Below are 71,415 nucleotides of genomic sequence, written 5' to 3' on the forward strand. Positions count from 1 at the left end.
AAATGTTACCCAAAACCCACTATTACTGCCTGCCTCTGCCGATTGCCTACCTAGGCAGGCAGTATAATATGAGCAGTCCCTCTTCTAAAGCTCCAAAAATGGAAATTTACAGCAGACTTCTTGCTTAAAGTGGAAGTTTCTCAGCAGAAAACTGGATTTGATAAATTATTTTTTTATTTGCTTAAGGAAAGATTATCATCTGAAAGTTTAAAAAAAAGCCAAAATTACTACTGGAAGAAAATGAAGCTGTCTTATATTTAGTGCTGTATTTCAGCATCGGCTGTGCCCTGGAATTCAGTTCCTCCTAAAAATTTTCAGGGTGTGCAGACCCATTTATAATGGGTTTAAACACTTTGTTATAAAGTCTTCTGAGAAAAATAACATATTTGTTTTTCTTAACTGCCTTTTGTAGGTGCTCTGGTATCCCCAGGTCCCTCTTACCTGCCACGAACCCACGGTCCACAGGCTGAGAAAGATTTCTCTGTACGATTCTAACCACATGAAGAAGAGGGGGATTGGAATGACACTGTGAACTACTTTTTAAAATAAATACTTAACATTTAGGAAAGAAGTGGCCTTTAGTAGTTCCTCTCTTGTCTGCGTTTCCATCTCACGATTACTTTGGTTACTTTATCACCCTTACACTCATTCAAATGTATTTATTTGAAGACAGTTATCAAAATAGTGATCTGTGAAATAAAACCAACTGGAAATATAAATAACCATATTTGCAGAACCTAAGTAGTAACATTCCTCCACCCCTAAACCTGCTGTCTTCTACCCAATCATGGATCTCTTCCTTCCCCTCAGTCGTACTTCATCCAGCCTTTTGATCACAGGGCCAGATTTTTTCGATGTAGCTGCATAGGTCTTTAGCAAAGCTTTAAACATAGCTTCAGTATCCGGATGTGTGCTAAGGAAGGCTTTCTCCAGAACATACAAGTCAACTCCTTTATCCTCCGGAAGACCTGAAATAAAACTGAGTCCAAAGTCTATCAGCACCAAGTCCAGCTTCTCCGTGGGTGGCCGCATAAGTATATTGGAAGTTGTGAGGTCCCCGTGTATTAGATCTTCGTCGTGCATTCTTGCTAACAGCTCACCCATCTTCTCTGCTAAGGTAAGGAGGCTACTGGCATCACTTCCACTCTGTTGTACAGAGTTAATATGATCTTGAACAGTAATTGAGTCTACAATATCTTCAAGATATATGGAGTTGGTGACATAATCCACGAAGTAGACCACTGGAGCCGAAATCCCTGTTTAAAAGAACAAATGAAATGCTGTTAGTTAATTTACAGGATTTTCCAACTTTATTTTAACAACAAAACACAACGGATACAAGCCTTACGCAGAAATGCCAGTTGAGATCACCCCCAGCCACTGAATCCCCACACCTAGGAACACCCCCCGCCCCTCTGGTTTCCAACCACGCTGCACTAGCCTCCAGCCTTAAAACTAGCTGGCAGCTCGAGCCTGGTAACAGGATCAGCCTGTCCTGGGGTGAGACTCCTCGGCAAAACACGCACAGGGGCTTCCTGGTTTCAGGGGGCACTCTGAGAAAGCGGGGCGGGTCGCCCCGAGATGAGAAGAAACCACCCGCATCCTTCAGGATGAAGCAGGAAGGCCGTCAAGTGGCTGTTACTTGCTCTGAGCGACGTGCAGAGCCGGCGGCTGCCGGTGAGCACGGAAGCACCCGGCGCCCAGGGGTGTCTGTCCTCTCAGGGCAGTCCCGCCTCACGCCGCCCCGGCCCAGCCCCGCCGCCCCCGGGCCCACCTGTCCGCCGACACCGCAGCAGCGAGCGCGCCTCCTGCGCCAGGCGCCGCCGGCTCAGCCGCTCCTCCAGCGCCGGGTGCCGGTACCGCTTCGGGATGCGGAGCTTGGCCACCGTCGGCCGCCCCAAGAAAAGCCCCCGGTAAACGCGCGCCTCGGCGCCCTGCTGCAGCAGCTGCAGCCCCGGCAGCGGCGGCGGCGACGCCTCGGCCTCGGCCTCGGCCGCCGCAGGGCCCGCGGTCCCCGCCTCGCCCGCCGCAGGGCCCGCGGCCCCCGCCTCGCCCGCCGCAGGGCCCGCGGCCCCCGCCTCGCCCGCCGCAGGGCCCGCGGCTCCCGCCTCGCCCGCCGCAGGGGCTGCGATCCCGGCCATGCCAGAGCGCACACCGCCCGCCTCCGCCTCGGCCGCCGCCATCACAGGGACCCGCCGGCACACGGCGCAGGCGCGTCGCGCCTCTGCTTCGGCAATCTTCGGGAGCCCTTGACGGAAACCTACGAACCCCCCTCAAGCTCCACCTCCCTCCCGCCTGTACCGCTCCCGGCGCCCTCGCTATAGCGCGCCCTGCGCCCCACCTGCTCGTACTTGTTCCTGGGGCTGCCTCTTCCAAAATCCCTCTTTGTGCTTCGCCCTCTAAGTCCTGATGCACTCTGCCTACCTCCGCCGTGGTGAGGGATACTGAGTAGCTGCAGGATGGTACAACTTGTGCCTGAGCCTTCCCCAGCCTGGAAAATTCCTGCCAGTGCAAGAGTGAGACCCGCAGCTGCCCCACGGCCTGCGAGCAAGCTGCTAGATGTGCATCTTCCCAAGGCAGCAACTGGGGTCTTGTGGTCCCCCCCTGGTGCTCTCAGCACCGTCTCAGAGCCGCCTGCCAGGGCATTACGCCTGGGACACCACCCCTGGGACATCACCACCAGGGCTTCGCCACCGGCTCTTGGCACTTCACGTGCCAAAAGCCCTCGCTGGAGCCCATGCAGATCCACTGCAGCTGCCCAGTTCACGGCTGGGGAGGAGAAGAGGTTTGCCTGTAGGCAACAGGATCACCAGCCTGCAAAAGGCCATGGCGTGACCCTGGGTCCCCGTGCTGGCCAGCACCAAAGCTGCTTCCCCGGGTGCTGGCGCAGGCCACTCATGCAGTGAGTCGGGTGACTCCCCCTTCCTCGAGCAGCCAAGTCTCACATCTCTGTGTTAGTAAAAGATGGACAAAGCTCATTGTCCTGGGAGCAGTATTTGGGTTTTTATGGCACACTGAAAACCCACTACTCTGCTGGGTGATCTGCACACACTGCAATTTATGTTCCTCAGAAGATACAAGAGACTTCAGCCCAGTCCCTGTGAACATGTTTTCAGTTGTTGCCTTTGGAGGTGCCACAAGTCCATTTTGTCCTTGTTTTCTCATCTGCAACGTTTGTTTCCTTTTCAGAATATTTATATTTTATTAACACATTCCATACAGCTTGTCATTGCATGGTGGGATTTGCCTGGCAAATATTTATCTTGCTTCAGTAACAACTTTTAAACAACCTTCCCAAGTTTTCAATGATACAGCTAATCCATCCTGCAATTCTGCCCACTTGTGGCATCCTCCTTCGGGCATCATCCTTTGGCTGCCCTCGCCGTGGCACGGCTGCAGGAGCACGATAGCTTGTCCAGGGAAAAAGATGTGTTCTTGGGCTCTGTGGCTGGAATCTGCAAATGCCACAAACAATCAAATAAACAAAGAGGTTTTTCCTGTGGTGTGGGCAGATTTTATCTAAGCATCGGCGCACAGCCCCCACAGACATACATAACCTATGAGCAAGTGCATACAGATGCCCTCAGTTCGTTATTCTGGTAAATACGATGGTCTTCTCTCACGCCGGCCAAAAATATCCTCCAGAGCTTTCAAAATATGAAAGAAAATATTTTTGCTTTATTTTCCCCATTATTTTATTTATTTAGATTTTATCTTCCCTGTGATTTCACTTATTCTTTTCTCTTTGGATGCAATCAACAGTTGACATAGCCCTTGGAAATCATCTAGAGCCATTTACAATATTTATGGTATCACCCAGTATTTTTATTGGAATAGTGAACCACCCCAGAGAACTGCACTGAAGCCACAGACTCTCTGGTAAATTGTTTAATTATGTAATTTTGTTCTCCTGGTGACAAGCATTTATAAACTCTGCTTTTACAAACAATGTAATTGAGTTAAAAATTTCAGCGCAGCAAACCAAGCTAATGGAAACCAAGGCAGATCCCATGGGCTCCTCCCTGCTGTCCTGCGGATCCCTCGGCACTGGGCAGACTGCAGCACTGCAGGCAGCCCTGCCCTCACCCCCCCGGGCTTATTTAAGGATGGAGGCTGCCCTTCTCGGAGCTGGACAGACTGAAACAGGGCTGAATTTCGGCTACATCAGGAGTCAAGTGGCTTCTTGCGCCCAGCTAAGGCACTTGTTGGCTCTGAGGTTTTGTCCTTAACCTGCAAAGCGTGGACACAAGGATAAACCCTCCTGGGTAGTGAATTCACAGCTCTGACTCCAATAGCAGCTCAGAATTATGGATCTTGGCCAATTCCCCCAGCAAGAGGATGCTACGGGCAGGGCGGGCTGTAGGCACCCAACAGAGGGGCACAGGGACTCAGGGGAGCACCCTGTGTTGCCGCAGGCTGTCGCGCTGGAGGCATCCCTAAAATGTGGAGGAAACAGGACCCATGGGGTGACCACCAGTACTGACCAGCAGCACCAGCAAACGCCTCCAGGTTTGGGATAACATAAAAGAAGGCGCATGCAGCCTGGCATCGTAAGGAGAAAGCTCTCCGGGCTGTAAACAAGCATGTAATAAATGCAAGCGCCTGGCAAGCTGTCTCTGTCCCAGCCAGCTGTAACACTGGCACCTGCTCATGGATTATAATTTTCAGCCATAACTGAATCGAGCTTGGTCAGTTTGGTCCCCTGAATCTCCTCCTAAGGGTCAATTGCAATTAGAGAAAATGTGCTCGAGTGTTTGATGAGTGTTGCTGAACTTTTTCCTTTTTCCAGGATGAACGTCTTTTTCCTCTTGTATTTATATTTTAGTTTGTGATTTTAAAGCCTCTTTCAGCTGCTCCAGCCCAGAAGTAGAGAGTAACATTTTCAGTAATCACAGCCAGGTTGCGTTACCAAACACAGGCTGCTGTTTCAAATGCCAAGCTCTTCAGGAAGCACATTCCTGTGGCTCAGCCCTGGAGATGGGTTCAGCTGTGAAGCAGGAACGCATGAGTCCAGCAGCCAACATCAAGATAAGGATCAGATGGGGAAAGGGCACTGCCAAGACACACGGTCACAAGAGGAGGGGGAAAGGATCCCAGGAGGGAGCAAGGCTAGAAACATGCCGGCAGACATGAAGCATGATCCAGTCCTGGTGGATCCAACCCCTCCAAACCTTGTCATGCAGAGCTTAGGGACCAAAGCTACTGACTTCAGCAGGTCCAGAATACCCATTAACTACCAATGGCATGATAAGAAAGATGCTAAAAACTGCAAAGGAAGACTTTTTCCTGCGAAGAAAAAAAAAAGGAAAAAAAGAAAAAAAGCAAAGGAAGAATTATCCCTGCTGTACATCATAGCAGGTTTTCACGTTTTTTTCAGACCTCTGTAACCCCCAGCCATGTGCAGCATCGACACGGCGGCTGCATTTCTGTACACACTGATGTCATCTTTTTGGTCGCCTTTTGTAAACATACCATAATGCTCTGCCTATACTTCCCAGAACCTCGCCTCCTTGCTGTCCGTGCTAATAATGTTTATTGCCCTGCCAGAGAACAGGAAGCCTACAGAACATTGCGGAGTGGCCGATAAATGACTGTTGAGTGACCATGGAGAAAAATATCAGTTCTTTCTTCTCACACTGAAATCATTTGAGAAGGGAGGAATTGTTCAGGTGAATTGCAGGTCACACAGCCAAGAGTGGGTTTGCCCAGTGGTTGCTGAGGACTGTAGCTTCCCTCTGGCTCTCTGCCTGGTGTGGTAGGGAACCACAGGTGGGTGATATCTCCCCCAGTTCGTTGCACAACGCACACAAAACCTATAGACTTGAGCTCCGGGGAGAAGCTGCAGCAGCCAGGGATCATGGACAAAATCACACCGAATTCCCAGCATCCCCCTGTGTTCCCACAACTTGGAATATGAGCCCAGACACAGAGCTGTAGTGCCTGCTGCCCACTGCAAACTGGCTTCATATGCAGGGTCTTGAGGAAGAGAGAAAATTGCAGTTATTTCTCCCTCTGAGTGTCATGAGAGCTAGTCATGACTTCAGAGCTGTTCAAACTACTTTAATGTGAATTACAAATCCTATGGGAAAGCTCCTTCTGTGAGCACCATCGGTTTCTGTTGGCTGGTGTTAGTGTTTGAAGCCATTCTGCAGCGTGTGTGTGATCCCTGTGCAGCTGTCAGTTTGTATCAGATAAAAGGTTTTAGAATAGGTATTTTTATAGATTGTATTTCCATCAAAATTAGAGCATATGAATGGGAAGTATTTATTTAAAGACCAGGTAGATGATTTGAAACACTTTTAATATTCACTACGACTTTGAGAAGCAACAAACACAAAACCTTTGATCAGCTGCTGCTCATGTTGCAGGCCAGATATCCAGCAGAATAAGGCTGAAAGGATACACATGATCCGGTATTGCGCATCTCAAGCATCCCAAAACTATGAGTTGGGGCAAAAACCAAGAGTTGGCACCACTGGTCTCTGGAGCAGAGACATGATATATATCCCCCTACTTAGAAGAATATTGATTCTTCAAATATTTCTTTTAAATGTCCCATTAGGTTAATATGTGGAATGACTGAAAAAGCTCTTTCAAAAAAATACCACATGTTCCTCATTCTTCGCCCAACCTGTTTACTTTCGCCTGTATCTGAGGGGTGTGCCTGTACCACACGCACGATGGCCACTGATGCAGACTTTGCCGTACTGTAGCAAAAAGCTCTACCAGCACAGGCTCCACAGAGCGCTGGGCTGGAGTTTGTGGTGTTATAACCGTGTGATTAAATGAAATATTACCTGCGGTCACATCCCAGCTCACAATGCCGTCTATGGTCATTTGCACCTACCCTTCAGCAGCAGTCCCTGTTGCATGGCTCTGGGAAGGCTGTGCAAACCCACCCCCAAGCCTGTGACAGCACATCTTCCCTGCGCTGGTCCCCACACCAGCTGGGTTGCAGCAAACTTCTGAACATCGCGTGTACTTCACCGCAGCGCAACCGGCCCAGCAACTGCAGTTTGCATGAACAGCACCGAGGGAGAATGTTTGCATTGTGTTAAAGAGTTTTGGAAGCACTTCTAGGCACATCAAGTTTTGTAAAACCCTTGCTTTACTGGACTTTGGCATCCACGAATTTAGCCTCAGGGTCAGTAAAAAAATATCTTGCATCCAAGCGCAAGTCCGAGTGTCTTTATGCAGCAGCCAGCAGGAAGGTTTCTGTTCTGCTCAGCAGAAAAAGAATGTTAATTGCAAGGGAAGTTGAATACTGAAATGCTTTGCATAACAGAGCACTGTGCAGGGGGAAGGAGGTAAGGTCGAGAGACTGATCCTTTCTTTCCCACAGCAGAGAAAGTTAAGAGTGCAAACTTAGTCGTGCTGCTCTTTTTTTTTTTTTTTTTTAGTTTTGAAATGGTCACTCCTTTCCTAGCAGGCTTTCCTTGGCTTTCCAGCCGAGCTACCTAAAAATTATAATAAGCTGTCGATCTCTTGTGGGCTCCCTAGGGGCTTTCTAGCCTAGAGGAGTGCAGCTCTGCACCTGAGAGGGTCTGCAGTCAGCGAGGAGAGGAGACTCCCATTCCTGGCTCAAGTGAGACAGACTGGGGACAGAGCTGTCATTCCAACAACCAAAGCCAGACCCCGCCACATCCCCCTTCCCGACCAACTACCCCCTGGTAAAACCTCCCCAGCCGCCCTGCGCGGCCAAACGCGGGAGCCCCGCAGCGGCCACCCGCCCAGCCCCGAGTCACGGGGCGGCGGGGGGAGCGTCCCGCAGCCCCGTTCCTCACCCCTCTCCGGCTCCCCGGCCCTTCGCATCAGCTCCCCGCGGCGCTGCCCGCCTGAAAGCGGCCCGAGCAGCACATCCCGGCCGGGACGGCCCTCCCGGGATACCCGCCCCCCACCCCGGCCCCGGACTCCCCGAGGGGCGGGCAGGGCGACTACAAGCCCCAGGCTGCCCGGCCGGGAGGCAGGGCGGGAGCGACGTGGCGCTGCGCGGCCCCGCTCCGGCCGCCGGACCCCGCTCCTCCGCTCCGCCCCGCTCCGCGCCCGCCGCCGCGGAGGGCCGGGGGCTCTGCCCCGCCGCGCCATGGGTGAGTGCCGGCCGGGGCGGGGGGGGCGCCCCGGGGGGCGGGCGGGGCGGCGGCGGCGGAGCCCCCGGTGGCGGAAGGGAGGCGGGGAGCCCCCCTCGGGAGGGGCAGCGGGCTGCGAACGGGCGCGTCCTGCCCCCAGGAAAAAAGTTTTTGTTTTTGTTTTTGTTTTTGTTTTTTTAAAAAAAAATAATTACAAAATGAGTTTTTCCTAAAGGCTGGGGCTGCATCTCCCCCCCGCCCCGCCTCCCACCCCCCTTTCTTTCTATTTTTTTAGCATTCCCAGCAGCGAACGAGGCGTTTCCCGCGGGGCAGCCCCAGGCGCACCCGGGCAGAGGTGCTGCGGGGGGGGCAGAGCCGCGGGGGGGGGGGGGGGGCGCTGCGGGTTTGCTGGGGGCAGCGGGCGCAGCGCCTGTTGGCAGCGGTGTAGGCAAAGAGGGGTTTCAGCAGTTCACAAGGCAGCCCAGTGTCAGCCAGGTCGGCAGCACTGGTTACTGCCCAGTCCTGGAGCGTGGCCCTCTGCGCAGAGCCTACCCTAGGCAGGGAATTGCCTGGCACAGCTCCTTGCGAGACCCACCAAACTTTCTGTCCTCATGTGAGGATCTGACGAGTCCTCGAGTTCACCAGCTACATCGGAATAGTTTATATACAAAGCTGGATTTCAATCAAAGTCTATAAACTGTTACTGCTCATTAAGGGAACAAGAAATACAGCAAAATCTGATGGAATCAGCGGTGTTATTTAGCAGGGCTGTCTGTATCTGATTGAGTTTGTGGCTTGAAACTGATGGCATGCCCACTTTATGCAAAGCCTTTTGTTCCCAGTGAGCAAATATTTTTTCTCATTATCTGCGTAACATGTGTACAAGGAGTGATAAAAGCAGTGCAGGTAGTCACACAGCATGGGAGGGACTGTTGTGTAGCTGGGATGGTGTAAGTAACACAAATGAAACACAGAGGGTTACAGAATAAATACAAATATAAATATAGCCATCACTGAGAAATAACCTTTATTGCTAGCTGTAATTAAAGGCCGAATAGACACACTTCCTATTAAACACAGCTTGTGAGGGGAAAAAAGCCCTTAGGCAGGGTGAGGAAAGTTTTCCATGGTCTGGTGGTTGTGTCCACATTCTTTCCACATACAGTCTACTGAAACTGTGAGTATTCTAATTAAACAAAGCCAATGTGAGAGTACAGATAGTATTACACGCTGGAAACCAGCACAAACCTCTAAGCTAATGCACTTTACCTGTGCCTTCAAAATTGTAACTGGAGGGGGGAGGTCACTATCACTGCTCTTCCCAGAGGCGCCTGTGTCAGCACTGGCTCTCATGCCGTGTACAGTCCCCCCTGCTGTAACATGACTAATGGTTCACACGTGGTCATGCTTTTATCCTCTTCCCAAGGCAAGAAGCTGTGCAGGAAGCACCTTGGTTTTGTAGGGTTGTTTGGGGTGGGTTGGTTTGGATTTGGTTTGCTATTGCTGATGTTTTTTCTTATTTTAGCTGAACTTGCATACTTACTAAACTTGCATGCTCAGCTATCTGGGAAGGGCAAGATGAAAGAATCACTTGTATTTGGGACAGGCAACAGTGAGCTTTTCAGCTCATGGTGAAGTTTGTCCCGTAGTCCTGGATCAGCCTGAGAAGGCTGTGCCTGGCTCGGGAATCCTGGGCGCTGTGCACTGTAGAAGGAGAGATGAAGAAATCAGGGTCAACCCCACAAAGTCATGCGGAGAGTGCAAGATTAACTATAAGAAGTAAACTTTTGCGAGCAGTGTTTTTAACGGCAAGGTAGAGAGAGAATGCATATCCTGCAGTGAGAGCTGATGGTGCCACATACACCGAAACATTAAAATAATAATGGAGAACAATTCAGAACCAGAAGGCAGAAGCTGCATTTCCTGCCCAGAACAGGTTTTGTGATTAGAATCAAGGGAGACCACAGAAGATCCCCCACCCATACAAGTGCAAGCACTACAAATCACTGTCGTCCACTTAAATACAAGTCTTTGTTAACAAAGTCCTGTTTTCACAGTTCTGCAGCCCAAATGTGTGCCCCTGTGATTAGTGGAAGTGTGTGCAGGCCTGGTAGGTTGTGTGACAATCTGCGAGTGCCTCTCTACACGCAACCTAGTGACCTATGGGGAAATTCAGCATCATGGCTTTGTACGTGGAAAACTTGCAGTGTTCTGGAAGAGCTTTTTCGAGCTTGTGTGTGCTGCTAGCGCCAGAAAACTGAACCTAGCATTGCTTGCTTGTTTTCCAGGTGGTGCAGTGCTGGTCCTCCTCTTGTCTGCAACGGTCTCTCTCCTAGGCGGGCTGATATTTGGATACGAGCTGGGGATTATCTCTGGTGCACTGCTGCAGTTGCAGATAGACTTTCACCTCAGCTGCTTCAAGCAAGAACTTCTCGTGAGTGCCCTCCTTATAGGAGCTCTCCTTGCCTCTCTGGTCGGGGGGATCCTCATTGACCGCCATGGACGGAGGAAAGCAATCCTGGTCAGCAGCTTGGTCCTGTTGGCTGGCAGCCTTATTCTCACACTGGCAAGGTCATTTATTGGGCTGGTCATTGGGCGCATGACCGTGGGCTTTGCCATCTCTGTCTCATCCATGGCCTGCTGCATCTACGTCTCAGAAATGGTGGCTGCTCACCAGCGAGGGCTGCTGGTGTCTCTCTACGAAGCAGGCATCACCGTAGGCATCCTACTGTCCTATGCGCTGAATTACATCTTTGCGGACATGGATGAGGGATGGAGGTACATGTTTGGACTGGCCATTGCCCCGACGGCAATGCAGTTCCTCAGCATCCTCTTTCTCCCAGTGAACCCTGTCAAATTAAGCTCCTGGGACTCAGACTGCCAGAAGGGCCTCATTCAATTGCAGGACACTGAGGACAGAGCAGCAGCAAAGCGGGAACCCTATAAGGAGAAGCATTACTCATTTCTTGACCTTTTCAGGACCAGAGACAATATGAGAAGGCGGACTGTGGTGGGCCTAGGACTGGTGCTCTTCCAGCAGTTCACTGGGCAGCCCAATGTACTGGGCTATGCCTCCAAAATCTTCCACTCGGTGGGGTTCCAGAGCAACTCTTCGGCGATCCTGGCCTCAGTCGGGCTGGGGGCGATAAAGGTGGTGGCCACGCTCGTCGCGATGGCCTTTGCAGACAAGGCTGGCAGGAGAGTGCTGCTCATGGCTGGCTGTGTGGTGATGGCCATCTCCGTCACCACCATTGGCCTCACCAGCCGTGTTGCTCCACTGGCCATGGCCAGGGACTGCAAGGCAGCCACAGACCTCAGTGCATCCCACAGCCTCACCCAGCACCCCCTGACACCTATATCCTCCCAGGCTGCTGTGTCACCCATCCCACCAGCATTAGGTGCTGTCACAAGCCAGGCAGGCCCTGGTTTTGCTGCCATGAGGAGCCTTACAAAAGTTTTTGACAGCACTCAAAGCACAGAGCTTGTTCCCGGTTCTTCCCTCACTCAGAAAAGGGACTTGGTAGGTCAGGCCAAAAAAGAGACAGTGGAAAGCACAGGCCCTCCTTTCAGTGGTGCTCCCTGGGCAGAACATATGGTTTTAAATTGGATTACGCTGCTGAGCATGATGGCTTTCGTGAGCGCCTTCTCAATTGGATTTGGACCAAGTAAGTATGGTGTTTATATATCCTTGCACTAACCCAGGGAATAAAACTTGGGCTGATCTTTATAGTCTACTTGGAATGTTCATTACCTATCTGCTGTACCAAGCAGCTCAGTGTCTGGGAACTGGAAATTTATCCCCTCCTGCCCACTGAATAATTTCCTGGCATTGCAGCTCTGTCAGCTATAGGGCTGGTACAGCGCTAGAATAACTTTCTCTTCCACACTATCGCTACCCTTGTAATGTTTTTTTTTTTTTCTGTCAAGCTCATTGCAAAGTCAGAGCATCCCACAAGCACTACCTAATCTGCCTAGCAGCCTGATGAGGAGGAAAATAGAGGCCTGAGGACAGAGGGACTGAGGGGCTTCTGCTGTGTGATGAAGAAAGTCAGTTGCAGAACTGGAAGTGGAACCTCCTTGGAATTTCTCAATATCAGTTGTTCTTTTTTCTGAAGTCATTATTTATTCATCAGATTAGGATAGAGATTAGTTTGTGCTTCCATATGAGCTCTAGTGTTTTCTGGCATTTATTGCTTTAAATGCTTTAATGGAAGAAAACAGCACCTAACTCAAGGAAAATCAGAAATGCACAGCAAGCCTCATGGGTTTGACAGTGACCCTGTAAGTTACTTCAAGCCAAATAACCCTGGGACAGGAGAGACTACTTTAAGATATATATTGCTTTCTCTCTGATTTTAGCCCAAACACAGCATCGTCTCCCTAATCCTAGCCCTTTCTCATTTCCTCAAAAAGGGGCCGTCCAGACAGCAGGTATGCCAGATCTTTTCCATCTCCCCTGAACAAAATGACCAACTTGCCTTGCTTTCTTCTTTGATCCCTGGGCCTGTTCATTGGTATTTCATTCCTCTGCAGGGTGCTGAACATGGGAGTTTTGAAGTGTTCTGCTGTGACCTGACTCTGAGATCGATGCATGTTTGACACCCACAGCAGCGGGTGCTGGGTGAAGCCAGCATTTAAAACCCCTGCTGAAATCTGCCTTGCCTGTGTCCCAAATAAATTACTTAACCCCTACAACTGTCTTTCTGATCTCTCTAATCTGTGCAGTGACCTGGCTGGTCCTCAGTGAGATCTACCCTGCTGGGATAAGAGGAAGAGCCTTTGCCTTCTGTAACAGCTTTAACTGGGCTGCAAATTTACTGATCAGCCTCTCCTTCCTGGACCTTATTGGTAAGTGGCTATCTCCCATCCCTCCAAGTCCCACAGGTGGTTAGGGAAGGTGTCCACCACACGGTGTTTGGAGATTAAGTGGCATTTTGAACCCTGGGGACTTGACACTGGAATAGGTGTGACCCTGATCCTCTGACAGCAGAAAAAATAGGCACCAGCAACACTGGTCGAGCTCCTCTGCCACTCATTTCATAGAAGTCGTCCGTCACCCACTGGGCTGTACTATAGCGATGCAGTATCAGGAAACCATGGAGTTTGCAGCTTTTAAGCCAGTAGCTTTCTGATGTTTCTTGCTAGCAGAGCTCTCGGCTGAGTCACTCAGCGGGCACTGCTCGGCCCTGGACCTTGGCTGCCTTCTCCTTCCTTCTGTAGCGCTGCTGGAAAAGCCTGTTATGAACCATCCTTCTCCCTTGCTGATTCCCAGTCCAGGCCTTCCAGATAAGGAGCTTTCCCTTTGAGGGCTTCTCAAAATAAGATACCCCTGCCAGGCACCAATGACCACCTTGCAGTAAGCAACCAGCTTCTTCTGTATCCCATGATGTCACCTACCTCCGACAGACCCATCATGCGCTTGAATTTCTCTGCAGATGCCGTTGGTTTCTCTTGGATGTTTCTCCTCTATGGACTGATGGGAGTGATGGCTGTTATATTCATTTACCTTTTTGTTCCGGAAACGAAAGGACAGTCCTTAGAGGAGATAGACCAGCAGTTCTCCCGGAAACGGTATGTGTGCTGTTGTACCAGCCTGAGTGCTGGCTTTGGGTGCTTCCCACCAGCAGTCCCTGAGGTCTACGGCACTGGGCAGCTCAGGGCTGTTGCAAAATCTGGTTGGTGCTGCTGAGAAAATCTCAAGTTTGCGGTGGGGCTATGGGATGGGACGTGAGAGCTGCAGTGTGGTTCATCAGCCAGTCAGTGCCCTGAGCCATGCGGCCGTGCTGCTGGAGGGCGCTAGTGACCCTGGGGAGAGAGAGGGCTAAAAACCAGGGCTTGTGGTTGAGGGGAGGCGAGCAGGACCGGAGCATGGGGCAATTCTGGTTGTGGAGGAGGTGGCAGGGCAAGCATTGCTGGAGCAGAGGGAGGTTGTGCAGCTGCATGGCCACGATGGCAAAGGGAGGGAGTGCACACTGCTCTGGGGGTGGCCAGGAGGGGTAACTGCTGTAAACCCCTGCCTGGCTTCTGGCTCGCTGCGAGCAGCAGCCGCTCCAGCTGACCTTCACCATTGCCCGGCAGAGTGTGGGAAGGAAAGACGTTTAAGCAGAGATGGGGAAGAGGAGCGAGCTGCACATACACGCAGTACCAGAGAGTGGAGCACACCAGCAGCACGTGAAAGCACTGACATGCCCGCAGCATCGCCCTGAGGAGAGGAGCAGACTGTGCCATCCAGGCAGTTCTTTTCGGGTGACATTTAACTGGTGACCTCTGCTCAGAGATGGTTCTCACCACAGTGCCTTAGATCTTGGGACATGCTGATAGCTGTCCTCTGGGTCCTTGGAGGATCGTAGGTCCCAGGCAGGGATGGGTCCTTCCTTTGATAACTTTTTTTTTTTTTTTGTGATTTGTATCTCCTATCATTCAAGAGATTAATGGTTTTGTGTGGAGGAATTAAAGCACAACTTTTGCTGACAATGCTCTCCATCTGTGCAGTTAATTTGTGAGCAAGGTGTATTATTTTCTACTTCACTTTGCAGAGGGGACAGTAGTGCAACGAGGGATATGTCAAACGTGCATTAATATTGTCACCCCTTGTGATGTCTGCGTGGGAGCCTGGGGTCTGAGATGCAAGCTATTGCAGACAAAAGCCCTGTTTCAGTGGAGGCAGAATAAGTGCTAGCTCATGGGCTGCTATATCCCACAGTGTCAAGGCCCAGCAGCTCACCTGCCTGATCACCCAAGGCCCACGCTAAAGAGTGTGGTACATCTCACGTGCGTGTTTGGCTGCTTTCTTTTGTACACAAGGGCTGCTTTGCATTCATGACCAGGGTTTGCATGTACAAAAATACATGCAATATTCTGGTACCTTTGACAAGTTTTCTACCTCTTACAATTGTACATTCTTTGATTAACCTCCCTCTGACACATACACTTTACAAAAAAACCCACCCTACTAACACTCACTGCCAAAACTTTGTAAGAGAGGAGCAGCTGGTATCCTGCTGAACAGACAGCCTTGCCTCTTTTGAACCCCCCAAAGGAACCAAGCCCCAAAGCTTAGGGTTTTCCCCTGAAAATGCAGCACCAGTGAGTGCTGCACTGGGCCTTCTGATTGGCATCACGGAGACAAATAAATACACAGGATGTGGCCACATCACCCAAACTCCTGTCTCAAAGAGAACCCACAAAAAACACTGGAGAATGATCTGTCCTGGGTTGTAATTCAGTCCATAGCTCTCAGGTTTTTGCCTGAATCACTTTTGGGATGTGCTTTTTCTTCCCACTGTGCAATGGGGGTCACCCACAGCCTTCCTCACCCACCTCTGCTGCAGCTGGAATTTGGTGTTTCTGAAGTCCCTCATGCGCTGCAGATGCTGTCACCTCAACGTGTACAAGGACACTTCTAAAACAGAAAACGGGTGCTCTCGTCTGCAAAAAAAAAAGCCCGTGAATACTGAGCTGTATTGGGGGCAACTAATTTTCTGAGGAAAAAAAGCATCAGTGCTGTCCTAGGAGTTAAAATCAACCTCTGGATTATGGCTGCAGACCGTGGCCGTTGGTAACAGGGTGGTATATTCACCAGGGGACCCCGGACCGAGAGGGATGGGGGGCAGGGGGGGGATGCTTGCCTGCACCCCTATGTGTATTTGGCTGGAGGTGGGGGTACCGCGAAGGGACAGCAGAGCTCGGGAGCAGTTTTTCTTCACGGGCTCTGACCATTTGCCGCCGGCCCCAGCAGCGCGGGGGGTCACCCAGCCCCCTACCCTCCCGGGCCCGCTCTGCAGCCCGCAGCGGGCCGGGGCTGCACCGCGCCGGGTCTGCCGCCAGGGGGCACCCGGGCACCGCGGCACCGGCCCGTCCCCGCCGCGCCCCGCGCCGCCAGTGTCACTCCGGGGGGCAGAGACAGGCGCACCCCGCCACCAACATCTCAGCCCACCTCACCCCCCGGAGAGCGCCTGAGCCGGAGGGAACCCCCTGGGCCTGATGGAACCCCCGGAAAGGAGGGAGATGGGAAGGGGGGGGGGGGGGGAATTCGGGGGCACCCCGGCAGGGGGGTGGCAGGCAGCTGGGGCTGCCCTGGGGGGCGAGGGGAAGGGGAGGGGACCCGACCCTTGGGCCGCACGAGAGGGTGGAGCGGGCCCAGGCTGCTGGGGCAGCGAGCAGGGCTGGCGGGGTTGGGGGGCGCAAGTTAGCTCAGGGGCAGCGAGCAGGGCCCCTGGCACGGCCGGGGTCCGGGGGTGATGGTGCAGAGCTGTCAGACAGCCGGTGGTAAGGGGGGGCTTAGCGCGCCCAGGGTGAGAGGGATGGCTTTCCTGCTTTCTTCAGGAAAACACGCCGCAACTTTCCCAAGCCAACAGCTTCAGCCCGCGAGGCCGGAGGGATCTGCCAGGGGCTGCCCCGCTCACCACACGGAGCACAGCGCTTGGGCGCCTGTGCTTGCACGGGGTGCAAGGCAGTGGGAGAGGAGGTGCTGGGAGAGCCTGGGGGATGCTGCAGGGCACAGTCCCACCTCCGCTCTTGCAGGCCTCGGGAAACCGCTCTGATCCTGCCAGCTGCCGTCCCGGGGTCCTGCGGCTCCATCGCAGCAGAGCTGGGCTGGTGGCGCTGAAAAATAGAAAAGCCGTACAGAATTGTTTAAATGAGAAGCTGGAGGAAAGTCGGTGGGTGTAGCAACTCAGACTTGCACTCCTCATGAGTATGTGGTCAGTATGCAGGGAAAGAGCAGCGAGGAAATAAATGGTGCAGCTGCAATAAATAAGGTGTAGTGCTGGCAGACCCACACGACTATTATTAAGCAACAAAGCAAGGGCAGAAGTTAGAGGTGCTTCTCTCCCTATGCTAGAAGCTTAAAAAATTTAAAAAAGGTAATGCTGGGCTTTCCCATTGCCCTGAATGACAACCCCAGTACCACTATGGATTTCTCGAGGTGGGAAATCCCAGATTTCAGTCTGAAGAGTGTAGAGCCAGGACTGTTTTATGACCCCTGATCACAATAAAAGTAACGATCAGCAAGTATAAAATGAGATTAGAGAAGCTAGTCAGCTCAGTGATCTATCAGGGAGAAAAAAGTTTTTTTGGGATACAATAATGAGTCTCCTGGAACAAGGAGTGCTGGAAGCAGTGAGGCAGGCTGCTGCTCTGGGTTTGGTGGGGAGCGGTGAGCAGGACCTGCTTCACAAGGTGTTTGTGGGAGAGCTGCTTTCTGCTAGTGACCACAAAACAACCAATTTAATGCTGTAGTGGGAGAGAGCACACCAAATAAATCCAGCATGTGGCTCTGCAATTTCAAGAAAGGGAACTATGAAAAAATAAGCTGATTAGTCAATAACAACAAAACAAAAAGGAACAGACAGAAAGCAAGGAGCCTGGAGGTGATTAAAAAATGCTCTATTTAAAGCCCAAGGAAAACACATGGCACAACTCAAAAAGAACTAAGAGGTCCTAAAAAACACCCTGCCTGACTCACTGCTAAGGTTAAGGAGGTATCACAGGGAGAAGGTCAGTGTTTTAAAAGTGGAAAGGTTTCCTACATGAGGAGAAAAGGAAAAACCATAAAAAATAGTGAGTAAGCGTAGACAGAAAATTAAAAGTGCATGAAGATTTGCTCGCAAAGACTCTTTTTTTTTTAGAGGTTTCTTTAAATATATCAGAAGTAAGAAGCTGGCTAGGGAGCCATTGCTCAGTACAAAGGTGCGACAGTGTCCCAGGGAAGATAAGGCATGACAAGGCACCTCAGGCACGACTGTGTGTTGGTCCTCACTGCTGCAGGTATTTGAGAGATCCTCACACCCAGTTCTTTCTTTGTAGCCTGTGGGTTAGAGGTGTAAGATCAATGTGACTTTACAAATGGCTACTCTGCCAGAGGACTAGCAGGTTGCTAAAGTAGCTCCCACCTGCAAACCAAGCTCTGGAAGGGGACCCTGTTTGCTGCAGGGGTGAGTGTCACCTCTGTCCCTGCTGGGGTGGTTGGGTCTGCACCAGCAGTGAGCACATAGGCAGACAGGCAGCTGTGACAGAGCCAACAGCCACGGCTGCTGAAGGAGGAGAGCCTGCCTTGCCAGCACACTGGGGCTCTAGGAAAATACCAGTGTACACACAGATGGGGAGAACCCAACAGACAGAACAGATGGACGTTTTCAAAAATATTTTGGCAAAATTATTTTTAAAAATCTACATTGTCACGGGGTTGAAACAACCATCCTTTTATGGATTGAAGCCTAGTTAAAAGATATTGCTGTCTTGTAGGCAGCAAAGAGCAGGGTTTAACTGGCAGTTTTCAAGGAAAAATGAGATTGAGCACTGGGGTTACCCAAGAATCTCTGGTTTTATTCAGCACCTTCATCTGTGGCATTGGGAAGGGAATGGACAGCGAAATCTCCACATTTGTGGATGATGCTAAGCTTTATCAGGAACTAAGGTGCTTTGCTGCTAACAAAAGGCTCCAGAATAACCTTGCAAAAGTGAGTGAGTGGGCAAAATGGGCAGCTGGGATGGATGTGCCAGGGAAAGCTGCAGGCTGGTGCCAGAGGCCACTGGAAGCCATCTGGGGTTAGCACAGATTGAAGGAGTCCTCAGCTGGGTGAGCTAGCTCCCTCCATCACTGTCTAAATGAATAAAAGTGTCCCTGCTCTAAATTTGTGACCCATTAACGCAGCAACAGGCTGTTTCTCTTTTTCTCTCCCCTGAGGCTGAGACCTCATAAGACTAGAGGATACAGAAATGCTTGAGGCAGTGATAAATCTTCTTTAGTGGGCTTTTATTTCCTTTTCTTTCACAATATTTTCTTTAGTTTCCTAGCCAAATTTTTTTCTAAGGAAAGATTTCTGACTTCCTTTGAGCCACAGCTCAACATCTGTCCACATTGGGGGCTGAAGTAATACACTGTTAAGGGGTTTTGATGTCAAGCCCAAAACCCCACCAGGGATTTATGCAGCTCTCCCCTTTCTTCCCTCCTCCTCTTCAAACAGCCTTTCATTTGCTCTCACTAATTGTGCTGTCATGCCTTTCTTTCCCCCCACCCGGCTGTGCAGACAGCCTTTCATGCAGGCAGGTTTCGGTGACAGATGCCTGTGCCATGAGCTTTCCGAGAAGGCGGGTTGCGCTGCAGAGTGTGCACATCGTCTGAACGCGCCGAGTTGCGCTGAAATGATCCAGGCACCCATCCAGCTCAGGGACGGATTAGGCAGTGGCTTCCCTGCTCCCTCCCCCAAGGAGCTGCTGGATAATCGCTGCCGGTCAGGAGAACCCCACCAGCCCCAGCCCACCCACAGACACCACTTGCTCCTCTAAGTGGGCAGGAAAAGATTAGCTGATCATCTCTTGGGAAAATGGGAGGGGAGAGTCTTCAGGAGGATTTGGGCTGGGGACAAGGACACTGCAAAGCCCAGTGACCCCAGGGAGGTGGCTGTGGGCAAGAGGAGGGCAGCCAGGACAAGGGGGATTGTACAGGGTTGGACAGACAGTGCCCCCTTCCTCTGGCATACACAGCGACAGTCGTATCGTGGGTGTGGAGACCGATGCTCTCGATGACTCGCATGGAATTGTGAAACAGGGCTTGGCCCTGGGGACCGTGTAAATCAACCTGCTCAAATGCAAACATGCTCTCAGGCCTTGCAACACAAGAACATCACTTTTGAACAGCTACCAGACCTAAAGGCAGCTGGGACACAACCAGAAGCTAATCCTGGAGAGGCTCAAAGCTTGAATTTCCTCAAAGTTGTGCTTGTGTCCAGGGAAGATTTTGTTGTTGGCAGGAAGACCAGGATATAGCAAGTGGGGCAATGCACAACTCAAATATGTAGATGATCCTTATCTTGTTGCCTCTATTTTCCAGCTCTTATTTTGGCCAGAGGATAGGGAGGACATCTAGGGGCTAACCCTCATTATTGGCCAGCTCACAGAATGCTCCTCAGAGGAGTCTGGGTGCCCAATTTGGGGCCCTCTGCTGCCCCTTCCTCACAAGGTGCCTGTCAGATGCTGCTGTTGGCAGGAGGAGCCCCAGCAGCCCCACACACCCTGCAGCCCACACCTCTCCTGGTGCTCCCCCAGGTCCCCATGTCCTCCCCACTGCAAAAGCCACTGCCCTAGAGTCTGTACTACGGGGTCAACACTATGCCAGAGCCAGAGAGGGAAGTGAACTAGATGTTTATCCCTTTATCTGATTAGAAATTTTCTTGTGTTTTAAATGCCTGTCTGCAAAGATTTCCAAGAGATAGACAAGCATTTTATCTGTCCCAGGGTCTGCAGACCCGCACAGGGACAGGCTAGGAGGCGGCAGGGTTAGGGGCACTCAGCACTGAATTGCGGGAGGTTTTAAGTGACATTACCGTGCACAGTCAGAGTAGACTTTTCAAAAAGTGCTGACAAGCCCCATGAGCCACTTACACATGCTCCTGTAGTGTGCCATAGTCAAAATTTGAATGATGTAAGAAATAAGTACAAACCTTGGCTTGTTATTGCTTGTCCAGACTGACTTCAGAAACCAGCTTGTACACAGGCAACATGAAGTTTGAGGGGAAGCACGTACCATCACCAAGTCCTTGAGCTCCAGCCATGGTGACGTGATCTAGGCAACAGACCGAAAACAAGGAAGTGTCAGTCTCTGCTGCAAATGCTCCTGCAACTCAGCAGAGAAATGTGGGGATGGGGGTCCGTGTTGCTTTTGTGCATGTGAAGGCAGCAGGCTCAGGGACTGGATCCCACTTAGTCTCTGCTCGGGGGGATACAGGGCTGGATGAAAGAAGCCAGGATACATGAAATATGATAACTGGAAAAAATACAAACCAGAAGATGGGCTGTTTAATGTACTACAGATCCAGCAAAACAACCAGAGCCGAACAAAAACCATTCCTCGTATAGGAACAAAGATATCAGCTGGACCTGGGGAGAACCTGGAAGGAGAAGGGTGCGTTGAGATGTGTTTTGTTAGCTTGTGTGTCTCTAGGCACTGCATGGATCAGACCCAAGACCAGAATGCAGTGGGGGCTTCCTCTTTCCACTGCATGTCTCCTGTCCTCTCTGAAGTGCTCCTTCTAGCATGAACACTCCAAGCTCCCCATGTTTGGTGTCTGTGCCCTGCAACCTTGTTCTTCTTGCTGTACCTGGCCTTCTTGGTACTGCTGCTGCCTCTGGCCCGTGCTCCCTCAGCCCAGAGGTCTTCTCTCCGCTTATTGAATTAGTAGAAGGAGAGTTGCTGTCACTTTTAATTGTAGGAGTAAAGCAGGGACAAAAAGCTAGGGTCTTCCCCAACCGCCAGGATGCTGACAGTTTGCAGAATGAGTTGCTCTGACAGATCACCCACCTAGAAAAGCCTGTTGTCTGTATGGAGATATATACCTTGGGCTGGGCTTGGGAGTCAGACCTCAGGTGCAGTACTGGGCAATGCAGAAACCACCACTCTGCCCCTGGACCTACCAAGACAAATTCAGCCTTTGGATAAGCAGCAATCACGTAATCACCTTTACTGGGGAGTTTTTCCTGTTGTATCCAGGTGCTTTTGAGCCACTGAGCTGAGCTCACCCCGTTGGGAATCGTTTTCTCCTTGCCATGATGGCAGGAGCTTCAAGGAGCTGGCAGTTGTCAGGAGCCATTTCACCTTGGAAAGGTCCTCCGTTAGGGTCTGGGGAAGTCATCGTGCTCGGGCACCACCATCCAATGGTGACACCCATGCGGTCCTGGCACCGCACCCATAGCTGTATCTGTGCTCACCGACAGCTCTTGGGTGTAACAACCATCCTTTTGTTCTCATTCAAGCTCACAGCTGAGTCCTGGTGCACGATGTGACCTCCTGCAGCAATACAAATAAAAATGTCAGTACTATGACTATTAATAGTGTTTCTATTCCTGCTGCCATTATGATTGCTTTTGCTACTATTAATAATAATATTTACATATGCAAAACCACAGATGCAATACAGATGGTTTGGTTGGGACCTCTGAAAAAACTTGTCTCTGCCACATATATTTATGACAAAGACAGAGGTTTAACCACACACAGTGCCACACAGAGAACAAGTAGATGGGGAAAAAAGAATGAAATAATTCCTTCCATATTCCTGACAGAAGCCAAAACTTATCCATCCCTCTCTCTGCTTCTCTCCTTTCTAGCATTTGAGACTTTTCCAATACCAGGTCAGGGATGGTTTCCATATTTGTTCAGACTTGTCTAATTTTATTTTCCAGTTCAGCTATTATTTTTTCAGATGCAGCTTTTCCTGATGGATGGAAAATACAAAAGGAATCACTCTTCTGCTCCCTGCAAGCTTTTTCCTGACCGCTGGGAAGCTCAGGCACTATTCCAGGCCTGGAGTAAACCTCGCCTTATGAAGAAAACTTGATCTCTGTTTGCTGAGTTCACATGTCTGGGAATAATTTAAGCTAAGGGGAAAAGTAAAAGTGAGAAAGACTACCACCATCCCTGAGCCCATCTCATCCCTTCACCATGCAGCCCTGTCTGAGAGGACATCCATGGTCATGCAAGATGAACCACCACATCTCCATGGTAAAGCAAGAAAGTGGCAGCACAGGGCAGGGCAAGACTTTTGGCAGTTTCGCCCAGGCTTGTTTCACAGGAGCAGAAAGTAACGGAGAGTCTGCCAGCAACATGGCATCCCCCCTTGCTTTCGGCAGTGGCTGCTGTAGGGCTGGGCTCTCTCCAGAATGCAGCCAGGAGCAGGGAGTGTGGAGGAGCTTGGCTTGGGCAGCCACCTTGTCTTCACTCCCGATTTTCCTGCAAGGATGAGAAGCAGAAGGACAAGGCTGAACCAAGGACCTCTCTTGCCTGCATCAGCAGGTAGCTTTGAACTGGAATTATGCAAGAGTCCCATCAGCATGATCGGCTTTCCCTGTGGGCCTGCTTTGGACTGTTGCCCATATATTTACCGTTGTGTCAACACCAGAGGCTCCCCTGCGCTCATGAGCGTCATGTTTGTGGCCAACGGGACTCCCCAGTCCTTTTCTGCTGACAAACACCCCTGGGGACACCCAGATCTCCCTGAGCAGCCCCAGGCCCAGCTGCTCCTTCCATCAACAGGAGGAAGCCTCTATATGCTGTGCCACAACACAGCAATGCTCACAACAGAGCAAGCCACCGGACAGCATGCTAACAAGTACAGTGCAGCATCCCTGGACACTAATGAGTAATGAAGTGCCCCAGAAACTAAAGAGCCCCCAAGTGCTACTGAGGACTAAGTAGTCCCTGAATACCCACGTCTGTCTCAGGTCAAATTCCACTCTTTAAACCAATCCCCATTACGTTTTACACATCGGGCTGTAGAAGGCCTCGGAGGGGCTGTTAGGGGCTATTGTAGGGGAATAAAGCAAGTGTCAAAAAGACTTTTAATGCCCAGTTAAAAATGACCAAAATACAGCCTGCGGTTACCTGATAAGCTGCAAGGTCCCTACTGGGAGAAATATTTTGGTTTTTAAATTGTCTCAACCCTTGCACACTTACAAGATGCTGGCCTTAGCTTTAAACTTTGTCAACTAAGTTAAAACAATATTAAAAGCCTGGCTTTTGTTCCATAAAGACTTCTAATGCTTATTGGTTGGGGTTGGTTGTTTTCTGTTTTGTTTTGGTTTGGTTTTGTTTTTTGTTTTTTGTTTCTTATAATGGTTATGACGACCGGTAATTATTGAACATATCAGAGTGCTGCAGATCTCTGCAGCTCTGTGGGGATTACAGCATCAATACTTCTCTCAGCATGTCATCCATCCTGTTGTTGCCATCACCACTGTGCAGGTGTGGGAACCAAAGTGCTCAGGGGGGATTAACATCTCCAGAGAGGCATAACAGGGCGGTGCCAGAGCCAGAGGACGATGCCAGAGCCCCATGCCCATGGGCTCTCCTCATTGCAAGAGAAAATATTCCTGGTCTTTCCTCAGTGCAAACTACCCTCTTACAGCTTACAGGGAAACTTGAGCGATTGCACCGTTTACCCAACTAACCTTTTTTGTGAACAACTACCTAATGCCTATGGACTATGCCTGGACTATGGTGTGCACCACCATGGCTCTGTTCATGTTTTTTATGTAGATATTTGGACATCAAGAAGTTAGATGTTTGAACAGCTAGAGGATTTTTCAAAGCAGATCTGTAATTCATTCAAAGATTCAGTCTCAGAGTGACAACAGCCAAGAAAGCCAGGGTTCAAGCTGAGACAGGGTGTTTCTTACTGTCCTGCATTGTTCCTCTGTGCTGTAAGGGCTCCCCGGGCCAGACCAGCCTTATGGTGCTGTTTTGCTGCTATCACTGTGCTTTGGGAAGCGTGTTTGCATAGTAGCAAGCGAGGCCAACACACAAAATTAATGGCATTTGAAGCTCAGTACGAGTCTTGACTGTCAGGAATGCAGCATTAAAAACAAAACTTAAAGCTTCCATATTGCAAAACCTATTAGCTGCTTTACCGTTTTTGCAGTCACGCCAGTTTGCTCATACTGGAGCTTTTACTGAAGCATGACAGCTCATTTATTTTGCTTGGGCCAGGCTTAAAGTTCCGATGAAGCCTAATCTTGTGACCTGTATTTACTTTGGCCAGGGATGCTTTTTGCACAGACGACTTCCTATCCTTCCTAATCTTTCCCGCAGGAAAGGAGCTGGGAGTTACGAGTTGAGGGAGGAAGGCAAAGCCAACCAGACATGCAGTGGGAGAGAAACAAGTGGTGCACATGTCGGTGAAGTGGGCCAGGTTCAGGGACCTTGTCTGTTAAGGGAAGGAATTAAAAGGGGGAGTCAGCACCTCCGCTGTCATAATTTGAGATGCATCAAATCCATCACCATTTCTCAGAATGTTACCCATCTGGAAATATGACTGGCTGCAACTGCAGCAGCATCACAGCTTAAGGACGGAAAAGTCTCTGCTTGGCTTGAACTTGTCAAACCTCCCACTGAAAAAGAAAGAATTTACTGGGTGTAAACCCCTGGCAACCCACTGGGGTTTGTCATTGATGGGCTGCTCACAGGTCCAGGAGTCAGTCCCTACAGAGCAAGCGGGCTCTCAGCAGCACTGCAAAGTGCCTGTGGAAGGAGCTGCTCTCTGCTGTGTGACAACAGAGGGAGCATGGACCCTGTGTCAGGCAGCCTAGCTGGATGTCAGCAGTCAGACAACGTGAACTCCCTCACTCCTTACGTCCATATCTACAGTCTAAAACTAACCCAGGATAAGCACATGTAAATACTTTGGGTGTCATGCTTTTATCACCCCTCTAAAATCTGCCTCTGCACGTCCCCTACAACCACAGGCCACTTTTGTTCTTCAGTTTGCTGCAAATTCTTTGAGAGAAATCAGGGAATCTGGAATCTGTTCCAGTCTTTGCCTTCTGCTTTAACATGCAGGCCAATGCCAAGGTCTGTGGAGAAACTATATAGGGACCCTTCTGGTGCAATTACAGCTCGAGCTACATGCAAGAAATAGCCAACCTTCCTCTTGGCCTCGTCTTCAATTTACTTCGCAACCCCTAAACACTAGCTGTAAGATTAAATACAGAAAAAAAAAATGGAGAGAAAAACCCAGCCCACACACTGGCTGTTTTCTAAGAGTAAGCCAGGACACTGCAGTGGCATTTACCCAGCTCCAGAGGCACAAGTCACCTGGGACATCACACCATTTTAGCACTGGAAGTCAGATGCCACTTTCTAAAAATGTCTGTCTTAGATTTTGAAGTAACATGGTAAGCACAAACCCAGCTTTCTAATGCAGCAATGAGGCACTATGCACCACACTGGCACTAGAAGTGCTGGTGAGCTTCACAAAATCCCTCCTTTATATTCAGAAATAGGGTTCTGAATGCAGAGTCATAACAACGGGGCAGAGGGCATTTTCAGAAGACAAAAGGCCAGTCAGGTTTGGACTCTGTTAGATATCTGGGATTTGACCATTTCCCATGAGTTGAAATAAAAAATTTTGAGTAGCTGGAAGTATTTCTCAGTTTCATTCTCACGGAAGAGAAAGTGCTTAAAAGCATTCTAAGGTTAATGGGAACTTGATGAAAGAATCGTTTCTGTAGAACAGTATTTTGAGTATATGCCTCCTTCAAATGCATTTTCCAAGCATTACAGCAGAAAAATTTGGGATAGAGTTCAAATCTCTCTCAACCTTCTGGAAAGCAAGTGGTGAGGAAGCAATCTATTGCGCTGCTGCAGAGATGCTCATGGCTCGAGGGATCTGCAGCGGCCAAGCTGGGGCTGCAGGGAGCCAGCAACCATGTGAGCAAATCACTGACCAACAAGGAAACACAGCAACCACGCTTGCGCTGAGAAAAGCCCTAAAACCCAGCATAGCCACCCAAAAGACATATGTGCACTGCCCGCAGGGATCTGTCCCAGAATAACATCTTCCTAAAGCTGACTGACACTTTTTGCCTCAGAAGGGAAAGCTGTCATGCTAAAGCTTCCCTAACTAAGCAATTGGGGAGCATGGGAGCACACCGCACCCCTAACTCCAATCTAACCATCAGGCTGAGAGTTGGGGTTTGGAAATAAAGTGAATTTGGTCGGTGGAACAGGTACATTTTCCTCCTGGTGTAAAACAGCATATCCCAGGCTTGCTTTACAAACCCAGAAGTTCACTGGGGCATCACGTGGTGCCCCACAGCAGCCCAGAAACCATTAATTACTAAATGAGTGACAGTGCTGAGTCTCCCTCTCTACCAGTGTGTAAATACCTGCTCCAAAGGGGGCTCGGATTTGCAGAGGGGATCACAGCAGTTGCAAGTGCACATGGGGTGCTTTCCAGCACCGTGCCAGGTACTTTCCAGTACCACGCCAGCTACCCATTCTGCACATGCAGCAGCTGTGGCCACATGCAAAAGTTGGTAACGCAATTACACACGTGCCTTGTTGATTAATCAGTACCACTGTTTCTTACAAAAGAGAAAAAAGCCTCCCTAGCATTATAAATAGTTGAATAATTACTGTTTAGTTATTAATGTTGTTTCTTTTTCGCCGTTTACAAAAACTTGCATTGGACTAGAGTGGTTGCAGAGATTTTGATAAGAATGTCAAACCCACTATCAATGTTAGGAGAAAGCCTGTAAAGGCCACTGGTTTTTAAACTACTTAAGAACAGCTTAATGTGTGCTGTGCATTGAGTTTAGTTCTATAACTGCCTTGTGAGGTTACCTTTCAGCAAAACTGAGATCAGTAACAGTAAACCTTAAAAAGGCTTCAGCACAGATATACATTTCAAACCCAACGGCTCCAGCGCAGTGAAGGATGTACTTTATGCAGAACACAGCAGAAGCCTTGCAGGTGATTTGCTGAATCAGGACCTTCAAGCAGGAGCTATTTTCTACCACTGTGTAGTGCTTTTGTAAGGCATTGAATTTTAAATGACCCTACCAAAAATGAATGCTGATCTCACCATTGATGTGCTCTTGTCCCCTCTGCTCCAGTGCCTCCCTGCCTGCGTCCAAGCCAAGAGGTGAGGGCACAGCAGATCAAATCAATTGCACACTCCCATGCTATGGATGTTAGTGAACAAGCCCCCGGTGACCCTTCACCTTTCTGCCATGGGAAAATGTTGGGAGACTCATTTCCCTCTGTTTGCAGGAACAAACAGCAGCAGTCTTGCGTCGCAGGAAAACATGGTATTAATGAGTATGCTTCATCACATAAGCTACACTTTGCAGCGTAGTTGAGCAGTTATGCAAACCACCAACCTACCCCAGCAAAGTTCTCAAGAGTCTTCAGACTGAGGAAGTAAGACAGAAGTTTTGTGTTTCTATTGACTTAGTTTTAGTGCCACAGAAGGCACTGGGAAGAACGGATGGAAAGAAAGGCTCTGGTGATGGACTGATCAGGCTGAGTTAGTGAGAAACCATCAGACCAAAGCAAAGCAAATAAGAAGGCTGCCTGCAGGCAGCCACGACCAGGAGGCTGTGCTCGCCTTCCTGTTTGTGTTTACCAGGACATAGCTCCTGCCATTAACTGCATTGTGCTTGCAGGGAGCAGCAGCTCTAGTGATGGATGGCTTCTGTGGAGATTCTTTGTACCTGCCAACAGTGCTGAGCAATAAACAGCCTGAGGCAGCATCCACTTCATTTCCTTAACACACAAGTGTGCTGTGCCCAGCTTTCAGATCATGCACAGGAGCCAGCTTGCAGCTGTGAAGCGTATGTGAGTCGAGACAATTACACACCAGCAAGTTCCTGCAGCTCCCTCCATCTTGGGAGAGATGTAAGACACAAAGAACTGAAAGCCAAAAGGAGAAGGCAATGGGTGTTTTATCAATTACCTGTGGATCAGTGACCATTTGCCTGTGCAGGATAAGTGTGAAGAAAGGCAAGCATCATATTGCAGCTTAGCAGCATTCTCGGCACATGCTTACATTTAAGATAGGAAACCACGTTGCTGTTCAGACTTTGGATCACCTCTGAGAGCCACCAGCCAGTCTCCCTGGTCTGTGCTGCCAGCAGTGAGCCCCACCAGTGCTGGAAGAGTCTCCAGGAGGTAGGCACTGCCTCACAGCTCTGTATGCTTTGCACCTCCACAAGCCATGTACAAGGGAAAGTGCAGGAAAAGGATTTAGATCAGCTGCATTTGAGCATTCATTACAAAAACATCTTAAGCCAGGGAAGGGAAAAGACAATGTACGATCATCCTGGCATCCACAGCCATCTCTCCTCTGAGAACCTGCCCCCAGTTCACCCGCTCTGACAAGCATACTCTTTATGGTCAGTATCCAGCCTGTAACTGGCTCTTTGCAGAAGCCCATGGTCTTTAATTTAGCATTGACCTTGGCCTGTATAACGTCCAGCAGAGAGCATCGAGGTGTGTGACCTCAGCCTATCCTAATCCCTCAACCACTCCAGCCCCGGGGCTCCTGCCGACAGCAGTGGGAACTCCCTGCACCGAGCAGCTCCGTCCTCAGCCCTGAGCACTCCAGCTTGCCAGCGTGTTTGCAGAGCAGAGCGTGTCATACTTCTAAAGAGTGACAAATTGCCAGGAAGGGCTCCCCCCGCACCCCAGCTCCGCTGTGCACAGCCGAATTCCCCTGTGCCGCATTAACAGCTAATAAAACAATAGAGCTTTTAGTGGTGGACTTCAAAGGAATCTCGGGCAGATGAATGAATTTAGCATTTCTTCACTTACTGTCAGCACTGAGGGAGAGAAGGGCAGGCTGAGGTCGAAGGCTTCGGCAGACAGCGGCAAACAAATACAGCCTGGTATTTGGGCTACTGCAGAAAAATGAGTGGCAAATCAGCTAAGCCGTTGGTAAGTGCCAGGATTTTCTTCTGCTTTATCACTGCTCATCCACTTTAGCTGCTCTATTTTCTTTTCATGTTTGTTTGTTTTTCCATGCTATATGACCACTAAAAAATAGCATCAAAATTAAAACCCCACCATAGCTACACCTAAACCACAGGCCAAGTCACCAATAGCTCATTACAGCATGGAGAATCTTTAGGCAGCCTGGCCCAACCTCAAGCAAACGTAATTATTTTCAGACATAGCAGCACAATTGTACTTGGTAAATGTGCCTTGAGGGCCTGCAGCTAATTTACAACTATGTGTCCATCTACAAGATGATTTCTGGAAACGATTAATTCATTGTTATGTGCAGTCACAATGAGCACCTATATGAATTAAGCTTTTAATTGTGCAACTAAGAGTGGATTGATATTACTTAAAAGTTAGCTCCCTTATAGGAGCTGGAGAAGAAAGTACAAGAAAGCAGGAAAAGTGGGGAAAATAGTATTTATCTCAGATAGCATAGCTCAAATCATACCTCCTTGGTCATGTAGATAAAGACTCTCCAGCAGCTTATTCCCACACGGAGAGAGAGAAATGCAGAGACGAGCAGCATAAATTGCACCTACAACGGAGGTGACTGCTGGTGGAGAAGACAGACAAAACCTCACTATGCCAGCCAAATCTTCATCACGGATGAAGCCTATGGGACAGTTTGGAAGGTAAGGAGATGGAAGAGCTTAAACAGGTGAAGCATCATTTTATAAAACTGCCACAAGCAACATGGTTCAGTTTCTTATATTTCTCCTCCATTTTCTGACCAGCTCTTGTTAAGTCACAGCCTTTACTCCCACACAGTATTTAATGAAGAAAGAAAAAAAAGCTGATTGTTCTGTGTGGTTTTTTTTTTTTTTTATCCTTATGTAGTACACGATACCAAAAACAACAGGAATGAATTATCCTAGTTTTTAGAGTTGGCATGTTTTAGCCTCTTCAATACCATCATCTATATTCTACATAATTTCCAAGTCCAGCCCAAACGGCTTGTTCTGGAAAACAACTTTAAAGGTTGCAATCATTTATGTTGCATTCACATCTGCTGCCAAATTTTCAAAGTATTCTCCGTTTGGCTGTCCTACAAAACACTTCTGCAGAGGACGTTTTCCAAGCCTTCACCACCACCGTGCAGCAACAGCATTTGCATGCAGTCAGCTCATGGGGAGCTGTGGCGTTGCTCAAAAGCAGCAGGCTCACAAGCGGGAAGGGAGACGGCCTCCTGATAACCGAGCTGACAACTTCTAGGTTCTCTAAAACCAGACCCTTCCAAGAATGCCCTTTGTTCAGCAGTTGCTCCATTCAGTCTCTCTCCCTGTTTGCTTGTAATTTATTCCTTCTAAAAGTCTTGCCTTAGGCTAGCAGAAAATTAAAACAAGGAGCCAGATTTTCTTTTTTTCCCCCCTCTCCTCACTTTTGCTCTTTCATCAAGAACAGTGAAAATTTGGCACAGTTGAATATTTTGTTCAGCTCTTTCTTTCAGTCTTTGAAGTTCCCTAAAGCCTTGGTAGGAGTCTAGGCTTCCACTCACATCTGCTTTCCATGAAGCCATTTACCGCACTTTATTTGTGCCATATTAGATTTTTCAGGACAGGGACAGAACTAACGAAGCATTTACATTCCTGGGAAAGTGGCATATATACAACTACCACATTACTCTGATAGAAACAAACTGCAACTGACATTTCAAGTTCTCAAGCAAGCAGCCATGTTGTGCTACGGGCAGCAAAGGGTCCAGAGCTATTGGTCACTTCTATTCTTTCTAATGCTTACTTTAATATTAAACACCCTCAGTGTAGATTTAGTTTACACAGTTATTGAGAGATACTCTAGTACCTGTAAGGAAATGAAGGAAAATGTCTTATAAAAGGAGAGCTTGGATGAAAGCTTTGTGAAAACAAATCACTGCTGAACAGAAGCTGCAGAGACAGTACCAATGACACAGAGCACTGTCAACAAGATAACAGCATCATGCTGCTAACTAACTACTAAGGCATTTCTTTTACAAGCAGAAGACTAATCCCCTGACAATGCTCCATTCCAAGGACTTTATTGCTATCAGAGCAGGGAAAGGGTATTGATTGAATCTCTTTATCAGTTGGATCCTGGCAAACCATAGGCACTATAGGATATCCTTCAATTTTCTATTTTGTATTTCTCTAATAACAAAAAAACCCATAAGGAATATTTTTCCACTTCTCATATTGAAAATGCTGTTGAGATTGATCTAAGTCAGAGATGATAAAGAAGAAACTGAGCAAAATACACTTTGGAGGAGTCAACATCAGTAGCCCAGCAAACTCATTCTTTGAGCACGATCACCAATGGCCTTCTGAGCTTAAATAGGGGGAAATTGTTAAAAATCCAACTGAAACTTAGAAAGTTCATCATAGGATTACCTATCCAAGCTCAGCACAGCTCCAATCACTGAAGCTCACGGAAGAAACATTTTTTGGAACCCGGCCCTTTGCCATCCAGGCAAAGGACCAAATCACAACCAAATGACAGTGTGAAACATGTGCTTACACTCATTCAGGCTTGGGAGGAAAAAGTCACTTGCTGGTTGAGTTTGATCACAGGGGCTGTGCATCAGATAGCAGGCAAAACCCTTCACATTACTTAGGACAGAAATGGCCAGATCAAGCTCTTATATGCTGCTTTGAGTAACCAAATACCAGATGTGGTTGTCTAAACAGACATTAAAATCATGCCCCATGTATGGCTATGAACAGCTGCAAGGAATGTTATAGCACAGCCGCCTACCTCAGTTTCTCTCACTGTTTGAAAGTGAGAGAATAGCATGTCCATAATGGAAGTTATTTACTGCATCCTGTCACTGAGAGGTAGGATCATAGCTAGATACAGGATGATTTATCCTGGGTTTGATGGAAAACATGGAGACGCACATATGCCCCATCTGCAAAGCTCTGTTCGGTTTCTCTCACCCCAAGCAGAACAGTGCTGGTTCATCATCTCATTTCCCAGGACCCTCTCCCTCTTTTCTGATACATCTTTCTTCCTAACAGTCTGTGTTTCTTAATTTCTTTCCATGGAAAATGTTTTCAAAGCTGGAAGGTATTGAAATAACCCACGAGACAACCACTGCAGTCCCAAAAGCATGACCATCCTTATGTCTCTTCTGTCACAAGAGGTATCATGTACCTGTAGGACACCTTCACTACTGCCATGTATTTTGCTATTGAATTGCACATCCCTTACAGAAATATTGAGTCATGAATCAGGTGTTTAGAAGTAGTGTGCATCCTGAAGCGTTCCCTATCCTGGGCAGGGGATTGGGTGCCCCAATGATGTTCAGGTCTCCCCTATCCACAGGGACACAGCTTTTGCTGGGAGGCGCTTGCAGTCACTGGAACAGGGTTTGTGGTGGATGTCAGGAGGTAGAGGCCCAAGAAAGGGATGCTTTTTCCTGCTGCTCTAGTGATTTGAATTATTTCATGATGGCAAAAAAATGAGAGAGGAAAAAACCCACAGCACTGTGTTAAAAAAAAAAAAAGAAAAAGAAAAACATGATTTAAAAAAAAGTGCTGTGCCAGGTAAAACTCCTCTGCTTTGTTATTATGAGAGTTCCCAGTATTGATAATTTCTCCTAGCTGCTGGTTTGTAAGTTACTTCTGAGCAGAAAATTCAATTACATGGGCCAAGTCAACAATAATGTTTTTCCTGGCAACAGTTCATTTTGCCAGTGGAAACATTTTTTTCCCCTTCTTTTCTGGATTCAGCTCTGCAAAGTTGCTAAATTCTTCCAGATCTCTGGTCTGATGTGATCATAAATATCCTGATTGTATTCCACTGATTGACAGACTGGGAATGGATTAAGCGGGGATTACAGCCTGGAATGATCAAAATGTGCTTTCATGGTCAGTAACACTACAATAAGTCATAGTTCCAATGTACATTAACTATATAATCTAATTAACATGGCTGTTTATGTATTTAATATTATTCTTAAAACTTTTTAATAAAAGAGGTTTTAAGGAGAATTATATGTTGTTTAAAATATAAGAGCCTGTTCCTTGAATGCACAGTAGTTTGGGGTTTGCACTGTCATTAAGATGACAAATAAAAATATCTCTTGCTATTAAAATGTGATTTGAGCAGTATAATCGACCTAATTCTGCCCTCACTGATAGGTGGGTGAACTCAGGTTTTCTCTTTCTATTTAAAGTTACTTTGGGTTTACGTTTTAGTAATTCAGTGAAGAATTTAGTTCATTGGTATTAAAAATTACCTTTTTTAATAAACTGAGACTATTAAATCCATATAGGAACGTAACTAAAAGCATCTGAATTTTCTAAGGTACTCAGCACTCACAGGTCTCAAGGCTGTCATTATTTACTGAGTAGGGGCAGCAGGAATTAGTCTTATGGGTACAAACCTTAGATGTTTTACTGCACAGGTTCACATACACACAATACATACCTAATGATATCAAACCAAATTAAACAATTCATCAAGGCAAAACTCCAAACCACAGCAATGTGTTCAGCAGCTGCACTTGTGAATATAAAAAGAGCTTGCTGTTCGATTGCAAGGTCAAGGAATTATAGTGGAGATGTTGTGCAGTTGTCCATAAAAACTGAAATGTGAAACAAGTAAATATTTTGCAGGACGTTGAATTCTGTGCTGTCTCAAATCCACCCAGCATTGAAGCCAGCATCTCAGAGCTGTGACTCGTATTGCTCTGCAGCAATAGCTCTACTCCAAGACCATTTCTTAGCTTTCAGATGATTTTGCATTTTCACTTCCTTTTGTGCTTGCTGGAACTGCAGCTGCCTGTCCCTGAACCTGCATCTCTCCCTGGCCTGTGTTCCTGCAGTGGATGGGAGCATCACAAACTATGCCAGGCACAATTCGTGGCTGCAGCTTCTACCTAAAGAGTTCAGGTAGCTTTTTAAGCTCTATTAGGCATCTCAGGACTCTGCACTCAGTGGCCCTGATGATAGGGTCCCAAGAAAGTTTAATATGGTGTGTAAGCACTGCTGAGGAATATTAATGAGGGCCAAGGTGAGAGGGAGCCCTTCTGCCATGCTCTCTCTCACACTCACATTGGTCTCCTCCCTCTACCGCATGGCCATCCTCTTGCCTACATTCTTACAACTTTTTCCTGACCTGGGACCCTTTAAAATGAAAAGGAGCTGAAAAGTTTCAGCACATCCAGCTGTTGGCCTCTGATGTCCCTGCTGCCCTCTTGATCAGAAAATATGCCTGAGGGACTGCTTGTTCTGGTGCACAGACATGGCTAAACAAGGATCAGGATGGACACCATCTGACTCGGGCTTAGGACCTGATCTGGGGATCAGAGGAGGGTTCAGCCCTTTACTCACCCAACACCTGGGGTCCTGGCACAGATCACAACTGCTGGCCTGTCACGAGACACTGGGTGGTGATGGCTTGCCTTGAGACTGACCTTGTGCAGGAGTCAATCTATCAAGCCTGGGACGAAACGCACTTCATCGTACTGCCGATCCTCCAAGCCACACAGAAAGCTCTACCCAAAGTCCCTTAAATGAAGTAGGAATGTTTCAATTTAAAGGAATTAGAAGCATCTTTAAAATGTGACGGTTCCCATCATACGAAGTCCCTGCACAGTGCACTGCCCGACAAGCCTGATTATTCCCCAGCCAGCTGGGGGCTTAGAAAATATGTCGAGCACTCAAATCATTTTAGATCCTGCTGCACTGTACATACCCAGAATCCGAGCAGGGTTCACATTCGAGGGCTTATAAAAACTTGAATACACTCCAATAACTTAAATCACTCAGTGAGGTTTATAGTGATTTAAAGCCATTGGAACTCTCCACGTTTGGTGCACAAGGGCTCCAGCTTGGAAGAGAATCAAGGCATGTTCCAGCATGGCAGCTCCAGGCATATTGAATCAATTTCAGCATGTAAAAATAATTAACAATGATAAAAACACATTAATAATACTGTAATTATAAGGCCAAAGTTTCAGCCTGAAGGAAAAAAAAATGGCTGCAGAACTTCAGCTAGGTTTGTGAACAGCTTGAACTGGGAGTAATGAGGGATTTCAGTGACAGGAAAACAAATGGAGGCAAATCAAGGGTAAGGAGCAAAGGAAGATCACATTCGTCAGTAGTTAAAAAGTTTTGCTGGCCTGAGCTGCAGGACTTGCTAAATTCTGCCCTGGAGCCATGCCAGGACAGCATTGCTAGGCCAAGGGATCAGAAACAGTTGAAGGTCCAAGATCTTGCAAGCCATCAGGACTAGGATCAAATGCTATATATCATGGAATTGACTCATAAATCTCTGCTTTCTAGTAGCATAGAGTAGGAAGGCCAGATTTAGCACCTGTCTGGAAGGGATGCAACATCATCTGATGGACGCTTTTCCAAAGCTTCCCAGAGCCAGCTCAGTTCCTGCAGGGTGATGTCAAGCCTCAGGGGACAACAGGGCTTTGGCTATTTCTACATGAGCTTTCCAGCACCTGGTACATCAGCTTCCAGCCTGGATCAGCACCAGGAAATGCCCAAGGGTGCAGTGATAAATACCAACAGGGATAACATTAACCACCAAATGGTTTTGTTGCATCAAACAACTGATTTGTTTTGGTCAGCCACCCAGGATGGTTCTTATTTCATCAAGACCGATTCACCCATTCAACTTGTTCTGTACTCAGCTATCATGCAGGTGCCTCCTTGAGCCTTTCAATAATACCATCCCACCTTGCAGAAAAAGTTTGTGAAATAAACTAACAGCACAATGCCTGTCCAAAGGCTGTGGGAAAACAACATGCAAAATATAACATAATTTCCAGTGCACATAGTGGAGAGGACATGGTTGGGCATAGACAGGTGATGTCACTTTTTTCAGGGGAAAGACATGTTAATTTTAATTCCCCTGGCAGAAGGAGAGGCATTTTCTCATTGTTCATGTTAAGGTGAGTTTCTAAGCACAGAAAATAGGGACGCTGCTTCCAGAGCTAACAGCAGGAAAATAAAGCCCAACCTTGTGCCATTATATTCACAATTCTACTGTGGTTTTGAAATGAACCTTTTGCTTTGGCATGAATTCCCGTCTCATTTTCTGTGAAATACAACAGAGCTCAGGACAACAGCAACCAAGAGAGATTTCTATGAAAAAAAGCCTGTAAACCCTTTACTATCTTTAATCACAAAAATAATTCAGTTGCTGCAAACCTGATATTCATGGCTGGGGCCCAAGGACCTTGCGATTCACGAAAGCACTGAAGGGATCCATAAAAAGTGGCTGGCCATGAGGAATTTACACTTGTTTTTTAAAGAGAGTAAAAATGTGGCTATAGCAATTTAGAAGAGTTTATGTATTCAGGCCTTAGAGAGGTTTAAATCACTCAGCTAAGAAGGATGCATTGGTGCCTTAGTGAGCCTTCAGACAACACAAGCAGCCAGAAGAAGTTATAGGACACAAGCATTTCTGGGCAGAGAGTGCTTAGAAGCTTGCTCTACCCACAAAAGGAGTCCCTGACTCAGCTGCTTGGTGGACTTCAGCTTATCACACCCCAGATTCAAAGCATCATCCCAACTCCACCCATGTCCCTTCTACCCCACGCGCTGCCAGTCAGGGCCCCTCACAACCCATGCTCAGATCCCCCAGCTGCCCTTGAGCAGCCCCCTGCATCACACGCCCTCTCTCAGCGCCAGGGAGGTCCCTTACCCAGCGCAGTTGTGGTCCCCTGGGATGACCAGGAGCCTTTGGCCAACAGAAACGTCCCGGAAGGAGAGGCCCAGGAGGAAAAGTGCTTTCAAAGGGCTCGAGATAAGACAGGGTCTTTGAGAGATAATGACAATCCCTAGCCTCACAGCATGCAAGACTAATTGCAAAGCTCATCTCCCTGACCCAGGTTTCCCACTCTAAGCCCTTCTGTTTCTCATATTCACTTGCTAATTCTTGTCAAGCATTTTAATCCCACCTACTACCAGCACAGAAAAGTAAGAACTTACTATTTGGAAACAGAGCTAGTAAAAATAGAAGAATGCAGTGAGGGAAGAGCTGCTGGTGTGCAAGAGCTGTGATCTCTGGTTTTAGAGGGTCTCAGGGCCCCTGACCTGGACTCCCCATGTTGCCCTCAGGTACCTGGGGGAGATGCTGCCCCTCTCCACAGTGTGGGTTCAACACCATGACTGTTCAAGCTGCCTTCCAGTGTCACACATCTCACAATACTGTCAGACGCTGCTTGCTGCTGACAAAACAGAAGAATTTGGGGCACTACATTCCTGCTGCATGCAGGGGCTGTCACTCTGCAGCAGCGCTCCTCCAGGCTGCAGCAAAGGAGCTGGCTACACCATACCTGAAGACAAAAGGAACTCAGGGAAAAATGACTGATGCCAAGACATCAAACCAGGGACAACACCACGCTGACACAAGCGGGTGGCTCAAACGGCACATGCTTTGCAGCTCAAAGGGCCATAACCCCACCTCTGCGTCTCCTAACACTATGATACGAGGAAAAGCCCAGTTAGCTTTGCTGGCTGGTCAGTCTTGGGAGCAAGTTATAGGGAAAGGCACTTTTCTTACTTTAGCTTTGGGTGTGCATTTTATTTTCCTTGCCTTGGTGCTCCCAGGGTGGTTGTTGGCTGCAGTAGATGGTGGGTTTTATTTTTCTAGCTTGTTGTACCCCTCTTGGGAGAAGTTGTTACAGTTGTAGTTGTATTTTTCCAGCTTTTCCAAGCTTACCAACTCCCCAGGGTGCTGTTTGCCTGAGTGGTTTGGTACAGTTTTATTTTTACAATAACTATTACACTTTTTAATTTTATTTTTGTATGTTAATTAAATACTTTTTAATCACAATGCAGTCACAGTTGCAGGGGCCAAGAAAAATACATAAACAAGAAGAGAATCCAAACATATATCTGCCCAGCATGGTACAGAAAAACTTTCCAAACCCAAGTTCAATCTAGCCCAGTCCTGGATTTCTGCATTAAAAATTTAACAACTCAGCTCAGCCACCGGTAGTCTACCCTTCAGTTCACTGCAAATCTTTTCCTTGGATTATCAAGTAGGAAGGCAAAATGCCCAGAGGGCAACCAGTGTGCATAGGCAAGAGAAATGCCGAGCTGTGATGCCAACCCTGCCCACCCTAGGTTCACAGTAGTCCTTGATTCAGAGAAAAATATCCTGAAGTTGTCTTAAACAGTGTTTCTCAGATCACACTGAAGACATGCTGAAATTGTACAGCAAGTGTGACTTGTTTCCCACCCCTGGAGCTGGACACCACTTGGGTTAGCCAGTTCGGTCGACTGCCCGGTACAGTTTCTCCTATCCCAGTATTTGCCCCTGCAAAGTCCACAGGGAATCAACTTGTCCACCTACGCACATGCAACAGAAAGGAAGCAAAGAGACCACGGACATCTGGAGAGACATGTCCTTGCCTAGCATGGTCAAAGCCACCTCTTTGAAGTGCTAGTGCTGTAAAATTCTTGCCATGCCTGAGAAATAAAATGTGAGATTTAATTTAAAGTGAGAGATATTAGAAGGGAGAGCTGCAGGTGATGAGGTGATGGCATTTCTTTGGCTCACAGCCAGGAGGGTAGGAAAAGAAAACAAGCTAGATGCGTTATATCCTACATACCTTGGCAGCTCAACAAAGTGACACTCATGTAGGGCTCATGAACAAGGCAATTAATGACAGGGAAGGGGCATTAGCTGCAGCGTAAGGAGCACTGTAAGAAACTAGAGCTGAAGTTCATTCAAAGCACAGGAGAGACAAGGCCAATAAAAAAATCCAGCAGCAGTGTATATGTGAAAAGTCAAGATACTAGGCATGCCATGGAAGCAGAGAAGATAGCATGATCCTTGCACACCTGTCACCCTTATTTTTTTAAAGGTGAGACTAAGTGATGATTTCTTTAATATCTCCATTTATTTGAATCATAGCCAGCCTTTCACTGCTGCAGGGTGGAACAGCTAAGCATGAGGAGGACCCCTTGTCCTCAGTAACAGGCCTTCTCTCAAAGTTACATGATGAAAACTGCGGTGCTGGAGATAGCCAGATGCGTACAAAAGCTAAACAGTATTATTTCAAGTATATCCCCTAACTTTCTAGTGCAAGCACGCTGAATGAATGACCATGCCACCTCAATGACAAGTGGACTGTACTGGGCAGAAGCACTGCGTGACTGTTATCCCATTTTGGCTTTGCTGGCATGAGCTGTGGCTCTGGTAGTCCCTGGGCTATGCAGCTGCAGGCCATCCTCAGCAAGAGGCTTGCTAAGGATATCTTACTGCTCTGTCTGTTGTGAGGCCAAGGACCCTTTCAATCACTTTGAGAACTTTTGGGACTGAGCCACGTTAGAAGGATGTTTTCCTATTATTAATTATTATTACCACCGAAACTACTTTTGTTGTCTGTCTTGAAAAGCTAGTTCTAACAAACCTGTCCAATCTCTCAATTTAAAGCTAAGCAGAAAAATCAAAGAAGTTTAACTTCATGAAACATTTTGATTAAACTAGATTGTTTCATGGTATTATGAAGAATATTCAAAGAACATTTATAAGACAAGATTTGCTTGGAAACACCTATTTTTAGTCTTTTCCCACATTAAAGCATAAGAGACATTTGTGCTTATTTTCACATCGTAGGGAAAAATACAGTTGTGACTGCCCCTTTAGCAGAAAGTCTGAAGTCTGCCTACCGTTTGATGAATTTACCAAATTTGTTGTAAATACTTTTTTTAGTAATTTATAGCAATTTGATTAGAGCATTTCTGAACAGGCAGCAGCAATTCTGCTCTTGTAATTTGTCCAAAAAGACAACAACAAGGCTCAGCTGCTTGGCTGCCAAGCAGAAAGGTCAAATTACTGACCTCCATTTTGGGGTATCAGTTACAGCCACCTCAGCACTCCCCATTGCCTGCTGCAGTTGTCTGTCTTCTAAATATAGCTGCTCTTAGTTGGAAGATATTTGCTCCTTGTATACAATGGCTATATGCTTCATCACTCCCCCAGAAAAGCATATCACAGGGTACTGGCAGCATTTATCATTAAAAGTTACAGCCTGTGTGCTATCTTATTTATTGAGTGTTGACAGAGACTTTGATGCTGCTGGTACACCCAAGTAAAGGCAGCATTGTTTGACCTGTTTAAGCTTAAAACAGCAAATTTGGGCCATATACGTTGGCCCAAATAAAGCTGGATGAGTGGCTTGACATAAAATCTCACCAAGTCATTTTGGACAGAAAAATTAGGTTCATAGATGCTTGCTACACTGAAGATTGTTTTACATTCATTTCAATCACAAGAGCACAAGCTGACCTGAAATGTGTGATTCAGACAAGGCAAAAAAAATGTAGGGCTGGGAAAGAAGATCTAGACAGGTGCCCACAGAAGCTCCCACATGAGCCTCCCTTCCTCTCCAGTGCAGTGGGTGGTGGGGACAAAGTCAACCCTAGAGCTGCATTCTGGCTTGTCCTCTTTTCAGACACAAACATATTATTCATAAGAAACTCGCATGTCTATTGGTTTGGGAAGTCAACACAACAGCGGGAGACTGATCCATCTTCCTTCAGGCTAAAACCAGTGGTGTTTGCCAGCATCCCACAGCCTGAGGCAACCAAGGGTCTGAGCAACACATTTCTTCTCAGTGGCCTCCCTTTTTCTACTGCTACAGTAACATAAACATATAAAGCTTCTGTCCTTAGAGGATCCCTATCTGACTAATAACTAGAGGGATCCCTTAGCACCAACAGTTGTCTACAGAGCTCACCCTGTAAGGATAAACACTAAGGGATTTCACTACCCATCATCTGAGACCAAGGTTGGACTTGGGGGACAAAGATAAAAGTCTTTCAAAATATGCAAAGGACAAGTGAGAAAGTTTGGCTTGCACAAACTTGCATTTTTGACATTCCCACATGTCTCAAATGTCCGCAGCTTAAACACAAACAAAATCAGTGGAGATTAAAAGAACTTTGACCCTATATTCTTCTTGCCTGGCTTCTCTTTTTTTGCAATGAAAGAAGTCCCTCATGTATGCTCGCAGGCACACACGCTCACCCAGCACCCTGGCTCAGGCCCTCTTTTTGTCTCTTCCAGGGGGCTGAAACTCCCCCCTGGCGCCCAGCCAGGTTGCCCAGGGCATGTTGTGCCTGTTTTCGTATCTGCAGTCTCCGCAGAGCAGTGAATAACCGCCGTCAGGAGCGTTGAACAAACACCGTGCTTGACTTTTCACTGGGCTCTCATGGGCCCAGAACAAAAGCTTGGATCCCAACCTGCAGAAACTTCAGGGCATTTGAAATCTGGATCCAGATCTGAAGCTTGTGGCTGGACTTCCATCTCTAGGGTTTCAGTTAGGAGTTTGGTTCATAAACACATCTGCCACTGCCTTTTCCTGCCGTACTCCAGCATGAATCAGGAGTTACTGCTATGAAATTAAGTTAGACCTGACCACAAGTGGAAATAGAACAGAGCTTACCCATATAACCAGCCATACCTTTTAGCTTTTTCATTTCTGGGTAAACTACACAGCTAGGGACAGTGGCTCATATATATATATATGTGTGTGTGTACATTGTGCACACAGTCCTGGGATAAAGCATGGCAGTGCAATGGTAGGAGGAGGTGAAATCAAGCAGGACAAAGACTCAGCAGAAGCACACAAACAGAAAGTGCTCAAAAGCGAATTTAAAAACTCATCTGCCTATCTTGCCAAATGATCATCACCACTATAGCAAGCACACACTGCAGACTCCACTGCCTGTTACAAGCCTACACACACCCACTTTGAAATGTTCTTACTCATGAGCTCCTCACTGAAAATTCAGCTCCTGAGCTTTGCTTGTTGCTCAGAGCAGGCAGGAGTTACACGTTTGAGATTTCACCAGGCAAAGTGCTTCTGTGCCTACAATGAAATAATAAACATTTTAACATAAATTAAGAAAAGCTGCCTATGGGCTTGTAACAGTAGAACTCCAAACCTGCACATCCCAGCTCCAAGCATATCGCTTTAAAAACTACTGTAAAGCTTTTCTGCTGCTCAGACATCATGGAGGAGGGAATCTGAACTGGAAGATGCTCCCCAATCTGCCACTAAACCACTGTGAAATGCTGAGCTCAGAGTACCAATGCACTGTCTCCTGGGCCATGGGGAACCCAGAGAGCCTGATGGTGTTTTTGGCAATGGTTTCGGGAGGTGATGCTATGACCTTTCTTTCTCCCCCTGACTTTTTGCTGCTGCTGGTCCTATTCTTGGATTACAAATTCCCCAACCATTGAGGACTCCCTGGCAGGAGGTCTGACAGATTTTATTCCTTGCTTACCATTTTCCTGGCATGATACCTTTTTAAGGTTAAAATCTGTTACGTAGATACTTCCTACAGTTAGTGTAACCAGCTTGTGACTTTCCTCCAGGATCCAATACATTCGCCACATGCTTCAGGATGACTGTCAATTACCACAAGCAGAGAGCATTATTTTTCTACCCACGGAAGGAAAAGGGAAAAGGAGCTGATGGGAGGGGAAGCAGTCAGATATAAATCTTCATCCAGCTCATCAGCAAACTTTTCACTAACCCTTTGCATATTCAGTGCTTTAAGGGTTAATAAAGTCTCTTAGAAAGCAAAAGGTTTCCATCTGTAATTGGATCCTTTGTATGTGCTTTCCGCTATAGGAATCAACTTAGCATTGACATCCTCATAAAAATTTCCATTAGATTGAGGACTGAATGCCCACTAAGGCTCTGTGTGGTTTTGCAATTGATTCACTGAATGAAATCTTATCTAAAATCTTTTTATTTTTATGCTATTATGGGCACAGGGGAAAATAGTGATGTAAAAATTTTCACCGCTTAGTTAATGTACAGTGCCTCTTGGAAATGGCCTTCAGGTTACCTAAAAAGATTGCCATTTCTATTTCCCACTATTTTGTTTCATATTACCAGTAATTGAAAAATGTTTCATTTGTTACAAAGTTACATATTGACACTTTGAATTGAATTCAGAACCTTTATCTTTAATCTTCCTATTAGATAGCTTCAGACAGTGGCTCATGCTATTGCTATGGGGGGAAACACTGTTCATCAGCTTGCTTTTTTTTTTTCCAAGATAATTTTCACAAGACATGCGTCCTTTAAAGATGTGAAGTGCAGTCTGGCCATGTCAAAGCTACAAATCACATTTTATATTGCTAGAGTCCCTGTAGTGGTGGTGATCTCAGTGGCTCTCCAGAGAAAACACAGGGATAGGTCAGAATATCACTTAAAACGTCAAATCTTTTACTTCTTTAAAACAATACCCAATGAAGAACAGTGAGAATGAAAGAAGAGGAACATTTTGTCTTTGCTTAAAATCTGCAGGCATATACGGCTTAGCTACTGTCTCTTTTCCTTCTTTACATGCTATGAAGAATAAGCTCCCAAAGCAAATTCAGAAGTTGAAGCCAGAATGAAGGCTGAACTGAGGAATTATCAAAATTCTTTGCAACTATTGTTTTACGTCCTCCCAGCCATACAGATTGGACAATCCCATTGCAGCCACCAAGAGAACCATATAGTCACACCATGTACTTACAGCGCACACAGCCATAACCTCATAAACAGCCGCACAAACCCAGGACAGAAGCATGTGCACAACACCTGCACACTCACACCCTGTGTGCAAGCTCTCAGAGATACGCTAAATGCAAGCACATGGGTTACACAAATATACGCACTCAGATACAGCACATGGACATATGGCATGCATGTGGTTTGTACCCACAAAGCACCTATCAAACTAACAGGTTTATTTTCCTTTTCTCTTCACTGGTCCTGGCCTGGGAACTCCTAGTGTCCCAGCAGCAATTGCAGTGTCCATTACTCCACACTGTAAGACATTTGAGTCACCGAGTAACACCATCCAGATTTAAATGGGAGATCCTCGTGGTCTGCTCTTGTGCATCTCACAAAGCAGACAGTAATAACAACAGTAAAGTTGGTCTTTGCATTCCTGCCTCTTGTTTCAGTTGTGGGAGGTCTTTGCAGTGCATAAGAATAAAAATAATGCAATCCTTTGCCCTAGCACTGGAGGGAAGGCAACGCAGTGCTAGAGCAGCCAGGAGCAGTGTAAGACTATGCCAGCCTGGAAAGCACTGTGCATCCCAGGATGCAGAACATGCCCTGTCCCTTGGGCTGGAGGCAGTCAAAGGAAAGAGAACAGCCCCAAGCCATGTTCATGATGTCTGGATGATCCCTGCCTGCCCAAGCTTCTCCACAGGAGGAATCTCCACTTTCTATGATATATAGTTCTCTACACAACACTTCATGATAGGATGGAAATATCAACCCAGCATACCCTAGCAATGTTGTGTTAACTTTCCAAGAATTTATGTCAAGCTGAGCTGGCTGGCAATTTTCTAAACTTTTCTAAGAAAGCTCTTTTCCTATTATTTTTTAGATAACCTTAACTTTTTCTTTAAAACAAGAATAATCTCAGTTTTCAAAATTAAAATGTATAGCTTTTACTCTGAGTGCCACGAGTGCTCTACCCTTTCCTCTGCCTTTCCTCACCTCTTCAGTGCAAAATCATGAGAAGGTAGAGGAACAAGATAGCAGGAAAAAAAAAGGATACAAAACCAACCAGCATCAGAACCAAAATCATAATTTTGAAATAGTTTTTCTTATTTTTATGTGTTTTCTACTAAGATGCCAAAACCTGTTCTTCTCCACAAAACAATTTTTAGAGTAGTATTAATGAAAATAGTAATTTTTCCTAACAACCCGTGTCTGGCCTAGCTAATCCTGAAGACACCTGACATTAGACGAGCCACAGGACCATTGGCTCAGCAGTGATATTTGTCATTAGTCCAGGAAGAAACCTCGAACTTGCAGAATTTTCATTCTCTGCATACGCGAACTCACACAGTGTGACCACAGCCTGGAAACTCCCCAAGACAACAAATGAGCTGAATCCCAGATTTCATTTCAAAGCCAACCTCAGAATTTCCATGGTGCATTGGACCCTCCAGCCTTACATCCAGAAATCAATGAGGTGACACTGGCATAGAATAAAAATAATGTAGTGACAAACCAGGTCCCTCAAGTACTTAGCACTGACATTTTAAAACCAAAATACCATGCAAAAAAAAAAATTAAGTCAAATGCCCTTTAATCTCCATGACTCTGCAGTGTCACAGACTAATTAAACCCTCAGCCTTCTGCCGAGTTAGAGCTACACCGAAAAAGGATGCCCTGTGATAAACATTATGAGGTGACGTCTCCCATCCCAACATCTGTATAACTACCCTTAGTTCTAATGAATGCACATGCTGGAAGAATGATGGGGTTTCCTACAAGCTCAAAGTCACCCCATAAACTGCAAGGCATTGCTTATGTTTCTGTCTGTCCTGCTAAAATCCTGTCTCTGGATCAGAAACACAGAAGAAATGAGCTAGACCCCTCGGCTGAAGTTCCTTGCAGTTCCCTTAATATAAATCTAATGCAGAAATAATGGCAATTTATAACCCAGGCAGCCAGAAAGCAGTGAAATGAAGCAAGCGGCCAGTTTATAGCTCTAACAGTGCTTCTGAGACTGAAATTCCATTTCTGGCCCCAGAGGGTGGTTTTGGGAGAGCGATACCACCTTGCACACATTCCTGCTTTACGCGATTCCCAGCCCTGGCACACAGACCTGGTGAGGCTCACACTGTGAGCATGAAACTCTTTCCCTTGCCCATGGCCTCTTGCTCATCCACCTGAGCAAACTCATTGTGCGTATTCACGGTTTACTGCCACTGCTGCCTCCTTTGCCGGGACACCAGTGAGAGCACAGGTGTCCTGGTGCTCAGGAAAGCTGCCATAGAGCAGGGTACCCGGCTGCTAAAATTTCTGTCCCAGGCAGCAGCTTAATTCAGCACCCTCTCTCCTGACACTGGACTCAGCATGTTTGGGGACACCTGCCACGTGACTTGACACCATTTCGCCTCTATCCCCATCCATGTCTCTGTGCAGCTGAAGAGCTCTGCAATATTACATTTTAGCAGACCTGTAATACTAACAAGTTTATGACTAAAATGGCAATCTCTCTCCCAAAGAACCCCTTGCCAATAAGGATTAAATGCCCACCTGGTCTTACTGGGCATAATACCAACAGGGAACAACCCTACTTTTTTCAGGTAGAAAAGAATAAAGACTGAGATTTGTCTTTCTCCCACGTATTTACCATTGAATGTTCCTATTACTCTGCATTCTCATTTCACATTCAGACTGCCAATGCCCCACTTCATGCTAGGCACCATTCAAATACCTTGCATAGAAATCTTAAAAAGAATAAACAACAATAAAAATGTGTTAAAACACATGCCTGCTTGCTGTAGAGATTCATAATCACAAACCACCCCTAACACAAAGGTGTTGCAATCCAGCCTGAGAAAAATGTGAAGACATATTTTTCAGGTCACACAGCAAGTCAACGATGGACTGGAGGAGACTTGCTTCCTTCAAGCCAGTCCTACAACAACTACTTGCCCTTCCTGAGGCTAAGCTGTCTCTCCCAGGAGGTGAATATACTCAGCCAGCCCATTTTGCAGACAGTTGTAAAAAGGTCAGGCTCCCTGCACGTTTTTGCTGAAGAACTAGTTTGCCTGCAGGCAAGGACAGGGGCAATAAGACAGCAAAGAAGAAGCAAGGAGGAAAGCTGGCTGGGGTGGTTGCACACACAGATGGGATCATCAGTGGGATCATTCATTGATGGGCACACCTAAAGGCTTGCTATGCTATGAATATTTTTGAGTACAAACAGATTTTCAAAGCTGCTTTGGAGACCTCAGACCAAAGTCTCTTATTTAAGGGGAACCACCACACCTGGCTTGGCAAAATAATTGTGCGTTTCACAGGTAGGTTCTCCTGGCTTCCTTCTCTGCACACCCCTTGGAGAAAGTGAGCACTGGGGGGCTGCAGAAGGAAATAGCAGCCCACAGCACCCATCCAGGTCATCTTATTGCCAAGAGCGGGGCATTGGTGTGGTGCCCTGTGGCTGGCAAGGTGTGAACCTGTAGCAAGAAAGCAGCAAGAAGTAGCCAACTTCTGTGCTGGCACCACTAGAATGAGAACCAGTGTCCGCAGCCCACATTTCTCATGATTTACACCAACATGAATAAGATCAGAAGCAGGCCCTTGCCCTTTGTTACAACAGTAAACACAACAGGGAGCTTAGCCTCTCATCCTCAGGGTATTTGCCTTCCCTACTCGTTTGTGGTACCAGCACAATGAATAATGCATTCCTGGAAAAGAAGATCCAAGGAGGTTTCCATAAACAACTCAGGACTTCTCCTTTAAAAACCTCTGAAGTATTTTCTTAATGGCTGAGCCATGTAAGTCATTAGGTTTCTGTCAGTGTGCTCAATAAATATATATGTGCCAGAGACCAGAATCCTGGTGGAGTCTGTACTGCAGGACATCTATAAAAGAAAATTATAGTTTAAGTGTCCAAAACAATGATCTGTGGGTGGTCCTCTGGTTAGCAGATGGGTTTCTACACTGCACATATAGCTATTAGTAACAAACACCTCCTTATTTTTGCCTCATTAGCCTCTGTATATGAAGAGGAGTTATCACACAGAGGATTCACTGCCTACAGGTTAGCAGTTCATACATGTTTGCTCCATAGAGTGTGCAGTCCTACCTGTGCAGGTCTGATAGCTTTTTCACTCAAAATAGAGCTGCTTGTAGAAGTTATCAGTGTAAAACAACAAACAAAAACTGTCACACCCTCTGCTCTCACATGGCATTGTGTCTTCCAGGTGAAGCCAAACCAGAACAGGGTAGAGTGGAAAAGGCAGCTAGAACACCTCTTCCTTTGACACATGGAGACACCTATACAGCCAGTTGGATATTGCCTGCTTGACTTACCAGCTTTGACCATAGATGCAGTAGAGAGCCTCTTCAGCCTGAAGTTTCTTTCGAAATGGTCATGAAATACTACTTTGACCTTCCCAGTTTAGCCTGAACAGCATTGCTCTTCTGATTTGGAGCATGGCCCAAGGAACAGTTGCATAAAGCACATCAAGGTAGAGAGACATATGAGGACAGGAAAAGAGCAGTCAGGAAGATCAGAAACCTTTTAAACCAGATTTGCACCTGCAGAAATTGCATTGTGGAGCCACACTCTGTCTTCCACCTGTGTCTTCCCACACCTGTAGGGAATCTGAAGTTTGACTTCCCTACTTTATTCATCAAGGCCTGCTCACAAGCGTTACGACTATCAGGAGCAGCCCAGTAAATTAAGAACACCATATACTAATTGGCTCTTGGGATGAGTACTGATGTATGCATACATTGATTTTAATACAAGCTTCTGGAGAAACTAAAAAGCGGCAGGATATGCCACTTCTCAGCAAACATTTGGGAGCTGTTAAGTGACAAGGTCAGAATAAGGAAAGGCCTGCAGCTATGGGAGACCATCAGTTTTAAGGAGGCCACTGTGGCTCTTGGTCCCATGCTCTGAGAGGGAAGACTCACCAGCAGCAAACGCAGTGATAGAAAAAAAGTAAAAATTTGGAGTCCTGAGCCCAGAGCCTCCCCCATGAACAGGAAGAACCAAACTGCACCCTTCAAAAAAGGGAAAAAAAAGGTACTAAGGCAATAAAGGCTGAGCGGATGCACACAGCCTGGCCAGAGAGAGCAGATGCACAACCAACACTGCAACCAGGAGCACAGTAATCTATTACCATCAATTATTTTGCCCTTGATCCGTCTGGCAGACACTTTGGGAACAGGGAAGGAGTTGGGAGCAATTAAGATGTAAAGGTGTACTCTGAGGAGAGATTAGCTAACGTGGTCCAAGGCACAAGAAGACGGTGTCTACGCACCAGATGGCTGGACAGCACGGGAATACCCGCTCCCTTCAAGTGAGCAGGCTCAGGTTTCAGCCACGGGCTGGCCATCACCAGCACTGTGCTCAGCAGGGGCTGATGGATAAACTGAAACCCAGGATAAATTAGCCTCCACTGAGCTCTCTGTTGTGCTAGCTAGACCTCTACCAGCACCTGCATGGTTAACTGCCTACACTGTGCTGCCAGCTCTGCTGTTACTGCTGTACAGACAGGTTTCCACCAGAAAAAAATCACGAAATAGTGCAAAGGGTAATAAAGAGTTTGGTGCTGAAGCTCTGCTAATCCCCTGAGAAAGCACTGCTGGTTTGTAGCTCTTACCTAATAGTGTGATGGCTTGAATAGATCACCTCTGGCCAACTCGTAAAGAGATGATCATCTCCAGATCCAGGAGCTAGCTGAGCTGTATCACTTTTCTGATCATAGTTACACATTAAAGAGAATATAATGAAAGATATTTTGCAAAAGCTTAAAAAAATCAGTCAGATGACAGGCTTCTGGGGGAAGTGGAGCTGCCTGTCTCTGAAGGCTCACACCTGCTGAGGAGAGCTGGGAGGGAGAGAGAAGGCTTTAACCCACACACACTCCCAGCTACACGGCTGACAAGTGGCCACAGTATCCCCCAAATCCACTGAATGCTCAGATACAGCCCAGACTTTTCTGAATGTGAATATGGATCACCAGTGATGAAAAGACAGGGCAGAGATACACCAAGCAGTGCTGCTTTGTGTTTCCACTGAGAAATGCCGCCTTTCACAGGGCTTTCAAAAATTCAGCTGAAATGACCAACTTGAAACTTTCTTTCCTGCCGCCATGGTTCTTTGAAGGGTGAAAATTAACTGCTTCTAGCACATAGTTCACTGTATGGACTATCAGAGATTAGCCTGTCCCTCTTGGCTTTAATCATTAATTAGGCCACATTGGACCATTGTTAGGGTGCAATATTTTGGCCAAAAAAGTACTGAAAAAAGTACTGAAATTATGAACTTTCTAAAACACTCGCTCAGAAGTTCGTAAGCACATCCAGGGCACGCAATGTCTCATCCTGCAGTGCATTTCTTAAACTTTCCTTCTGGCAATAAATCCTGGAAGAAGATGTCACCAGTCGGTTTTGAGAAGTGAGGGTGTCATTAGCATGTTGCTTTAATTGTGTTTTAAATATTACATTAAACAATTTTTTGTACATTTCCTAAGAAGAGTCTTCTTTCACGAGGTGTCCCAAGTCTCATGTCAACTTACTGTGGCTCAGATGTGTATGTGAAATCCAATTAGCACATTCCAAACTTCATTTCCACTGAAACACAATCAATTGTAACCTATTTTTGAATCACGCTGCTTTCTCTAATTGTTAGCTTCAGCCTCTGCTGAATAGGTGGTTAAGCAAATTATTCCATCTCACATATGAAAATTGTGCTATTTATGCTGGCAGCTTTCATTGTTACTGATGAGGTTTCTTGAGCTAATGAAATAATGAAAACACAAAACAGATTTACCTTTCTTAATAAGGAAAAAGATAATGAACTAAAATTAAAATTGAAACTCTCACTATACACAGAGTTACTGTAATGTCGTTTCTGTTTTAAATTAATGCTTCTGCTTTTTTATTTTATTTTTTACATGCCAGTGACAAAGCATTGTAAGGATGCTTTTACTTTATTGCATTTTTTGTAATAGAATTATGGGACGTATAGTTTTGGTGACTTTTCTCTTCCATGTGATTAGGCACATGTGAAAGGTCCACACTTTGATTAGACTTGGTGCTGGGCTTCAGGGAGATCTGTTACTGAAGGCAAAAGGGGACAATGGATGGAGGTGGCTTTTGGTCACCTTTGCATCCTTCTATCTGTGCCTTGGGCTGGCACCTTCCTGCTGCAGATGTGCTGGGATTTGCATTTCTGGAGCCCTGCAAAGCAACCAGGCTCCTTGCTTACCCACTGCCCTGCTCTGCTTCCTAGACTGTGCTGGTGATATGGCTCATGAGGAAGCTTTGCCAAGGAGAAAACACAGCCGTATTGTGCTTAAAAAAGCCATCCTCTCAACCCACGGCCAAAGAGGGGAGGAAACCTCAATGTGCTTGTGTCATCTCTCTGGCAAAGTTTTCTTGCTTCCTCTAGTTTACCCATACTGAGTTTGAAATGGTCTAGCAATATTTTTTTTGCTCATTCACTCATGGACCTATGGGGAGGCCAAGGACTGGGTCTGTGGGACTCCAGTTAACGCTGAGTCTGTGCTTGATGCTTCACTGGGTTGGACCAGGAAGGGGCCTGGTCGCAGCTGCATGGGGTGTAACAGCAGATAATCCCCTGGCACCACTTCAGAGCTAGGAGCCTACAAGTATGTGGTCCCTCTCTTTTCAAAACATGTATTTCCAGAGCTGAGAGTCATCAGTTTTCAGTGCAGAGAGATCTTGGTTTGCAATACAAAATCTGAGAAATTCAGTATGGGGCATTGGTATTTCTGTCAAATAACCTGGACAGCACGTCCAGGAGATGCTGCATGTGTCCATGCCAAGCGGGTTGGAGTTTTGCATTACTAGCTGCAACCTGAAATTTTTCTTTAAACTCCTCTCAAAGTCAGTGAAGTTTGCTGGAGGAAGGACAATGAAGAGAAACAAAGCAGAGCCCAGCGCCGAGGGACCTGAGTGCTGTCAGGTGTCCCAGCACTGGCACATCACATAGTACCCCTGATTTGTTGTATTAGGAAATTGCTGTAAAACCCCTTCAGGCTCCCGCTCCCTCACTGAGCTCTCAGTTCACACATCCCTTCCCCATGCCACAGCACCCAGAGTTTTCTCCTTAAACGTAAAACAATTATACATTTCTGTCAATAAATACCATGCCGTAAATTAGCTGGCTTGCTGGCTCTCTGCCTGCCACTGAGGGAGGAAATGGCCCCATAAATATTTGTGCAAGACATCAATAAATTTGAAGTGTTGACTCGAGTACTCAGCTTCCCTATCTGAGACCTGGAGCAGAGCTTCCGGAGTTCACGTGTTTCTGCTGTAAGAGGGCAGTGCTGGAGGCTAGCGATATCCCCAAGATGCTGAAACTGGAGATGGAGAGAGAAAGCCCTTATAAACCCCTTTGCAAGGTCCCTTCACGTTAGTGATCCAGGTAGAAAAGGTCCTTGCAATTCAGACAGGGAATGTTTTAGGAAGGGAAGTCTTCCTCTGGTCCATTGCTGCTCTTCGTTTTACTGATTCTTTTGATTTATCAGTTTGTACTGGTCTTTACTACAAAAACACCATTGCTGTAGTGCTTCACGTGGCTGGGCAGCTGGACAACTCCCTCCAGAAAAGCTGCTTTAGGCTTTGCACGAGATCGAGGGGAAGATCAGTCAATGTGATCATGCCCTGTGCCAAAGGACTCCTCTCTTCTACCCCAGGAGATGAGCAGTAGCCAACACCACCATTCAAATGAAGCAACATTGATTGCAAAGACAAATGCGATATTTTTATTCCTATACAGTCAACAGACTCTCCTAGATCTCAGTCTGCAAGGCCTCAGATTGTGACAACTAATTAGAAATAGTTGTGAGTAAAGCACGTGTGCGAAACTTGGGCTACAGGGTGGAGCAGATGTGCTAGGAAGGTACTCTCTCTGCCTCACTTTCTCCAGTGTTCCCAGCTCACCGTCTAGACTCAACTCTCCCAGGAAGAAAGAAGGAAAGGAGGCTCAAGGAAAAAAAAAGAAAAATGAAACTCAAGCTAGCAATTGTCAGGTTTGTGATAATGCTAATTTATGTAATTATTATCCAGGCTACTCAGGAAACCATTTTACAAGGCTTAGTAGACACCTGGGAGTGAAGAAAAAGAGATATTTACTAAGCAGCTCACGTTTCTAGGTTTGCTAAAACAACTGCTTTATCTCTTAACCTCCTGTGTATTAAGACATGGTCACTGAAACACAAACCTGGTGACACTCCCTGTGAGCACCTCATCGCATCACGGACCATGGGCTAGCAGTGGCGCAGCACAGATATCATTCAAGACACCATTTGCAGGCATCCAAGGTGGCCCATAGACCAGCCTGCTCCCCACGGTGCCATGCAGCTGGCCCAGCAGCTCACACCGGCCCTGCTCCCGGCAGCACACGGCCACTTCTCCTGCCAACAGAAAATTCCTGTGTAATGGGGGCCCTGGGTGCGCGCTGGCTCTGTGGTCATGGATTGTTCATGGTTCAACATTTCCCCAGTCCAGCCTGGCATTCCCAGCCTCTGCACTGGAATTTGCCATTTCACTGCAGCCAGGAGGTCGACATCATGTTCCCTCTTCCCTGTTGGGACCTGGCCGCAGATTATTCTTTCCGTGTGTTTTCAACACGAAAAAGAGCACTTTTTTCCCACCCTGCTACCCATAAAAGAGGCAACCAGGAAGCAGGACAAGAATTCTTCTAAGTTTGGGGGGGTCTTTTTGTTATTTTTCAACATGGGACAAGGGCTGGCATGCAGCAGTTGGGCTTGTTCCCCAAGTTTTGTTTCATAAAATGAATGTTTTAGAGAAAAGGCAAAGCACTGCTAAAGAACTGAGACCCTGAAGAGGCTGTAGAGCTGCTGGTTGTGTAGATGTGTGTACATCAGTTGGGTTCACAGCTAGGGTTTTATCATTGGTAACCTCATTCTCAGCATTTCCCCACCTTCATCAGCAAGAGATTCAAGCTCAACCTTACCAGTCAGCCCTCCTGGCTATTAAAATATGAATCTTTATGACCCTAGCCGAGATAAAAGTTACAACAAATTGGAAAGCCACATTGAAATTATAACTGTAATAAAATCAACCTAATACAACTACTGAAAAGTGGCTGCAGAGAAGGGACATGAGTGAGAACTCCCAAAAATCTTTTGCCTTAAATCTGCAACAGCCATCAAGCATCATCAAAGTATTCAGAGAAGGTGGCATTTGTTTTCTTTACTATCACATCTGCTTATCCTAGTTACCATCTACTACCTCCCTTACACTGCTTTTTTTTTCTCGTTAAATATTTTTGTTATCTTAAGAAAAGTGATGTTGCAGAACAGTAAAATTAATGTATAGAGGGAGAATTGCTGACTAAGAGGATTTATGCCAGCAACATTTTGCATGAAAGTTATTTTTCAAAGGGAAAAATTCATGACATATTTCCTTGGCCATCAGAGATCACTTGAAAGAGAATTTTTTCAGCCTAGCCAACAGGAAAGACTCTCCTTATCAGCTGCTCAGAGGAGATACTGGCACCGCACCTGCAGCAACTTTCTCAAGTTCACAACATAGAACCCAGCGCCAGACCACAGAAAAAAACAGAAAAGGGCAAGAACAGCCAGATATTATGTCTAACTATCTTGACTCACTAGGGCTCCTATTCTCAATTCACTGTGACCTTTAAAGCGGTAGAGCTGATACTGAGCAAACAATACGGCTCCATCCTCTTTGGGAAGCCCCTGCTCCTGCCCTCCGCCTGTCTCTGAGCAGTTTGCTCAGTGCTGCCAGCCACACACACCGCACGGCCCGGCTGGAGGAGCGGGGATGACGCACCAAGTCATTTTGATTTGTGGCGTCTCCCTGAGTAGGATGTGCAAAATAAAGACAGATGGTAATGGATAAACTCCAGTGACTGTGAAGCTGCCATTAGCAATAGCTCTCACAGTGTGCAGAGCGCCCTCGAATGAACTTCCCTGTGGCCCTAAGTCTCTGGTGACACACAGAGATAATGCAACTCCTCTTTTAATGAGAACTTCTGTGCCTTTTACCATTTTACCACCTCGTTTTGCTCTTTTAAAATCTTTATTTCAGCTTCCTGATCTTCCTTTTAAAAGCCACCACTTTTACTTGGCCGTTCCTGCCGCCATCCCGTCAAAGATAATGGTGGTACCTCGGCAAAGCAGGGAAACATTTCACCTTCAGGATCTACATGGGAAACCTCCTTCCGAATCAAGGCTTCAAAATGCCCTGGAGAGCTGCGATGTTTTTCATGTAGTCCCATCACCAATCTAATTCCTTAACATCCTTTTCTCCTGGGATTTATGCATAGTTACCAAACCATGCTGAACCTCAGCAGAAGGTCCCAGGTGATAATCCAGGCACCTTTCTGTGACAGGAGCAGTCTGACTTCTCTCTTCATTCTTCACATTACCTCCAAGTTCAGATGCCTGAAGTCTGCAGCTGACGTCTATTATCTAATCCAAAATAAATGCAGGCAACATTAATGTTTTTGGATAACTTTTTCCTTAAATATATCAATAGCGATTTATTGCTGAAGGTCTTTTCCAGAAATGAAAATAAGAGACAAAAAAAAAAAAACAAAAGTAAAAACCATTCTGGGGTAGCAATTTGATAAGGCACCTCTGTGGTTCCGGAGCCTACCTCCTGTTTTCAAAAGTGATTGTTTCCATCATAGATTCAGGTCAGTTTTGAAGAAGAATCCTACCTCACTTACATGCTTTTGCAATTGCTCCCTTCAGCTTTCAAAGGTCGGCTCGCTCTGCCTCCTGCACCATGCTGTGATCCACAGCCAGCCAGAGCTGGCCGAACAGCCGCTGCTGAGTATGCATTGGGGCTTTAGAAGCAGCATGTGCTGGTGGGGTCATGCTTTGAGCAAAGATCTATTTTATCTTACAGCAAGTTGGTTCTCTGGCAAAGTCCACACCGTGTGGTGGCACAGGTATACGGCATGAAGAAAACCGTGGGGCGATTTCACGTAAATTATAAAATCTGAGCCTTTTATGAAAAAATATGAAAATGAATGGTACAACGAGCACAATAACCTTTGTGGTGTTTAGTTTGACTGTTACTAGCATGGAAGACATGATAAAGGAAATCCCACACATCTTTTTCAAAGTCCAGCTGAGAACAGACTGAGTGATGCCAAGTCAGCTCCTGAGCCCACCGGAGGCTCAAAGTTAAAGCCTCTAGTAGTCTTAATAGCAGATTTCCAAGCCACTCTGGTGAAAGCAAAGAATTTTCTCATATGTGCAAACATACCTGATGATTGGCATAATCCCAACGAACACACATTAGGTCAGTTAAAATATTCCAGTGTATTGACATTAATTCCACAGCTCGGGCCCAAGATCATGTTCTCATTTGCCTAAATAACAGAGCTTTAAATATTTTGTTCAAATATAAAGACTTTCGGCTTATATACAGGGAGGGGGGAAATCCAGGGGGCAAAAGTTTTCCTTGTAGCGTGCACTGCTGATTTCCAAACCTTGGCAGCCATGAGCACGACACAGCAATGGCAAACGTCTGGCCAAGACAAACCTATAAAATTTGCGCTGTACGTACAGCCCCTCCATGCATGAAGGTCTAATAAGCCCAGATACTTTCTGCCTCTCCGAACAGTCGAGCTCCAGAGGTTTCCCCATGGATCCTAGTGGGGCCAGGAGCATGGAGACTTTATTATGTAACAACCCACATTACTTAGTGAAAATCTGGAATATGCTTTATTAGTTGGGCCTTTGTTTGGTCAGGAAATATCTCCAGACAAATGTGATGACACAGGCATTTTTAATTTGCCACTTCACATTCATAGCAAATTAGGTGATTTTCCTTGTTATTCCCTCCATTAAAGACGACAGGCTGCAAGGTTAGCAGTTTCCCTCAGAAGCTCTTGATGACATTACAGACACACATAGGAAGCACGAGCACATCAGAATGAATTAAGATCAGCTCCTTCGCCTATAATCTAAAACACTCCATGTGGTCTCTCTTAGCATCAGTCCCAAACGCCAATGCGCTGGAACAGCATGTGCAAGTGGTTGGAGGTAAGGGAAGGAGAGGTCAAATTCTGTGTGCTCCGTACGATCATATTTGTGGTATAAAACCAACAATTACCAGCGAAGTGGTGAGTGAAAAACAAACGCCCTATCTATTACCCAATTTCGAATGCCAGTGCGATGCCCCCAGGACTCTTGGTCCTCAGTTATTTTTTTGACATATTTGGTAATGTGTCAAGTCTTAATACCTGCTCTCAAATGGAGTTGGGTTTTTCCATTTGTGAGCTCAAAGTCATTTTCTTTTCAGAACACTTTGAAAAAGGCCAGCTAGGCTGCTGCTGAAGTATAATTTGAGGATGTACGCCCCTGTGAATTACACTTCTGCTTAGGATAAATAGGAAAAAAACGTAGCAGAAATGATGTTAAGTGCAAAATATTTAATCTTGACTGGATATCACTGAAGCAGCTCAATGCAGACCCAAAGGAAACACTGATAAAGAAAAAAACAAGGGGGAAAAAAGCAATCCTAGCTTTCTGTACAGAGAGGATTAGGAACTGAAATGCGGCCAGCATAGAAACAGGCGCTTTTGCTGGACTTCAGTCCAGATAATATAAAAAAAAAAAATTGCAGATTATGTAGAGCCGGGTAATAAAAGAGGTAGCCGTGGTGAGTCTGCAACTGCACGTTTTTTGGCTGGAGGTTTAATGAATGAGGCTGAAGTTCTGCCAAACGGCGCTGAACGAGACTGACACAGCTCCTGGGGTTTGCTTAAAGAGGGGAAGCATCAGTGGAGGTCTGCAGGCTGGCCATGGTGAGTGGGTGGGAGTTTTGCAGAGGACCTGCTGCTCGATCCATTAGCAGCACGGGACACCTCACCTGCGCACCAACGTCTTCTTGGGGAGCACTGGAGTTACGGCTGTTGGTGTAGGCTGGAGGACACTGTGCGATCCCTCCTTGGTTGCACATAGCTATTTTATGGCCAGGCAATGAGGTACGGCTGGGATTTTGAGGAATACCAGGTGTGTGTCGGAGAAACTGATTTCCATGTCGGGAAAGCCTCTTGCAAGTGGGCCCCCAAACCTGGCCAGCTGGGTGGGCCTCTGCCTGCCACTGGCGTCCCCAGGAGAGCAGGAGTGCTTGCCCGACCGGTCAACTGAGCCAAATGCCACCAACATGCTTCGGTGTGCTGGTGCAGGGAGCGAGGGACGAGGAGGAGGAGGGCAGAGCTCCACATGGAAGTTGTCTCCCAGGGCCAGGAGCTGTAGACTTTCATTTCTTCCCACCTCCTAACTGGGCTCGGAGGCTGCGTATGACCTTTTTTCCCCAAACTACTCCAAAGTTAGGCACTTAAAACTGTCAGTGAAACTCAGGCTTCAACACATGAGGAGTAATCAGGCTGCTCTCTGCACATGTACTTTTGAGAAGTACTTCCACAGTCAGTTTTGGGTGCATTTCCACACAATGTCTTTGTATGCTGTTAGAGCAAACACCCCAGCAGGTGACTGGGCAGAGGTGAAAAAGTTACAGGGAGCCTTTTTCCTTCAGGTCAAGTGAATTTGGGCTGTGTTTGTAATCACTACAGGCAGTTTCCAGGTACTGGACGGTCACTGGCCCTAGCAAGCAAAATTCAGAATTCATTCCAATCCCAAAGAGATAATGCCACCATGAAAACATCATCTTGCTAGCAAGGCACGGTTCCTTGGAATCCACCTCAGCAGACAAGACTCAGGCAGTTTGCAGATATTTGATTTTGACTCTTGGAGGTGCATGGTCTGCAGATCAGTGAGGTGTGAGCAGAGCAGCAAGCACTCGCTCCTCTTGCTTCTGCTAGACAAGGCTAAAATGCAGGGGATCCCATTCTTGCACTTTTTTTCCAGCTTCAGATGAATAACCTTTATTTTTAAAGCAAGAAGAAGCTCCAGATGTATTTTCAGACATACCTGCCCTGCTGTTGCCATGTCTCACCCTCTTGCCACCTCCACTCGGCTCACCAGCATGCAGTAAGCACTCTGTTGACTTTATCTGCCCTGCAGTGTTTTAAGCCTATGTATAATTGCTGAGAAACTCTCTCTACCTAAGAGTCAGAGGAGACTCTTTCTTTGTGTTTCTTTTTGCTCAGAAGGGGCTGAAGCAGCAATCTTGACTTAAAGTCTGACTCTGATTGGAAAATAAACAACTATAAAGTACAATAAATCCCATTGAAGAGTCCAGTCAAAACATCCCAATGAACAGCTAATGCTCTACTAACCAAATCCAGATGTCACCGCCTTGTCTGGCACTAATTGGTTGACTGGAGAGTAAGTAACTGTGTAACCTGAAGGAAATCTCTACTTCTTGCACTTGGGATGAGTTGCTAAGGCAGAAAATGGTTTGGTTTTGTTGTGTTTCTTAATTTCCTAACTACAGAGGAGTCGCAGGCACCTGCGCTCATTAGGACCTCTGTTAACGTCTTCCCAGTGGCAGGACACAGCCCTATTTAGGCTCCTTAAGGCACCTCGCAAAAATTTCTCAAGAGCATAAAGCTGCCTTTGACATCTGATGTTCCTTCATTCCCAAACATTTCTGGGTTTATTTGTTTAACCAAAGGACATGCCCTAGCAGACTGCAGCTAAGTTCTTAGATAAAGGTAGTTGCAAATTCCAGCTGGAAGTGTTTGAAACACCAAAAAAAACACCAAAGAAAGCAATTGCTTTCAAATATAATTAAAAAAAATAACATCAGAAGACTGGAGATGAGTTTTGAAATAGAAAGTAGATTTTTAAAATAAGATTAGTCTGGTGCACTCTAATTCCTACAGCCTGGAAATTCCACGTCTGCCTGCGTGACTCCATGTTGGCAGAGAACACACAAAGTGGCTAACCAGGATTTTCCAATGATTTTTTTTAGGTATATTTGACAGGATCATATTATATATTCACATTTTAAAAACAACCCTGTGTAATATCACAAAGCAACGTAAGTGCCTGGAAGTATCTTCTCTGTTTTACCAGAGTACTCCCCAGTGCCATCATTCTGCACACATTTACTTAGGTTGTTTAACTTCAAGCAATGATACCTGATTGGCTTCAGTAACTTCCACGACATTACAAATCGCTACTCAAAACTCGTTCTTGGGGGTCTAGTCATATCTCGAGCACATAGAAGGAGGTTCTGTGAAAGACCTTCCTACAAAGTTAGTTAGTAAGATTCTGTTAAAAAAAATACTATTCATATTGCTTATCATTTTAGACTAGTCAGTAATATTAATTTTACCTTTAATTAACTTTAATTTTATCAAATACCTTACTAACATGCATGTTAATATACATTTCTCTTAGCATCACTGACAAGTTGTTTGTACTTTGTAAGAGCATTTTAGGACTATGTAAATTTGCACACCAAAATCTGACGTTGATCTTCTGCTCACTTATATATAACTGACTTTTTTAGTGCTTGTACAAAAAAAAAGCCCATAACCTGACTGTCAAATGTCAAAACCATTTTTTCAGTGGAGCACTGTACAGTGGAGCATCTGTCTGGACACATCCAGCCATATCTTTCACTCATGATCTGCAAGTGAATAGCACAGGATTTGAAATACAGTAGACAGTTGTGCAAAGCATGAACAATGAAAATTATATCCAGCCCTTAATCCAGGGGATTCTGGGCTGAGCTCAGTCTCGGTGGATATACATACTCACTCTGCGTTTAGTTCCACATATTCAAAAACTGGATGTTCCCCTAGAAGAGTCACATGGGAGCAAAAGTGGGATTAAGTAGCTTTCTCTCCATGTTTTTTTATTAGTATTACACATGTAATATGCAGTCACATAAGCAACTGTGCTGCACAATCGTCAGCAAAGAATTCATTCCTTCCAGGATACCAGAAAGTTTCACATTTCATGTATCGTCTTTATTTTGTTCTTGGCCTTGGGAGAGAAGGGATGGAAAAGTGTGAGGTTATTCATACACCATACATTTGGAATCAGAAAAAAATTGACAAATCTTTCTCCTTCAAGTCTGAGTGAAGGACTATTTCCTAACAACAGGACTCTGAGTGCAAAACCGGCTCCTTAACCAAACTTCTCCTTCTAGGCTTTTCAAACTGCTAGAAATTGACCTGGCTTTGGCAATGGTGATACAATGGAGGATTTCCTTCCTGTGGATGCTGAATATGTATCAATATAAATAGAACTTGCTGGGACAAAGTGGTACCTGTTAGCAACCTCACAAAAAGGCCGAGCACAAAGCAAGGTCCTCCAAGGACCATCTCCTCTACCTGTTTTTTAACTTTTTCTTCTCAAGGTCTCAGGCCGGTATCTCTCACCAGCAGGAATTAGATGTGTAGCTTCAACACCAACAAGGATTTTTTTAAAATGTGTGATGTGTGAAAGTACTAAATTTAAGTAGACAGGTATTGAACTGCTCACCATAGGGGAAGGGAATTAAATTTTCTGTTAAACTTTATCTCAAAATTTCCTACAAAGAAATTGTGGCATGTTAGAAAGACAACACCTATAGCAGTTAAATTTTTGTTTCCATTGAGCTGAGTTAATTAGATAAAATGGATAAATTCTGAAATGGGTTTTTTATACCAGCGTAGAGCATCAAAGCTTACTGACATTTAACATTGAATGTCTCTCTTTATCACTAACCACTTTAGAGCACTAAAACATATCTTTAAAAACCAGCCTTTGACTGTGGCAGCAAAGTTGACTGTTAAAAGAAACTATTGACATTCAGTTGAGTGGCATGTGGAAGAAAACTGGCAAAGTAAACCGAAGGGTTAATGAAAGTAAATGAGATAATCCTCATTGATCCCCCATAATCCCCACGGTCTGAGTGCAACTGTCAATCACTGAGAGAGACTTTTTTCTAATCTATCCCTCTGTGAATAGGTCATTCCAAACTGAATATCCTTTATATACAGACATATATTCAAACATACACTCACATGCTGAACATATAACAAAACTCTTAGCAGAGTAAATTCCAAAATGAAGGGGGAAATAAAGCATAGCTAAAAATACAGTGTGTAAATTTTAAAAAATATAAAGTTTCTTTTATTAGTTGAAATACATTCAAGTTGTCTGTTCATACCAACTCACTGCTTCCCATGCAAGCTGGTAGCAAGTAGTGAATCCATTAAAACCTTCCTCTGTAAAGGAAGAAAGACTATTCATGTGAAATTAAAATTTACTGTTTAACAGATTGACCTAAGCAAAATATGGTCTGGAACATAAAAGAAATTATTTCGATCATTTTCAAGAGAACTACTGACATAAGAAATTTATTAAATCAAATGATGGCATATCTGAGGCTTAGAGGATGCCAGCGTGTTGCAGGAGGAGCAGTGTGTGCGAGGGAAAGGAACGGAGAGTTGTGCAGGCGACTTGTCCCAGCTGTGTTCAAGCAGTGCTGTGGCACTTCCCTAGCAGTGCCAACCCCACCGAAATTACTGCTTCTTTTGGCAGCTGCATCACCGCAGGGCTACTGCCACATTCCCGTGGGCATCCGGACACTGCAGCAGAGGGGAAGGGCTGCTCTGTGTCTCTGCAGAGCCTGAGCTCATCGGCTCACTCTTCTGAGAACTGCACTGGATTCACAGGCAGTCTGAGGCACCAGTCTCCTTCTGTAACTATTGTTTCACTTTGGTCCTTAGCTGCCTGAGCAGCACTGTGCTCTTCCTGCACCGGCACAACCAGGGAGGGATGCGTACGGGCAGGCACCTGCCAGAGCTGGGGAAGGAGCTGGCTCAGGAGGTGTCATGATCTGGGGAGGTGAAGACATCTGGATTATGTGGGCATCAGCTCTGTAGTCCAGATTTGCCACAAAAGCTCAGTTCTAAACTAATGCTTGATTTTGTGAGAAATTCATCCGAGATGCCCAATGTGTAGAGACTTTGTTATTTTCAAGATTTGTAAGTAGCTGCTTATTCTGAGAAATTTCCATCTAATACTCTGCTTCTGGAATTCTTGATAGTGTAGATGGAGCACTTAGGAAGATGGTCTAGTGGTGGACTTGGCAGTGTTAGGTTTACGAATGGTCTTGATGATCTTAAGGGTCTTTTCCAACCTAAATGATTCTATGATTCTATGATTTGGTATTATAGCAATCACTTACAGAGAAAGTCTACAGGACTTAGAAGATAATCTTTCTACAGAGCATTCAGACACACCTGTAATAACGTTATTGCATGCTGCAGCGGAAAAGGAAATTGTCTGTCAAAGGTTTGGGATAGAAATGCTTCACACCACCCAAAGGTACTTCTTGATAACCCAGTGCAACACCCATTTTCTTCCTGTAAACATTCAGAGCAACTTTGCTGCCTAAGCCACCACTTCTAACCTGAGGCTGAGTTGGAAATAAATGCCCCACTCTCAGGTTTAAAGAAAACCAGCTTGGTAGCCATTTGGCCTGCAGCCAGGATTAAAGTGTTGAGTCCACGTCTGTCAACCTGTCACTTAAACATTTACCAAACTGCTGACCACTTCTATTAAAAGACCATTAAACCAGGATTAAGCTTTTCCAGGGTTAAGCTGATGTAAAAATGCGAGGAATGTCACACCAAGGGCAGCTCATTTTATTTGTATTGTAAACAGGCAGAAGATGGAGGATAAAATGTTACAAGTTTATTAAATATGGGGATATATCCCTGCTTTGCATTTTCCCTTTTTTTCAGCTTCCTAAACCTGGATCCCATTACTTAGTGCTCTGATAGCTGCAGAGCATCACACAGTGAACACAGAAACCTCCAACTGCCTTAAAACCAGAACTGGCTGCTTTACAACAGGTCAGGGCTGCTTTGCCTGGAGGGGGGATGCAATACGGAGTCCAGCCATAGTGCGGGAGAATAGCCATGGTTATAAACACAACGTTTGGTTAATGTGTCGTGTCATAACCAGAGACCAATTGTTAAAAAAGGACACTCTCATCAAAAGCAAGAGCCTATTTTGAGCAGTCTGTGAATTTATTTTGTAGTAGTGTTTGCAGCCAAAGACAGAAGATGCGTGCAGGGCACGGGTGCTGCGGCTCCTTTCAGATTGTTTTGTTATCTCAAGTAAAATAAGTTGTACAGAAAAATGCACAGAGCCCTACAAATCATCATTTCATCAGAATATTACTTCTGAAAATGGACAAAAGAAGATAAAATTGACCCATTAATGACGCATACTGTCACATTTTTACCCTTTTCAGTTCTTATTAATTCAGTTATGTACCACCTAAGAACAAAATCTTGAAAGTCACCACCAGAGACAGTCTTTACTTACAGCCTTTCTGTCTCTGATGGCTGAGCTCACCGTTGTGGGATGAATTATGCTATCCAGGTCAACACATACACATCTGTAGTATCAGAAAGCAGCTTTTGGATTGTGCAAATCTAATGAGTCTGTAGATGGTGCTTTAGGAGAAATACACAGACTCCTAAGAGCTACCCACAGATAACATTAGAGCTAAATAACCAGGTCTATGGATAACTACAAACTCAAAACCTTAACTAAAAGAATTAGGAGCCAATGCTAGTTATCCTTGTTAACTACTGTGAACAACGTGTGTTTTTTGTGACTCAACACTATTTAATGCTCTGATTTCCATACAGTACCCCACGTAAAAGCAATAAAGAAGTCTACCAAGGGGTACCAAGATCCTCAGTGAAAGTCCCTCCAGCTTAGCTTGGGACACAAGAGGTTGCTCCTGTTGTCTTATGTTTACCCACTACCAGCCCTTGGTAGAGACAGGGTGCAAGGCTAGATGGACTTACGGCCTGATCCACTTCAGGTGTTTGCATCTGCCACCTAATTAGTTCTGAATAAAAGTGCGCTGGCCTGTCTGAACATCAGTGCAAAGACATGACTCACAGAACTCTTGGTCTCTACATTTATTAACTGCTATCCTGCAGTTTTTCAAAATATATAAGCCATTGAGCAATTCTGCCTACATAAAGATGACAGAACTGGCCATCCCCAAACAGGGAGGTGCGTACATTCTTCCCCTTTCTGTTAGCCCTCCTCCCTTCTCCAGCCCCTTATCTATACTGAATACAATTTTGCTTTCAGGAAGTATCTATGACACTTCCATCTGAAGCAGAGCTTCCAGTATTTACAGACATCAAAGAACTGGCCTTAATTTCATCTGATACTTTAAAAAGCCTTTTATTCTAAAATAAATTATTGAAATGTGGTATTGGTAAAATGGGTTGCTCCAATAATGGATTTACTGTGACGGTGCAATCAATTTCAGAGATTGGATTTCAGGATAGAAACTATTCATCACTCTCTGTCAATGCAAGGTTTACCTTCACACTGCGGTCACCCGCTGCAGCTTACGGATACCAAGGGCAGAGGAGGATCTGTTGGAGGAAAACTCTTTCTGTTCCTTTTTTTTCATTATTGCTGAGGTCAGAGCCTCAGGAGTTCACACAGTTACAGCAGCTCCACATCACGGTGCCATCCAGAGAGATGCAGAGGATCTCACCCGCTGCAATAGCAGGCATGCTTAAATATCCTCTTCACCTACTCAGCCATGACTCAAATGCAGGCTTTGTTACACGTGTTTTTCCACTTCTCTGTCTTATTGCAGGATCAGTAGAGCCTTTCAGTAGGTAAAGGCCTTCAGTGATAAGAACTGCAAAGGTTTTAATAGGAATGATGGGGATTGGAGCAGTATAACTTCTTCCCATCCTGCAACATAAAGTGCCCAGCATGAGTGATGCTAATGGGGGAAAAGAGGAGAGCAGCTGCGACATTAACCACCCCTCCTTCCCCCTGCACTGACTCTTCCTTTCGATAAACTCACTCCTGAGTTTTTTCGCAAGCTGGAGACCCTAACAACTGCAGGTACACCTCTGCAGCAAAGGAGGAGGCTGAGAAAGGAGCAGTTTAGTACTGGAGGTCAACAGTGACAGGATTTTACACTATTTGTTCTTTCTCCAGAGAGGCCTGTGTGCCTCTATTAGCATATAGACATATCCACAGTCTCATTAGTCCCTCTTTCTCCTTGCTCCCTGCCTGGTAGAGCCCCTTCAGTCCTGCCAGGGCCACAACCCATGGAGGTTCCATGAACTACCATGAAACACAGCTCCTCTATGGTATCCTGAACTATCAGTGGCAGGAACAAATGGCACATTGAAGTCTTACGACATAAAAACCATGAAAGCTATTTTTCCATCCTCATCTCTAATGAATCTTGTTCTTCGTTCCTAGAAAGCAAAGTCAACTCCATAAATCAAGAAGTCTGTGGATTTGGGGTTTTACATTAACACCTTCATTTATGCTTTGCTATGACCTCTTGGATAGGGGTGAACTATTCTACTGTGCTGGGAAATGGCAGCTCCAGAGCCAAATCTAGCACCTAGAAAATTTCCCTTGGCTCTTGGGTGCCATAATTTTAAACCTGACTCACTACTTAAGGACAAAGTCAAGTCTACATTTGATTTCAGGTGTTACATACAATAATTTAAGAAGTTAAATGGGGACCTGGCAAGTATCTTGACTGTGAAGGGGGTTGGAAAACATTATCTGGAGCCAGAAATGCCGCTTTCTTGGCTGTGGTGTGTAGTCTGTCTACCAACCCCATCTCCACATTTAGTGTTTCACGGACTTTCTCAAGTACTATAAATGATGAAGTTTTGCTCAGCTGAAGGATCATCATCAGCAAATACAGCTGGATTGGAGTACCTAATGAAGGGTGAAAAACTGGGCTTATGACACTTATTTATAATGCCTCTTAGGACAGTTAAAAGTAACTGAAAAGTCTCTGGAGTTTGAGCTTTATTCTCACTCCACTCCACTGCTTCCACTCCTTCTTTTGCTGCTTTTTCATGTGAAATATGGCCTATCCTGGAAATCCACTTGAAAAATCAAAACTCTCAAGAAACTCACTAAAGGCACTTTGCAATGGTTAAGACAGAGAGCGCCACAGCAAGAAAGCTACTGGTGATGCCACAGTGATGCCTGCCAAGGAAGGGCTCCTGGAAGGTCACAGTCTCCCAGAGAGAAATAACTCTAACTTTGGTCACAGCAAGCAGCTGCTTAAGGTTCCTCTTAATGCTGCATTTAAATACACAAATTCTGCATTTCAATGCACAAATCTTTTTCCAGCTATGCAATGTGGAGCTTCTTTACTTACTGTCAGACCTGCCCACAGGCTCAGCAAATCTGTAAGCAAGGGAACTCAGTTCTCGTCTCCTTAGTCTCTGTTCAGAGCTTTTGATTTTACTCAGAGACAAGATGAGGCTGCTGTTTTCTGTGCCAGGGACTCAGTATTTTCCACCTGTGGTAACCAGACTTGAAACACTGTAATAAATGGGCTCCTGGAGTGCTTCACCTTCTGCAACCCAGTGCTGACCAGAGCAGATCTACGTAACTCAGTGGTCACCAACACAGGTATATCCATTTCGGAAGTGCTGGCAGGGTTCAGTGGGGATAAAACTATATCATAAATTAGACTTTGAGTCAGAATTTTCAAACTTTGAATTTTGTATTTTCAAAACAGCAGTAATTCCAGTGATGAATGAGGAAAGAATTGCTTCATTAACAATCCAGCACTCCTTACTGCTTAGATAAGATGTAAGGATTCCAAGTACTTTAAATAAAAAAAAAAAAATCTATTCCCAAGTCTAACCATCATGCTATAAAGGCCTGTTTCTGCAATTGTTTTGTGTTTCTTAATTTAGAAATATCAATGGACAGAAGATAAATTAAACCCAGAATACTCTTGCAGCCTTTTTATCAACTATAAAAACGGAAAAGGAAAAAAAAGAGTACCCATAGATACAACTGCATTCAGCAACAACCTGTGGAAAACATAGTTAATGTCAGCTGGAATGCAGGATGCTACGAAGTTGTCAATGCTGTATTAGATATTCATGTATCTAAGCAGAATCAAGCACTCTCCAAGGAAACTTTAGGAGACATGGATCTAAGCTTACTATCTGACTCTGGTATAGTGCCACAAATGCATTCCTTGGGATCTCACAGACCATATACCTGGTTCATCTATAACGAGGTGAGATCTCAGACCTCAGATCTTCCCTCAATGAGACAGCAGTGCCTCCTGCTGTACTCCAGGCTGCATTTATTCCCAGATTTCCAGCTCTGTCTGGTTTCAGTTCTCATTTAGGCTAGACTTGGCATTTTGAGAACTGAGATGCGTAATGGGAGATGTGTCTAACTGGCCTCAACACTTCTGGAACCATCGGCCTGTGTCACAGAAACACACTCTGCACAATCCAGCGCGGGACAACAGAGGAGTTGTGCAGTCTGTGAGGCAGCCTGAAATACTCAAGAGCTACTCTGTTCATAAACCAGCTTTTAATACCTTTCTGAGTATGTTTGAGCACCACAGCACACCGGGGCTAATTTGTGGCACCCACAGGGTTTCAGCCTACTCGGACACATTCCCCTCCTCTTGCTTTAACACATTTCAGTACTAATCTGCAGGAAGCCCTGCTGCAACACTGCGACCTTCTGCTGAACAGACTTTCACTTGTGCTGACCCATGACAAGCTATCACAGTTGGGAAATGCTGACTGTATCATAGCCCATATGAATGCCAAGTCTGGCTTAATCCAAAAACATCAGAAAAAGGAACTTGGGGTCAATCTTACTTAAGGAATGTGCCAAACTTCCTGGAGGTCACAGTGAGAGAACAAGCCCAATGTTTCACCTCTGAAACAGAGAGACAGAGAGGTTTCAAATCCTTTTGAGTCACCAGCCTGTAAAGCAGGTAGACTGGCAAAATAAAAGAGGGGCTTGTCTCTGCTCTGTGCTGTAACTGGGAGCCTTTCACTGGAGAGTGTTCTTCCTCCCCCTCGGGGCTGGTTTTCTGCATATCTGGTAGAAAATCTCTTTGAAAAAACAGCAAGTCAAATCTTTCAAAACAATCATTATGATAACAAAGAAGAAGAATAATGTGAAAGACTACTCTGTTGCCACAACTTCCACCCAAAAATGTTTCTGAATCTATTTATCGAACCTCAGTGCGGGGCAGCTGGCTCTGGGTAAGAACATCAACAACAAGCACCTCCACTACTTGGTGTAGTCATTTCTCACTGCAGTTGGAAGAGCTTTGCCAGTGGGACTGCTCCAGCTGGAGGATGAGGCTCTGGACTCTTTTCAGAGTGCACGGACAGGCCCTAGGCCACTCTTCCCTCCCCAGGGCTATGCTAATCCCAATTACATGCCCCCAGTACTTAACCTCTAGTTCAGATGATGGTACTGGTGAAGTGGATGTCTGTATGTCCCACTCTTGCATCATTTGAATCAATCTTGTTTGGCTGACTTCCAGGCATTGGGGCTATGTAATGTCTGCAAAGCAGTTTGAGATCTTTGACTCAAAAGATGTCATGGGTGCAAAGTATGTTTTTTTCATTCCCAGGCAAGATTTAGACAACTACTAATTTTCACAGCACATCTGGGAGACTCCTACATTTTACACTTGGAGAAACTGAGGCAGGAGGCTACCTGATTTCTAAAGATCACCAAAGAAAACTGTGGGAATGCCAGGAACTAGGCGTAGATAACTAAAGCTCTTCAAATGATCTGTTCCATTAGATAAATCTCTTCTATTTGTTTTCCATTAAGGATTGGGAAATATCCTAATACTCCAGCTAACAGAAAGTAGAGAAGGACATTTATATCTGAAACAAGTTTCATCAGGGAACAGGGTTCCCAAACAACCATCTTCATGCAAGTCCTGGTTCAGTGACAGGGCAGGAGGGGTTAGTGGACCTGGAAGCTGTGACACCTCCCTTGCCAGGACTGCCTGTGTCTGCAGTGCTCCTGCCAGCCTGGCTCTGGAGGCTTGCACCAAGTCCAGCTCTGCTGCAGTAATCTCCTATCATCAGCATGGCCAGGAAAAATGTAGTCTGCAAGCTGCGATGCCAACATCACTGGAGTGATGAGCCCTAGTAAGGAGTGCCAGTGCTCTTCTGTAGTAGCTGAAAACCTAGCTAAGCTGTGGTGTAAAGCCCTGCGAGGATGGTCCCAGCTGAGAGGAAGATCAAAAAAACAAGGAGGGACTGGTTTGGAGGCAAGAACATACCTGTGGGACTCCGATAGAGGCACTCCAGGGTTATTCTGGTGTAAATGAGAGAAAAATCTTGGTCTTGTGCATGTACAGCCAAAAGTGAATTTATGCAAAACCTAAGTAACATGGGGTAAGTATTTCTCCTCACCTCTTTCCCCTTTTAGCCATTTCACTCCCCTTTTCTTCCTCATCCCAGAGGAAAAGCCTGATCCACCAGCTGACAGACAATCCAAAACCTATGACTTCAAGTTTTCTTGAAACTCTCCTCAGAAACACTTTTCCTTAGAAAATTATCTGCTCCCTCTGCAGAGAGCATCATCTTCCGAGCATCTATGCAAACCAAGCCAAACTTCTAAATTTTTGGCAGTTCAAAACTCACAGCATAAAACTGGGAGGTTCCAGGAGTTCTTCATAGCTGTTACTGAATTCTTAGAACAGCGCAAGCATTGCATTGGAGCAGTCATGCAAAAATATTAATTTGCATTATTAAGACAGTTTTCTTCAGCTTCCTTTACTGTCTTCTTTCCAAAACTGTCCTTAAAAGTAATTAGGAGCAATCAGAAAAGCAATCCTTCTGACATCAATAGGAATATGAGCATGTGCAGTCCTTTCTGAAATTAAATAGTTGATGCTTACTGTCAGCTTGAGGAAGGAAGATGTGACCACACATCTATCTGGCGTTCTTATCATAGACATTTTGTGCACAGTAGCAAGAAATGTTCAAAGTGAAAGTTTTTATAAGGGAAGGGGAAGAGGCTTCTCTACTTCACACACTGAGATGTATCAAAGAATATTTACAGAAAGGGAATATTGAGCTCATTTAGGGAGAACTTGAGAGGAAAATATAATGCTAAAGATCGAGCTCTTCAGAGACCAAGGAGACTGGTCCTGTGTCAACCACCTAGTACCAAACTTGGTAAGTTCACAAATGAACTACACCTGTCACTAATGAAAGCAACGAGCATGCATCAGGCTGCTGCAAGACAGTTCAAGAGTATGGGTTGGAAAATGTTAATTGCTGTTAATTCTGTGATCTGCTTTATCTGTTCCACTGTCTTTTTGTTTAATTGTATTTTACTTGCTTACCTGTTGAATATAAGCATCCCGGCTCCATTTTGCAGGGACTTACCAGAGTAAGTTCTTTAATTTTAACCAGTGAGACGAGTCCAGGTATAATTGCAGAACTTCATTTGTCCTGCCCAGCCAGCAATTACAGCTGATGGACTTTCCGGCTGACACAAGCCTTCTGGAGCCTCCCTGTCTTAGCAGAGCAGCAGCTTCTATGCTAACCTGAAAAGGCTTGGCCAGACAGCCAAGAACTCATACTTTCTATCATCTCTTGCAATTTTTTTTAGCTGAAAGACCCTGGATTTGGCTTTCTTTGCAAAAAAAGACCTTTCCTAAGTTTTTTTTCTTTCATGTGTATTCACGGCTTCGTGCCAGAATCTAATGAAACTCTGAACCAAAGCTGACACAGTCAGTCTCAGACAGAATAATCTGTTCTCGCGGTGCACATAAGTACTTTTTGGACTGGTTTCCTTTCTCTCAGGTAATTATAGGTGATTTTAAAGAGATAGATGTTGTCAGACTCG

General features: G+C 46.0%; 2 protein-coding genes across 3 annotated transcripts; one reads left to right on the plus strand and one right to left on the minus strand.

Moving 5' to 3' along the window:
- Positions 1–736: 736 nt before the first annotated feature.
- On the minus strand, positions 737–2,183 carry TP53RK (TP53 regulating kinase). 2 transcript variants are annotated; one of them, XM_086474893.1, is made up of 3 exons: positions 2,061–2,183; positions 1,775–1,988; positions 737–1,256 (listed from the first exon to the last, which is right to left on the minus strand). In XM_086474893.1, exons 1-3 carry the CDS (start codon positions 2,181–2,183, stop codon positions 778–780), a joined length of 816 nt encoding a protein of 271 aa, XP_086331019.1. In that variant the 3' UTR covers positions 737–777. The 2 variants fall into 2 exon arrangements, with proteins under 2 accessions (XP_086331019.1, XP_086331018.1); XM_086474892.1 differs by having other exon boundaries at positions 1,775–2,183.
- A 4,497-nt stretch (positions 2,184–6,680) lies between these two features.
- On the plus strand, positions 6,681–14,241 carry SLC2A10 (solute carrier family 2 member 10). The gene is made up of 8 exons (XM_086474947.1): positions 6,681–6,704; positions 7,501–7,585; positions 7,686–8,087; positions 9,716–9,772; positions 10,181–11,731; positions 12,792–12,914; positions 13,502–13,637; positions 14,145–14,241. The coding sequence occupies exons 1-8, from the start codon at positions 6,681–6,683 to the stop codon at positions 14,239–14,241; spliced, it is 2,475 nt and encodes an 824-aa protein (XP_086331073.1).
- The last annotated feature ends 57,174 nt before the right edge of the window (positions 14,242–71,415 follow it).

The sequence above is a fragment of the Leptosomus discolor genome, chromosome 17, assembly GCF_034619465.1.
Source record: "Leptosomus discolor isolate bLepDis1 chromosome 17, bLepDis1.hap2, whole genome shotgun sequence".
Taxonomy (NCBI): domain Eukaryota; kingdom Metazoa; phylum Chordata; class Aves; order Leptosomiformes; family Leptosomidae; genus Leptosomus; species Leptosomus discolor.

What these genes read in the sequence shown, in the direction of transcription:
- TP53RK (XM_086474892.1), bottom strand. Translation starts at nt 2,183, where the DNA reads ATGGCGGCGGCCGAGGCGGAGGCGGGCGGTGTGCGCTCTGGCATGGCC. An exon ending in GCTGCGGTGTCGGCGGACAG is followed by an intron (nt 1,257 to 1,774) that starts GTGGGCCCGGGG and finishes TCTTTTAAACAG; the next exon opens with GGATTTCGGCTCCAGTGGTC.
- SLC2A10 (XM_086474947.1), top strand. Translation starts at nt 6,681, where the DNA reads ATGGCCACTGATGCAGACTTTGCC. An exon ending in CCACTGATGCAGACTTTGCC is followed by an intron (nt 6,705 to 7,500) that starts GTACTGTAGCAA and finishes TGGGCTCCCTAG; the next exon opens with GGGCTTTCTAGCCTAGAGGA. An exon ending in TCTGCCCCGCCGCGCCATGG is followed by an intron (nt 8,088 to 9,715) that starts GTGAGTGCCGGC and finishes TTTGTCCCGTAG; the next exon opens with TCCTGGATCAGCCTGAGAAG.